This window comes from Lissotriton vulgaris, chromosome 11 (genome assembly GCF_964263255.1).
Source record: "Lissotriton vulgaris chromosome 11, aLisVul1.2, whole genome shotgun sequence".
Classification (NCBI taxonomy): Eukaryota; Metazoa; Chordata; class Amphibia; order Caudata; family Salamandridae; genus Lissotriton; species Lissotriton vulgaris.
Window position 1 is genome coordinate 1,101,779,073 of NC_141699.1, and position 72,089 is coordinate 1,101,851,161.

Genomic DNA, 72,089 nt, shown 5'->3' on the forward strand with positions numbered 1-72,089 from the left:
GTGTTGGGATTGATCAAACTAAGATGCTCCTCAAATCTAGTTTCAACACATACGTTTGGGACTTCACAATTTTTATACAGAGCTTACCCCCATTTGAACTGGTCAAAAAGAACCTTGTATCTGGTTTGTGATGTCATGCCATATGGAAAAAACAGAATGAATCATTGCAGTGACTGTAAATATTTGTTACTGATCAGAATTATCAAAATGATGCTCACACTTTGGAAGGAAAAAACGAATTTAAGACTCAGTCAGTGATACATCTTAGAAGGTTGTCAAGTTTGGAGAACTAAACTTCCCTCTGATAATACCAGTAGCGGCTGCTACCGAACAGGAGTGGTGAGGCAGGGCGGGAGAGGGAGGGGGGAGTATATATGTTTTTTGAAGCATTTTCATTAATTCCGCCATCCGCCGGCCCCCGACTTCTCTTTCTCCGTTCTCCTCTCTGCACTCAGCCGGAAGCACACAACCTCCCAGAATCCCCTGACCAATCACAACGGTGCCTTACAGCAGCGTTTTGATTGGTCTGAGTGCCGTCATTCAGCGCTCAGACAGGGATTGGCAGGGTGTGCATGTTCTCCACTCAGGCTGTAATGCAGCCTGGGTGGGGAACATGCAAAGTGCGCATGACAATTTGGCTGACCCAAGACGGCCGGCCAAACCATCAAGCGCACTTAAGGTGCTGCTAGTCTTCCTCCTGTGACGCGGGGAGCCCAGATAATAACAGCAACGTTATTATCATTTGAATTTTTTTATTCAGCTTGCAGTTAAAGCAGTGGGGCGACGCACCTGCGCCTTAGCAGAGGAGCCGCTGCAGGATAATACTCTCAGATTTGGCTGCAAAAAGCACAGAAGAGTAAAGAACAAAAAATCTGAATCAGTAGAATGGCTATTTTATTAAGGACAATCCTGCCCTTAATAGATAGGGGGCGGTGGTCTCCCGACACTCCAGTAACCCCATTACCTGTCCAATAAAGAGAAAGTAATTAAGATAAGAGGACTTCAATATATATTTAGTCATCCAGACCCTTAAAGATGCCCACGGTGCCTGAGAATAACCAACTGGTATGGATTTGGGTACACAGGTTTATTCAAATTGACACAATGTTTTCCTGCCTTTGGAAAGTCTTGAAAAACAAGAAGTTCTTGTCCAATGCTCTTATCACATCAAAACAATGCAACGTCATCCCAGAAACCACCAATTTCAAAAGACCAGGTAGCAGGGGACAGAAATCACTTAAGTGCACTCCGAGGGCCAATGAATCAGAGATGCAGTCATCCGGTTGGCTGGGAAGGGACACCCACCTTATCGAGAATGACAAACTAAGAACCTTATCTTAAGAAGTCAGTTAGCACCTAACAAAACTCTAGCAGTTATTTTTTTTTGTATATAAAGCACATTTATAGCCTCTGTTAAATATTATGCATCTTAGTTGTCAGTGGGTGATTTGTGGTGAGCAATTTTTTGCTTTTTAGAACCACAGATGTTGCATAAACCATAATTCTGTTAGCCAATGCTTTTGACAGAATTCTGCAGTAGTAATTGAGGAGTGTTATAGGTGAATACCAGGCACTCATCAGAACTTTCTGGCTTTAGATACCTAACCAGTATGTCAAACTAGAAAGAGGTTGGACTGTCCAACCCAACTGTATTTAACCCCTTGATTCCGCCGCGGTGCTGGGGAATTAATGAGTGGGCATGTTTCGGACGGGCACACGCTCCCTGCCAGGGGCCATCCGACGCACCCAACGGGTTAATGGTAAGACCATAGATTCCAAGAAGATCTCAAAATATTCAGTTGGAAAACTAATTTCTTTGTTTGCCTCGCCACTTGGTAGTTTAGTTACTACTGGCAATATTGATTTCTGAAAAAAAGAATGCAGAGCATGAATAATAATAATAACAATTTAATTTATAGAGCGCCTGGTTACACCCAACGGTGTGTTCTTACGCTAGAATGCCGGCTACCGATAAGAGAGATAGAGTCCAGCAAGAAAACCAGAAAAGAAGACATAGGAAAAAGCCACAAGGAAAGGCTTCGATTAGAGTTGAAAGAGCCTGGTTTTTAAACCTTCATGAAAGGTGCTCTCATACAGTTCGGCTCTTAGGGTAAGTGGCAGGGATTTCTACTTTTAGCTGCCCGATAACCAAAGGAGCGTGCCCCCGTTCCAGCCCTTTGGACTCTAGGGATTTTGACCACATGTGCTCCTGTCAACCTCAAGTTGCAAACAGGATTATGTGGAGTTTACATGGGATGTGGATAACTAGGACCGCTTCTCCACAGCATTCTGTCACTATAGCATATTGTAGATTATCCTTTTTTTCCAAAGGCAACCAATGTAGGGTATCCACGGCCCTGGCAGAGGAGGCTCTTCTGGAAAGGTTGAGGACCAGTCCTTCAGCCACATTCTGAATGCGTTGCAGTTTCTTTCCGTCACGCATTTTTTTACGGCTCCTAAATATAGTATATTGGCATAGTCCATCTGAGATGTGACTAGAGCATGGACTAGAGTTTTCCTGGCTGATAGAGGCAGTAAGTCTAGGGCCTTTCTTAGGAATTTGAGAGTCCTAAAGCATTTTCCAACAACCTTCTAAATTTGATTCTCAAAGGCGAGTTTAGGGTCACACCAGACCCCAAGATTTTTCATTTTGTCCTTGGGAGATGGTGTTGAGCCGAACGTCTGGGGCCACCATGCTGAGGACCAGATAGAGGGAGCCTTTCCCACAATCAGTACCTCCATCTTACTGCCGTTCAATTTAAGGCAGTTATCAGACGCCAAGGCGACAAGCCCTCCTAGATAAGAAGAGAACTGGTTTGCCGCTACCTCCGAGTCTTGGGATACGGTGACAATCAGTTGCATATTGTCCGCATAAGATACGATGTTCAATGTGTATTTATCTACAATTCCTGCCAGGGGGGCAATGTACAGGTTGAAAAGGGTGGGGCTCAGTATTGAGCGCTGCTGGACCCCTTGCAAAAGCGGTACACTTTGGGAAGTATGCTGGCACTTTGCAACTTGAAAGCTGCGGGAAAGGAAAAAAGCGGTTGGCCAGTGCAAAGCCAAGCCCCTGATCTCACTGAGCCTTAATCTCTGAAGGAGCACGTTATGAGAGACAGTGTCAAAGGCTGCACTAAGGTCAAGGAAGACCAGTGTAGCAGGATGGCCTTCATCGGCGCAATGCCGCAGGGTTTCCGTACCAAGAAGTAAAGCTGTTTCCATTGAATGGGCGGCTCGGAAGCCAGATTGCGAGGGATGAATACGTTGTTGAGATAGATGTGATTCACCAATTGGGTATTCACTACTTTCTCTGCAATTTTGCCAAAGTAGGGCAGAAGAGATATAGGGCATAGGTTATCAAGCAGACTCGGATCCGCAGAAGGTTTTTTCTTCAGTTGGGAGGACTATTGCTTGTTTTCACTTCAGTGGAATTTTGCCGCAGCGAAAGGATACATCTAAGAGTTGTTGGACATAGGGCAGAATGACATCTAAACCTTACATCAGGATTTTTGGTGAAGCTGGGTCCTTAGGGAAACCAGATTTGATGCTCAAGTCCAGACTTTTAAGATCAGCCAGCACAGATGAATTAAATTCAGAGAGACCAGTCCCTTCAAAAGGGGTCTCATAAGAGGTGTTGAGGTTGGTACTGTTATGTGCATCTAATGGGAAAGCGTCATGGATTTTTGCTATTTACATTGCAAAGAAGTCGGCGATATTATTACAGTTCTCCAGAGAGCTAGGAGCGGGGCCACTGTAGGCTCGAGTGATGAATAAGAAATAAAAATAAGCACGATGCTTTGTGAATTCTAAGGTGATATCTAGTTTTTCTAAACCCTCCTCAACTGTGGGGTGTGATACTGTGCCGTCAGATTGATAAAAATGGTATTATGCCATACAAATGCTTTAATAATTCTATGTGGCACTCTGGTGAAGAGACCTGTTATTGGGTACCTGGTGCCTGAAATGTCATTGTTTTTCTTTCTCTCTTTAGCTGACCAACCACATTATTTACCTGTAACTCTGCTGCAGACATCATCAGATCTCATCTTTAGTGAAATTGATTATTTCTTCTAAAGATCATAACCCTTCAGTTTCCACCTATCCTCCTCCCACATTCATCACTCCTCTTTTAGGCAAGTCTTCACAGATATTAACTCACTTATAATCGGTGCAACATTAAAAGTCAGTATCTGCTTTTACAGCTCATTCTAAGTTGCAAATGATTGAGAGAATATAAATTCACATAGATTGTTTTTAAACGTGTTCCAGGCTATGGCCTCATTCTACATAGAAAGTGAAAATAACTCAATAATCTTCATTAATAAGATAGGTTCTGGTAAAGAGTTTTTTCAAAATATCACCCGGTGGCTTGTCTTTCAAAATTTTCAACAGTATATTCCAGCAGAATTGCCAAATTACCTAAAAGAACAAGTTAAATTCCTTTCAATCTAAACTCTCTTTATTATCCCAAAGGCTATCAAGAAATATAAACTAGAATTGGTTTGAATCTACCAGAGATACAAATATATTACCTTACACCTAGATTTACTTCTTGCTTTGGGTCAATTAGGGCTAGCTCTTGCTCGAGACTGAAAGACCTCCCTATACGTACATAAGGCCCGAACACAAAGGGCCTCCACACTCATGGCGGTTGCCCCGATGTAGTGGTGGAACCCCCGAACTGCAGTTATCCATGGTGGATGTCCCGCCACGACTGCGGTGCATGCTGCATGAGTGCAGAGGTTCTTTGCGAATCGTCCCCTTTGTTTATTCAGGCCTTTACTGACATTAGATGACACCAACACAGCGATTGGCCGAATATTAAAATCCCGCCGCTAATTATCTTCCCTCTTACCAGGGGCAAACCTAACAAACTATCATAGAGAGATCCAGGGTTATCAACTGAAACAACTCAAAACTTTATAGTTCTTAGGGGCAGATGTACGACGTTTTTAGCAGTCGCAAACGGGAATTTGGCCCGTTGAGACCCCAAAATTGGTCTGCTCCATCTACAAACCATATTTTGTGAGTTGCTAACCTATTAGCAACTCGCAAAATATGGTTTGTGGCTCACTATTAGGAAGGGGCGTGCCAAGGGCGTCCCTTCCTAATAGTGAGTCTGACTGCAATATATGATTGTTTTATGACTGCATTAGCAGTCACAAAACATTCACAGTTTGCCACCCTTTTCAAAGGGGTAGTAAGCTGCTCACAAACCGGAGGGGGTCCCCAGGGGACCCCTTCCCCTTTGTGAATGTGTGCAACAGGGTCTCAGACACTTTTTGAGATTCCCAATGGGGTCACAAATTGCATGCCTCATCAATATTCATGAGGCAGTCGCAATTCGGGACCCCATTGGGAATGGCTGGCCCTCCCAGGTATGGTAGCCTGCTGGGGTCAGCAGACCTCCATGTCTGTGACTGCTTTTTTTAATAAAACCTTTTTTTTTATTTTTGGGGAATGCAGCCCCTTCTCCAACGGGCTGCATTTAAAAAAAAATTGGTTATTGTTATTAGTCGTGTGCTTTCAAGAATTATTTTCAGCATTTGCTCCAGTTACTTTGTGATATTTTGATGCTGGGTAGGTGTGATCTTTAGGGGGGCACACTCCAGCTTTGCACTTGTTGCAGCTGTGAGAGCAAAACACTGAAACTGACAAAAGACTGACTGCAAAGAAGCACCCGAGTCTGTAAGGTGCAAACACACGGAAGAGACTCAGAGCCCATGTTGTTTGCACTCAGTGTTAACACAAATGATACAAAATTCATTGTGAGTGTGTGAGCCATTGTATTGTATTGTAATTGCATTTATATAGTGCTTACTACCCCTGACGAGGCGACAAAGCACTTTTTCGACGAGTAGCACGCTACTCCGGAACCCATAAAGGATTAGTGGTGAATTAGTATAGTGAAATATGAAAGTAATTTGAGGGGCGGATATTAGTCATTTATTTGGATTGAGAAGGATAGCGGAGGGCTAGAAGAGAGAAAAAGGTCCGCATTTACATAGCGCTTGTTACCCTTGATGGGGTTTTGAAGCACTTTTTTGGTGAGTAGCACACTGCTCCGGAACCCATAAGAATTAGTGGTGAATAAGTATAGTGAAATATGAAAGTGATTTGATTGGTGGATATGTTAGTCATTTATTTGGATTGAGAAGGATAGCGGAGGGCTAGAAGAGAGAAAAAGGTCCGCATTTACATAGCGCTTGTTACCCTTGATGGGGTTTTGAAGCACTTTTTTGGTGAGTAGCACACTGCTCCGGAACCCATAAGAATTAGTGGTGAATAAGTATAGTGAAATATGAAAGTGATTTGATTGGTGGATATGTTAGTCATTTATTTGGATTGAGAAGGATAGCGGAGGGCTAGAAGAGAGAAAAAGGTCCGCATTTACATAGCGCTTGTTACCCTTGATGGGGTTTTGAAGCACTTTTTTGGTGAGTAGCACACTGCTCCGGAACCCATAAGAATTAGTGGTGAATAAGTATAGTGAAATATGAAAGTGATTTGATTGGTGGATATGTTAGTCATTTATTTGGATTGAGAAGGATAGTGGAGGGCTAGAAGAGAGAAAAAGGTTTGCATTTATATAGCGCTTGTTACCCTTGATGGGGTTTTGAAGCACTTTTTTGGTGAGTAGCACACTGCTCCGGAACCCATAAGAATTAGTGTTGGAGTAGTATAGTGAAATATGAACGTAAGTTGAGTGGTGGATAGATAAGTCAGTTATTAGGATTGATCAGTGAATTACAAATCGCAGCAGTCCTCGAAGTGACCGTATGTTTTCTAAGTCCAGACACCCACTTTGGGTCACCTCTTTCCCACTGTCACTAAGGGCATTTTTCAAAGACTGTCCACAAAGTAAAAACTGAGCTCTGTAGCGACCTCTTGTTGTTGTGAACCATTCCTCGTCCTAATACTCAGAGGGCACCCGTTAAAATGTGGATTGTAAAATCTGTCAACAAACAAGGCCTTTTACAAAGATCCGAATAAGTGACATATTTAGGTCTATATCAGAAGGGGTCAAAACTTGCACATATTGTAGGCTGGGTGGCCCGAGGACCCATCTTATTAAGGGCCCCTCTGCTGCACCTTTCTTTATGAATGGAGAATGGAGAATGTGGAGAAGTGTGGCTCACTGGTTAGAGCAGGCAGACCCTGAAGCAGAGGTCAGACCCGGGACCAGGGTTCAATTCCCGACGCGGCAGGGTCTTGAGCTCAAATGTCCATGGACTCGATAATTCTCGCTTCGGTGCCTGACCTAATCATGGGTTCACACTCTGCAACTCTGGGCATTAAGCTTGCTTAATCTCCACAACGGCCTCCCGCGGCGGGATGCCTGGCTTTCACCTTGGGGATGCCCTGTAGGGGCTATCTCACAGGGATAAGCCAGGACGGGTTCCCAAGGCAAGCGCGGAGATACCCCTTCGGGGGTTGATTCAGGCGCTATATAAGAAACATAATAATAATAATAATAATAATTAGGGCCACTGTTCCACATGTTTGTAGGAACGCTATTGCGCTTCAGGGGCCCCTTGGAGCTTGCCCCCCACACTGCAAGGATTGCAGGGGCCTTTGTTACACCACTGCCCCACCTCCGCGCTGCAAATGGAACATGAAGCAATTCAAATTCATGAGCCCGTATCTTATTTGTAGGGGTGGGTGGAACTCGCTTAGTTTCACTCTGCAAAATTCCGAGGAGTTACATAGAAACTCCACAAGATTCAACGAAGATCCGCGAGCAGGCGGGATTCAACGCGTTGCACTGTTTGTGCTGATTTTTTAGGTCTGGGATCTTGATCCGTGCTTTAAAATCAGCGCGAATGGCACCGCCCAGCACACCGGAGGGTGTTGCTTCTTTCTGACGCTCGAGGAGCTTCTTTCTCAAAGCGAACAAGAGCAATCCACCGTGGCTGCCCGCACTGAGAAATATCACTGGGGGCATTCTAGAGTTCGAAAATTATGCTAGGGGTTGCAAAGTCTTGCTTGCGTTCGCCAACTTAACAGTGGGGAGCCCACGCTAGAAAAAACTCTGCAACACGGCTGTTGGCGGAGTTTTGCCAGAGCTCCACACTCCAAGCAGAGGGCGGAGTGGGCAAAACTTTGCAAACTCTGCCGGCACAGCAGATTTTTTTTGCACACCCGTAATTATTAGGTCATTGTGCCTGGCACGTATTTATTCATTGTGGCACACATTAAGGGGCGTATTATGAAGGGCGTTATAGCCGCTTCAGAAGGACTTTTTCCCGCTAAAGCGGCGATAATTTTATCGCCCTATTAGCAAGCTGTCGCTAACAGCAGTTAGCGACAGCTTTTAGGCGATAGCGACTGTTTGGGGGCCCACTTTGCATGTCAGCGATATTTATCGCTAATGACATGCAAAGTGGGCGTACCAACCTGTTCGCGACTGAAAGCAGTCGCTAACATCGCTATCGCCTATAATCAACGCAGGTGAAGCGATAGAAAAATTGGCGTTAAGCGCGAATATCTCCAAAAGCTAACGCCTGCTCAGACCAGTTCTTAACCTCCACTATATCCAATGGGAGGTGGATATTCAGGTTAAGACCCTATTGGCGTTAATGCCTGAATATCGCTGGATTTCTAGTGATATTCACGCATTGAGCTGCTATCGCCGGATATTTTATCGCACTTGAGATAAACGTTGCTAATAGCACGTTATCGCTGCGATAAAATCCGGTGATGCACGGTGATAGAAAAAAATTTGCTACGCTTATTTAGCGATAAATATCGCTAGTTGTTGATAATATGCCCCATAGTGTATCCCAATGTGTCATGTTTTCACTTGTGTGTGGTTGCTGAGTTGGGCTGTAATAATTCTCACTGAACCCAGGCAGTTTTCACTGCGTCCATTTCACTTCAATGACTTACATTTACGTGATGGTGGAGAGTTGAAGGGGGGGGGGGGCTGATGCCCAGCATGCTTAGAGACCCCCCCCCCCCAATGGGCGCAGTCTCTCCGCCACCTTCGCCTACATGGTGTTTCCTTCTGTCAGAACCACAGTTCACCTGAAATGTCACTTTCAGGAAGTCTCACCTTCGAAGAAGAGGATTTCAAGCCGGGTTTTTTTTGTCGCCCGCCGGTTTCCTTGACGCGGTGACCCTCTGCTCCGGCCACGCCCTGCGTTAATGTGCACGCGGCTCCTGTTCCATCGCCTTCCTGTTCCAGCTGGTCATTAACTCTCTCTCCCAGGCAGTCATTAATTATGTCCGATGCTCTGGAAAAGTGTTGGCTCGGTGTTGATGCTGCGTCCAAAGCTCCCTCCCGCCCTCTAGGCGCTGTAGGGACCGCGGAGCCGGCGGCTGCTGCCAGCAGAGGCCGTGGGAACCGCGGAGCCGGGACCAGCCCGGGGCCTGGAAACCGCCTGTAAAGGTATCATATAGGATAGGTTTACTGTGTACACCCGGCCCAGACGGTGAAAAGTGCACAGCAGATAGGAAGCGGAAGGCGTCCCCTTCCAAGCGGCGGCCTGCGCTTTCGATCACGGAGTCCGAAATAAGCTTTATTACAGGACTGCGCTGGTATTAGAACTTTATTTGTCATTAACATCGTCTTTTTAATGTATAACTTGATATGGATAATACAGTTTAAAAGAAGAAAGCGTCCAAGGAGGCACAAAGGTAACCCTTAAACATTTCTTCAATGTGCCTATAAAAAAAATCACAAAATAATCACGGAATAAACTATTATAAAATATTCAGTCTCCCTCTACAAGGTGAGACATGTGCCTCCAGGCGCTAAAAGGTAGGTTGGCAGGCCTCAGACTGCCCCGGCAGTTTCTCATTGTCAGGAATTTTCATTTATCGAGTACAAATGACGGAACTACCTGCACAAGAATTATAAATATGAAATAATCATTAGTTGCGGCTGCGCCTCCCGTGACTCTGTCGCATCTGTCTAGCAGGATAGGTCAGTGGGTTGACTCGTGCTGCTGGGATCAGCAGACCGGACCAGGCCAACACACCATTCCAAGGTTTGTAAATGCAGCTACAATTTAGTCATAATAACACCTGCGCACAGTACTTACAATTTGCAAAAGTGTGTTTTGAAGCTCTACAAATGGTGTGGATTAAGGGCGTGCCAAAGCACAGCAATTTGTTTTACGCAATTACGCGAAATGACAGGGAATTGTGCAACATTAGGCAAACAATGCATTTGATGCTTATAAAAAAAATACAGAAATAGGAGGACGAGGAACAGCCACTCGAGTTCTGTTCTCTCATTTTACTCCTGGGCTCCAGCGACAGGATTTTTTCCATTTATGGGCCTGGAATTACACGCCATGATGTAGGCATCGTTTAGCGAATTTTGCGTAACGAGCGTAACACGACGTCTTGGAAATTACTTGAGGTCGTGGCAGCGAAACGAAACAGTAACCCGGACACTTTGACACAACATAAAGGTGACTTGCTTGTGAGTAGCCACATGCACTTTTACACTGCGCTACTAACTATAATTACGTCAGCGGTGCGCGAGCCTCTTCATGGCGGCTTCCACCCCATGGCCTATCCCAAAGCTGTGACGTTCCCTGTCTCCATTCCTGAGGATTTTAGACAGGTTTTAGATTTTTGAAATCTGGGACATGTATACCTGATTATATTATGGGTTAAACAGGTTTATCAATCCGAGCATACAGTGAAAATAATTGAGCATAGAGTGACAAAAACTGTCAGCCTTGCTCTACACACAGTCAGAAAAGTTATGTTGATTGTCAGCCGTGTTCTGCACACGCTCACACAAGTTCTGCCTCCAGGCAGCCAGGTTCTACACACAGGCAGCTATGTAATACAAATAGCATAATTCTATAAAGGGGTATACAAATTCTGCATACAGTCGGCGAAGCTCAGCGCATTGCCAGCCAGGTTCTGCCCAGGGTCAGCATGTTGTGCAAAGGGTCAGCCAGGTTCTACACAAGGTCAGACAAGTTCTGTTTACTGCTCTGCCCACTTATTTAGCTTAGTGAAACATCCGTGATGCCAAACAAGTCTTGATATACATACATTATAATTTTCAAAATCACTGACACAAAACCGCCAGAAGTTGAAGCTGCCCAGAGAAAACAATAGTGTTTTAAAAAACAAATGTAAAAAATGGGTTGTAAAGCGCTTTCCATTCCCTATGAGGCCTAAAGCACTTTTTCCGGGTGGTCCGGTAGACTATTTTATGTAACGCTTCACACCCAGGGTGATATTGTAAACTTCACATTTCATAGGTTTTCTGGGCACCCTTCACAGTGCATGTCTGAAAGGAACTTGCATGGTTATGCAAGACAAGAAATAGAGGAAGAAGGGAGATAGAGACGAAACAGAGATAAGTGAGGTAACGAGAAATATGAGGTAATCAGAGAAAGGTGAGGTAGCCATAAAGGAAGACAGAGAGCGGTAGAACGAGAAGGAGGTAGGCAGAGATATACATAACGTTTAAAACTGAGGTATAAAGAGCTGGAGGCAAGAAGGAAACGTAGCGAGGTGGCGAGTGGTTGAGTACATAGAGGAGTGAGGTATACCGAGAGGTGAGGCAAGTTACAAAGAGAGGTAGAGAATAACAGAGAGGCGAGGGAGTGAAGAAGAAGAGAGAGATGCAAGGGTGAGAGAGAGGCAAGCTGAGCTATAAAAAGAAAGATCAGACAAAGAGTACAGACAGAGAGAAAGGTACACAGAAAGAGGTGAGAGAAGAAAGAGAGGTGAGGTTCAGAGAGAAACGAGAGGAACCGGAGTGAGAGGTGAAGAAAATAAATACACAAGCTTGATACAGAGGGAGAGGGTGAGGCAGATACCTATGAGGTAGAGTGAGGTAGAGGCACGTGAGGAAGAGAGATGTATAATCAGAGAGATCGAGTGGGTGAGTTGAAATAGGAAAAGAGACGCAGAGAGGCCTAATAGAGAAAAGAGGTAGGGGTCGAGAACTTGGCCTGGACAGTAAATTCCGTTCCGCTCGTGAAATTTGCGGAATTTGGGTAATTTCGCGTTCTGCGGAAAACTGAGAATTGCCAAAAATTCCACGATCCGTGGCTTCGCAGAAGTTTTTGCTTGTTCGCGCTTTCAAAAGCATGTTCGCAAGATATTTCCCCCTGAGCACGCAAACAGCATTCGCGAAAAGGAAAAAAGTATTGCGAATGGGCGGAACAAACAATTCTGCATGTTCGCGGAACTCTGAGTGCTCGTGGAGATTGTTTACCATTTCGGGGAGCTTAGCGTATCGCGACTACGCAAATTCCGCCCATCCCTATAGAGAAAATGAGGTAGCATGAATGGAGTGAGATAGTGAAGCGTGCCAGGTAGAGCTAAAACAATTAGAAAGAGAAAGAAAGGAATAGTTATGAGGTAGTGGGCACACAGTGTGGTAAATTGACATGTTCAGTAGCAATCTAAATAGAGGTGAGGTAGTGAGAGATGAGGTGGTGAGAGATGTGTCGTAGAGAAAGAGACAGAGAGATGAGGTAGAGATTGGTGCAGTAGTAAAAGCACTGAGGTAGAGGTGAGATAGAGAGAGTAGTAGAGAGACCATGAGTGGAGAGGTATAGAGAGATGAAGTAGAGAGAGATGTCCAGTAGAGAAAGAGACAGAAAGGTGAGGTAGATATTGGCATTGCAGTAAAAGCACTGAGGTAGAGATGAGGTAGAGAGGGTACGAGAGAGGCCATCAGTATAGAGTGGTATAGAGAGATGAGGTAGTGAGAGAGGTAAAATCGATGGAAGAGAAATAAAGGGAGGTAAGATGGAAACAGAGGAGTGAGGTACAGAAAAAGGTGTGAGATAGAGAGAGTGTTGAGGTAGAGAGTGAAATTAGAGAATTAGAAGTGTAGGGGAGGCACAGAGGCATAGAGAGTGCTACATTAGAGTGTTGAGGGGGTTGTAATTAGGGAGGGCTGGTAGATACTGATAAACAGAAATGTGGGTAATAATAAACTGCTTGAGAGCACGGAGGGTTAAAATTGAGCCAGCGAGACATTGCAAGCTGATAAGTTTGAAAGATATATATATTTTTTCCACATAAACACCACTTTAGCAGGAGGCTGGATGCTAGGGGGCCAGGGCAATCAACCCTTTTCCAGTGCCTTAAATGGCCTCTTCTATGGTCTTAGGCGTGGCCTGGCTCAAGCAGGGAAGTGAACTATGATGGAGGAGTGGGGCGCAGAACCCACAAAACTGACTGACCCTCCTTCCCAAGATTAGGCACACACAGCACGTATGAAAGGGTGCAGAGCCTCTCTTCATTAGGGGTGAGCAAAATTTGTCTCTGCCAGCGGAGTTCGCCGAGCTTTGCCCACTTCGCATTACACGACTATTACAGAGTTCCGGCAAACCTCCGCAAAGCGACGCATGGTGGTGTTTTTTCTCAGGTGCAGCACGACAACGCTAGGTTGGTGAATTTGAGCGAGAATTTGCATCCCCTAGCATTGTTTTCAAGCGCTAGAACGTCACCTAGCGAGATTTTCTCAACACGAGTGGTCGCAGCAGGTCGCTATTGTTCACGCTGAGAAAGATGCAGCTCGAGTATAAAATCTACTAGATCAGTAGAAAAAACAACACCCTCTGGAGTCCCGCTTGGTGCCATTTCGCTGATTTTACAGTGCAGAACAAGCTACCGGGGCTAAAAATCAGCACGAGCAGCATAGCGTGTTGAATCCACCCGCTTGCGGAACTCAGCAGAATCCAGAGTTTTTATGTAACTCAGCTGAATTCTGCTGAGTGAAACCTGGAGAGCTCTGCCCACCCCTACTCTTATTGTACCCAACTACTCCTAAACTGAGAAAAATCCTGATTTTAAGACTTTTGGTATTCACAGAAGGCATTTAGGAGTCCTACAGTTAGTACTCCTAACTTCTGTGAATACCGAAATGAGTAAGTGCCTTCTGTGAATACCAAAATGAGTTAGTGCCTTCTGTGAATACCAAAATGGTAGTAAGTTTATGATTTTGTCTTAAGTTAGTTCTGTGAATCGGGCCCTTAGAGCTCGGCTATGGTGTATCTGCAGGCTCACATAGTACCACCCACATACATTACATTGTATTACCACACTCAAACTTTTTATGAGTCAACTGAAGTAATCAAAGAACAGATTTCCGTCTGTGGTGGAATCCTCGGGAGCAGTGGGTGAAGTTACCCTAACTCCAAAGCACAGCAAGGCAATACAAATGACCATACAGTGCTAGGCAAATCTTTGTAAAATAACCTTGCATAACATAACTTCTCAATGTGACTGCTGAATGTTTAATGTTACTGTACTAACGATTTTTAACAGATATGCTGTACATTTAATGGGGTACTACTGAGTTATATTATTTTAATAAGACATGTCTAGTCCTTGCACTGTGAGACCACACTAACCCCATTAAGAAGTGTGCCCTATATTTTCATAGTAGGCAGACATATTTTTCTCCTCTGTGTGGTGTAAACACACACTGAAGCCCACATATGACATTTAACTTCCACATCAAAATTGCACTTTCTGTGCCTTCTACGGTGGTCTTACAGCTCAGTTAAATAGACTAATTGGGTGAAACTAAACTAATTTTACCACTACCATTTTACAGCCACAGCAAATCACCGTTGCACCAATCCGCAGTATCACAGGGGCCTATTAAAAAAAAAAACAGGGTCCAGGAAAAGGTGAAGAAACTGGAATGACCATGCTGAAAAGGCAAATTTGTTACAACACAGTTCGGCCTGGTCTACTTTTACTTGAACAGTCAAGTGCTTCAATGCAGGGTGACCATGCTAGAAATAGGCCACAGTGCTTAATGTGAAAAAATACAACTGCCAGGGCCTCTCTTCATGAGGCCACTTCAGCCTGCACCACCACTGCTGTGCTGCAGATCTAAGTACCAACACAACTACTAACCATCACATTTCTACAAGTGTGAGATTTCGGGCTAGTTCAGGCCTCCAAAGCTTTGAGACTAGCTTGGGCAGCAGGCAATAGTCATTTTTTATGTATATTAAATTAATAATTGCATGTTGTTTTTTTTTTAACTGAGTTTTATGTAGTGCAAACTTGACCTGAAGGTATTGGGTATCAGAGCTCTTTACATGAGCACCTGTTGCATTACACGAGGAAGCATTCATTTTTGTTAGGCACAGGGAGATTAAGTGATTTGCTCCGAATCACAGGATGTTGCGTGTCCTTGCTGAGACTCGAACCCGGTTCCCCAGATTTCAGTTTGACCGCCCTAGCTGTTAGGCCAACTCCTCTCCCCATTATTGGGGTCATCTCTAAATAAGCCAGATGGTGCCATCTTGTGGCGTGTAGTAACAAGCGGTGGTGTTGACAATTAAGTGTCGGTGCCAAGCACTGGAACCTACTGGCTCAGATTAAGCCATAGAACAGCTGACCTAGTAAATGGCAAGGTGAACACTTCTCAGCAAAATTGGCATACATTTATTAGGGAAGTACAATCACCAATCTTCATGAATGTCATATGTTTAATGGGACTGTTCTAGGACTTCTTAGCAGGATTACTATATTATTAATAGGGCTCCCAGTTTTCAGTTTTTACCGATTTTTACAGATACATACAGACAGAAAACTATTTATTTTCTTGCCTGTATATATTTTTAAATACAGAAAAATATGGAAAATAGGTCTTCTTTTGCTGACTTTTTCTACTGTCAATCATGAGTGCCAGGTCAGTAGGAGTACAGATTGAGAAAATGAAAAAAACAGATTTCCCAATTAAGTGCAGATCTACAGTTAATTATGCTATTCTACAATGCAAGTGTTTTCAGATAACGCTATTACACTTTATACTGCTGAAACTTTTTGGGCATTCAAATGCAAGTATACATTTATCAGTAAAATAAATGTGGAAAAGTACCCATTGAAGCTTCATTTATACAGAAAACACAAAATAAAAATGGAAAATACCCGCCAAAAAATCAGCACAAAAAATATGGATAAATAAAATACAGACGGAAATGTCTAAAAAATAAATACCATAATACCGGGAGTCCTAATTATTAATAAACAGTACAAGGACGTCACTGCGAGGCTACAATAGATGCATCAGGGATACAGCTGGCATAAATCAACAAAAGAGATATAGAAAGCAGACAAAAAGTAAATGCCCTTAGGTATCACACCGCAATCTGCCGCCCGCTGCAAGCTGGCTTGTCCTTCACCCTTCACCACTGTCTTGATTTAAAATCACCTAGAACACCTCTCTAATGGAAGCAGGTCCCAGACATTGGTGATTTTGAAAGTATGATGTCTCCTAATTCCATTACAGGACTGGACAAAATGTTGTAATGTTAAACAAATAAAGCATTTTTATGGTCTCTAACTGGAAATATATGTCATGAATTTTGAGGCTGATGTAATAGGATGGTGTGAGTATGAGATCCAGCCCCTGAAAGATAGTATTTATTGATCATCAATTTCCCATCCATAAAAGCTCCCACCTCCAGGCTTGCTGCCATACTCTGATCTCATCCAGACAACCACCTGCTTCCTTTGTAGACACTGAGATGTCCAGCTGTGATTCACTGATGGTTATCAATGTGACAGATATGTGGCTGGTAGAGTGTGCTCTGTGTGCATGCAGGTGAGGGTGTGTGCGTGGGCCTGTGCATCATGTGTGTTCCTAGTAGTATGTCTGCGTGTGTATGTGTGTGTGCATATATGTGTATCTGTGTACGTGTGCTTGTGTGTGCTTGCAAGTATGTGTATTTGTGTATGTGTGGTTGTGTGTGTTTATGTCTTCGTGTGTGTGGAGTGGTGTCTGGCCTGGCTGGTAAATGTTGGATTGCTAAGTGGTTGGTAAGTAAAACGTGTGTGTGTGTGTTTGTGTGTGTGGCAAGAGCAAGGGTTGGTAAAGGCACAGTTAGAGGATGGGGAACAGGGACACATGAGAGAAGGGGAACAAGTGTTGAGTAAGGTGGGGGTGGAGCAAGAAGGCCAGGGAGAGGTGGAGGAGCCTAGGAGGGTAGCAAGGGAAAGTAGACACAAAGAAAAAAAGCAGAACCAGGTTCACACATGTAGGAGAAGCCTGGGGCACTCAGCAAGTCAGGGGAGAGAGGAGGGGTCATAGCAGAGTGGGACCAAATGTGGGCACGCATGCAGTAGTTCACTAGCCCACAGATAGGCTGATTTGAAAGGATGGGGCTTATGGTGGGGACCTCCAACATAAATTTTACCACACCCCTACACTCTCTGATTTGGGGGGGCAGTCAAAATTGGGGAAGCTGTATTAAAAGGGGTTTGGGGTACCTTATGAACAGGTGATGGGGCGCAAAATGACAAGGTTTTCTGTTTACTTTTAGGGGGCCATCATTTGTCCTCCTAAGATTTTGTATGATGTACAAAGGGATGGGCAGAGCTTACTGTCAGACAGAGCACGTATTTCTGATTTAACGAAGTATAGTCTGGGAGTTCTGAGCTGGGCAGTATGGAGTGTTACATGAAAAGCTACCCGAGCAATGTGCATCCAACCGGTCACTGAAGACCGAACAGTGACAGAAGCAGCTGGGTTACTGAGAGAATACAATTGGAGGTCCCATAGGAAAGTTGTTTGTGGTCACTCATACACTTGAAAATGGGTTGGTGCACTACCAAGGCTGGGGTACCAGCAGAGAACATTTGAGGGATAATGAGATGGAAGAATCGAGAGGTCAAAAAAGGTGTCTGAGGAGGAGCTTCGCGGGCAAGCAAGTTGGCCACGTAAGCTCGGAGCTCCGCGGACCCTCCGACCCTCCGCAAACATCCTGGAGGCTATCCTGTTCCACAGCTGTGGATTCCAATTGGTGAATGGTCGCAGGCGCAGGAACGACTTTCCGCTTCCAAATCCGACGTTTCTAGACAAAGATACGTCGTGTTGAACTTCGTGCCAGGGATGCGCCATTGTCCTGTGAGCGGCTGGTGATCGTGACGACGCGAAGCATGATTGAAATGCGAAGCGAAAACCTCCGGTTTCAGCTGGCGGAGTGTGCGTAGCCGCGGAGTCGCCTGTTGCTGGCTTGGCCTTCGTGGTGGCTTCACCTCGTGCCTACACAAGTGCCTACTTTGTTCTCGCTGTGTAGCCCTTTGTTCTCTTCGAACCCATCATGGCCGGCAGGGGTGACCCCGACAGGACGGCGAACCGGGGCAGCAGGAAGACGACCCAGCCGCAGACAAATAAGATTGACCGATATGCCCAGCAAAGGACCTCGCCTTCTGTAGTGGCTCAATCCAAAGACTCCTTACGTACGGGCTCGCCCGAAGGATCGGAGCCCACATTACGAGACATCATGGGGGCCATTACAAGCATCAGGACTGAGATGCATAAGCAGCACGAGGTCCTGGCACATAAGGTGGACACCCTGGCCATCGATCTCAACCTGATCAGGGCCGATTTGGGCAAAACTAATGATCGGGTGAAATCCCTCGGCATCAAGACCTCCAGCCTAACGACCGATGTCTCGGACCTGCAAGCTGAGGTCCGGACCCTAAGATCGGTTAATGACCAGTTCTCCAGAAGGCTGGAGGACTTCGAAGGGCGTGCTAGACGACAGAACGTCTGCATCATCGGAATACCGGAGGGAGCGGAGGAAGCGGCTGTTGACCTCTTTGTGGAGGACTTGGTGAAGACCCATCTCGCACCAGCCGGACTCAGCCACTTTTTCTCGGTTGAACGGGCTCACAGAATACCTGGCGGCCCTCCGAAGACGGGTGTCGCACCAAGACCCATCATCGCCCGACTCTTTAATTTTAGGGACCGTGATGTGATCCTTCAAGCTTCTAGGCGACATGGGCCACTCAAATTTCAGAATGCAGAAGTGAACTTCTACCCGGACTTCACCAGGGCCGTTCAGAAACAGCGTCAGAGCTTTGCGGGGGTGAAACGGCGCCTCAGAGACATGGGGCTCAAGTACTCTATGCTGTTCCCCGCTAAACTGCGGGTCGAGCGTGATGGCCGAGCCCTGTTCTTCGATATGCCTGAGTCTGCGAGTGACTGGCTGGACACTTTGCCACAACGCCGAGAAGAGCATGAGGAACACTCTGAAGGCGCCGCTGGTGGCCCTGATCTTCAAGAATAGTGCTTGTTGTGCTATCTCTAGCGGTTGGTGTTCCCGTTGACTGTGACTGCTGATGGCAAAGTCTTTGCACTTTTGTTTCTCCTATTTTTCCATGGAGGGTGGCAGGGGGGGACCGCGGGGATTCCTTACTCCTCTAGGGTCTTTCTTGTAGTTAGTTTATGGGGCGACAGGCACACTGCTGGTTGGGGGGGCTTTTTAGTCTGCTGCAGGGGTGCAGGGTGGGGGGTGGTGGTGGGGATGGTTACGCGTGTTTTCTTTGTTCTCTTCTTCTATCTCTCAGGCAATGGGTCGTATGTTCTGCTATGTTTCACTTGTTGTTGAGGCTTTTCGGGGTTGGGTGGGACTTGGGACATGATGATGGGGGGTAGGAAATTGCAAGTTCTTTGTTGGAATGTCAATGGCTTGGGTGACCGTATTAAGAGAGGGGTGGTACTGCAGTTGCTTAAAAGACATATGCCGGATATTGTTCTCTTGCAGGAAACGCATTTGGTTGGAAACACGTGTAGAGCGCTCAATCGTAAAGGGTTTAAAATGGTGGCCCATTCGGGGTTCTCTTCGGGATCTCGGGGGCGGGTGTTCTGGTGCGTACGTCCCTTCTGTTTGAGATTGACTCTACTGTGATTGATGAGAGGGGGCGGTACGCCGCTGTTGCGGGGCGATGGGAGGGGCGTGCCCTGACATTAGTTTCAGTTTATGTTCCTCCGGGTTTGCAGACTAGCACCTTCCAGGACCTCGGTGGCGCCATTTTGAATATGCCCGAGGGGTTGTTGATTGTGGGGGGTGATTTTAACTCGGTTTGCTCCGGATCCTTGGACCGACATCCGCCTAGAGACCTCCGTAACACCCAACTATGGTTGCCCACCTTTCTTGAGACACTGGGGCTGGTCGATAATTGGCGACTCCTGCATCCCACCCAAAGCCAATACTCCTTCCATTCTGGCGCTCACGGTAGCCTTTCCAGAATCGACTTCGTCCTTACCCTGGCGGCTCACGCGCTGGCGGTATCCGAGGCCCGTTTTTTGGTGCGGGCATTTCAGAGCATTCCGCGCTGTGGGTCTCATTCGATTTTAATATCGTTATGTCGGAACGACCTGTGGTGGTCAACCCATGGTACTTCCGGAACCCCAAGACTCGTAGTCTCCTGGCCTGAGGGGAGAGGCCTTTACTCTCATAGCGGAGGCCCGTAGAATCAGAGATGCCGACATGGTGCGTGTCGAGGCGGAGATCATGGAGCTGGACTCCCGGTTAGAGGCGGGTCCCGAGCCTGCCCTGCTGCACAGCCTCTCCCTTAAACAATCGGAGTACCGTGACCTTGCTACTAATGCTGCTCTCGTCCTGGGTAGGGAACAGCAGGGTCGGATTTACGACGTTGGCGACAAGGCCGGGAAGTTGCTGGCCTGGCTGGACAAGAAGGAGAGGGCCAGCCGTGTCGTCCCTGAGATACTGGGAGAGGACGGAGTGGTGGTCACTGACCCGAGCGCCATTGCTGAGTCCTTTTCGGATTACTTTCGGGGTGTTTACGCCTCTGTCTCGGACCGGTCTGAGGCCGATTCGATTGCTTTCCTTTCTGACATCGATCTTCCGTGCTTGTCGGACACGGATCGGGATGACCTGGACAGGGACGTTTCCGTGGATGAGGTCGCACTTGCGATTCGCTCTTTGAGGTCTGGCAAGGTGCCTGGTCCCAACGGTATTCCGGTTGAATTGTACAAGATAAAACCGGATGTGGTGTCCCCACATTTGCGCAATATGTTCCTGGAGGCACGGGAGAACGGCCTACTTCCCCCTGACCAGAGGTTGGCCACCATTGTGGTCATCCACAAGGAAGGGAAGCCGAGGGATTTGTGCCGGTCGTACCATCCCATCTCTCTCTTAAACGCAGAGCCTAAGATTCTCGCCAAGATGCTCGCCAACCGTTTGATTGGCGTTATCGGCGACTTAGTGCATCCGGACCAGTCGTGCTTTATTCCACACCGCAACACTGCTCTTAACTTGCGTCGACTTCACGGTGCTCTGGCTAGGGCCCATACGCTTGAGGAGCCGGCTGTCCTGGCGTCCTTGGACGCCACGATGGCTTTTGACTCCCTTGAGTGGAGTTACCTGTGGGCAGTGTTGGCGAAGCTCGTTTTTGGCCCGGAATTCGTGGGATGGGTTAAACTTGTATATGCCGAACCGCTGGCTAACGTCGCCGTTAATGGCCGTGTTTCAGCGACTTTTGCTCTTCGCAGGGGCACCAGGCAGGGCTGTCCTTTGTCGCCCCTCCTGTTCGCACTCGCGCTTGAACCACTTGTGGCCCTGTTGCGGACCCACCCTGATCTGCATGGTATCAGGTGGGCCCCTGGTTTCGAGGACAGAGTCTCTCTATACGCAGACGATATTCTGCTGTACCTCACCTCCCCCTGCACATCCCTTATTGTAGCCTGTGATGTGCTGCGGCTCTTTGGTCGGTACTCTGACCTCGTTATCAACTGGACCAAATCGCACCTGTACGTCCTGAAAGGGGGAACACCGCGCCTCCCTAGGGGTTGTGGCATCCAGGTGGCGAGCCGGGGCTTCAAGTACTTGGGGATTTCTATCTCCAGTAATGCGAAGGCGCGCTATGAGCACAATCTGCTTCCCCCTCTTCTCCGCCTTCGGCGAGACGTGGAGGGATGGCGCAAACTCCCGCTCTCCTTGCTTGGGCGCGCGGCATTGTTTAAAATGATGTCCTTGCCCAGGTTCCTTTATGCCCTGCAAAACACCCAGGATCCGGTCCCAGCCCGATACTTCTGGGAGATCGAGAGCCTGCAACGTGCCCTGCTCTCGGATGACCGACTCCGCATCGCCATCACGAAGCTCACGCTACCGTGGTACGATGGGGGGATAGCGCTACCCGACGTGCGGAGGTATTATTGGGCCTCCCAGCTAGCGGCTATCAACCACGGTCTGTACGGTCCGGAGAACAACCCAGGGTACGCTATGGATAGATGGCTTCTGGGCGGCGGGAATTACTACAGGGCGCTCTACTCGAGGTCTCTCGACAGGCGGATGTCTGGTCCAACGAAAACCGCGGTCCATATTTGGAGGGCAATTACCAAGGCTCAGGGATGGAAAGATAGACTGACTGAGTTGACCCCATTGTACGATTCGGACATCCTGGGCACACTGTGGCATACCAAGGGTTTTGACAAGTGGGATTTGATAGGCATTTCCAGGGTGGAAGACATGTTGTCGCGAGGCGAGATTAAGACTTTCGCCCAGCTACAGGCAGAATTCCAATTGTGCGAAACGGAATTTTTCCGGTATGCCCAGTTAAGGCATGCGTTGCTGTCTGCTAAACCGGAGGAGGGGGCGATCCCTGACAGCTCCCCATTGGAGGATAGGGTGCTGGACGGCCATATGCCGGACAGCGCCATCTCACTGTCCTATAAAAAACTAATAAATGTCCGTACCGGCCTCCTCCTGGGTGTGAGGGACCAGTGGACGCGTGATGGGTTGGAAATTGATAATGAGGACTGGCAGAGTGCAGTATCCTCCCCTAAGGAGGTTGCCATCTCTTTCCGTCTCAGACTGGTGCAGCTTAAGATCCTGCACAGGGTTTATGTAACTGGTCCCCGACTCGTGCACATGGGCTACTCCGTGGATGGGCTCTGTCGTCGTGGCTGCGGTGCCCTTGCCACTTTCATGCACATCCTTTGGGAATGTCCCGCAATAGCCTCCTACTGGCGACGCGTGCACTCGATCATGAATGAGGTAACTGGGGTAGCGGTGCATGCGGAAGCCAGGAGATGCCTCCTTAACATCTGGGATCCGACGGACCACAACGTGGCCCAGACTCAATGGGTAACCCTTGGCAACATGGTGGCTAAACGTGACATCGCGCAGAAATGGGGAGCTACGGCAGCTCCTAAGGTTGTACAATGGAAAGCCAATATGGATTGGTGTATGTTTAGGTAGAAGACTGTGTATGTTGCTAGGGGTAAACCTAAAAAGTGGCAGAAATTGTGGGGGGCTTGGAATGCATACAGGGGGGACATCTGCATACCCCCAGAATCCGCTCCGCTGGAGGAACACCTGTCGCCGTAGCCTGAGACACCAACTGCAACGCTATATATATGCTATCCTGTGTTTTCCTCCCTCCCCGCTCATAGCTCCTTTTCCGTTGGTCATATTTGTGCTCAATATACCCTCCCGACCCCCCCACAACGCCTCACTGTTTTTTACACTCCATTGCCTATGTCTTTGCGCCTGGTCTGGCGCTTCTTTTCTTTTCTTTACTTTCTCTGTGTTTTTCTTATAAAAAGTAAAATCAACCTTCATCGCTCTGCTGTACTAATTCTTGCACTATTGTTTTCCTGATTCGAAATGCTGCCTTGCCTCCGGGATGTCAGGCTGAATAGCTGTGTGCACTGTTTTTGAATAAAGGTTTTAAAAAATTAAAAAAAAAAAAAAAGGTGTCTGAGGCACAGAGTTTTGGGGGTCCTGGTCCCACAGTGAGGGAGGTCAAAAGTCCCTGCTAAAGGTTACTGTCCAACCCTGACCAAATGTTGTGCAGCCTGGCTCCCTCTGTATATTCTTCACAGTGTCTTTATATCCTGCAGTTGACTGGAGCAAGCTTCCCATAGTTTTTCTTGCCCTCAAACCCCTCAAGGAGTGCCTAACATTTCTGGCTTAAGAATACTCCCAAAAGGTGTGCCACTGATATTCTGGTAAAAATCCCATTAACCATGCATATTTATGTACCAAACATGGCAAATCCTTCAAACCTGCAAAGAATCATAAGTAGGCTTTTGTGTTTTCAGTTTCTATTTTTTGTAAATTCTGGTGGGGTTTTTTCCAATGATTTCCAGTGATTTCAATACCTTTAAAAAACAGTGGCTCTCGAGTGGTTACACATTTTTGCACCATTAAAAGCAACAGAAACCGTGTTTTTCCGATGTTCATGGAACTCTTTGCTTTTATTATTGCTTGCTTTTGCATTGATAGTGCATGGTATATAGACAATGTAGTTACAGGATATATGAGGTCCAAATACATTTTTACAAATCAAACTTATTGCAGTCCATCATGCAATACTTCTTAAGTGAACCTTTGGTCATGCACGCTCGCTCTTTCCTTCCCATGTAAACATTTATCGGTGAAAATGCCCTCTCAACATTGGCACTTGAGATGGGCAATGCCAAGACAGCCAGTACACAATTTGCTAATTCTGGCCACTGACCTCTCTTTCCATGCAAATACTGGTGCACCTAAAGATTGCGATTCTCTGGGGCAGGTCCTGCAACATATGCATTGAAGTGGGCGCATATGCCTTCAGAGTGATTGAAGCGGTAAAGAAAGAAAGCAGTACTTTTCAAAGTCCGGACTAAATTCCCCTTTAAGGGACGGATCTAGAACTTGTATAGAGTACCACAGTGAGGTTTTGTTGACTTCAAACGCTATGGTTGGTGAAGGGACATTTCTTGCACCATTGCAAGCCATTTCTCATGCATTGTAAAATAAAATGTCCTTAATTGGTCATCAGCATTTCTTTGCTTACTAAGTGGCAAGCCCTCTACCATGCAACATGTTGCAGTGCCAAAGTCACTAAAAGTGTCTCCCATCCTACTCTCAAGGAGATGTTTTATATTTACACCACTTATGCTGAACACTCAATAGACTAGGGTGTTTTCAGTCTCTAGTTTTGGATTATGACCACTACTGCAGTTATGTTTTCCTGTAAAAATCTGAGAATGCAGTAGAGTGTACTTTATTTTCACATAACTGTCAATATGCGACCAAAGATCATCACAGTTCTTGCCTTTGGTATCAGCACTCAGAAAAAACTTCTATAAATGGTTGCCACATGGATAATGTAGTATTCACTGTCTCTAGTACTGAGAACCACCGGCTAAATGACACAGTTAGGATGACTCTTTCTTTGATGCCACACAAAGCAGAAAAAGAGAAATATTTGCTTTTTAGTTTCTGTGCATAACGAAACAGTGCACCAGATCGGACTATGAAGTCAATAGCCTTCTTCGTTGACTGTGAAGATCGTAAAGATGCTTTCAGCATACCATGTAGCAAGGGGCAAGGATCTCTTAAAGGGAGGCACTTCAGCTCAGGTATTGATTTTGACAGGTCACATCACAATCTTTTCATATACGTACCTGAATAAATGCAAACAATATCACTCCAAACTTTGTTGACCTTAGTACGAACATTTTGCATCTACATTCCAAGGGAGTCTGCGTTCCATGGTTTCCCAAAGCCTGGTGTCATGTTTTCACCACAGTCCTAGATGCTTAGTGATAGCACTCTTTCCACATATACCTGTCACTCCACCTTGCAATGAATGTTTAAAGCCTGGGTGTCTGGCAATTCACCTACTATAAACACTGACTCGCTAGAAAAGAGGGCTGATGTATCAAAGGGTTTCACCCATTCTCTGTAGGTAAATGTGATGGTATATATTGGGAAAGATTGTTATGAAATCAGCCATTTTACCTGTTAGTGAAAGAATCAAACATAGACAAAATATCAAATATGATTTTGATATATCCTGATTCCCTACAGTTTATAAAATAATTAAATAAGACCCAAAACATGCTTCTTTAGACCAAAAAACACAAAACTAAAAATGTTAAAGGCAGAAGAAACAATATTTTAGTGATATCCCTAAACAGCAAACCTCAATCAGAATAATGTTATTCCCGTCTTTCTCTCTACCTTGTATAGCAGGGTTACATTGTAGTGGCCCCTTCAGGATGAAATAAAAATGACTCTTTCACTCTCCTTTTCCTTTCTTTGAAAGGCATTTAGTTTATGGTTGTGCATGTGTTTATCAGTGTTTATATGGCTACACTGGTGAGGGCTAACATATCGCCTTCAGTAGAATTCTGAAGCTGCCTACCTGTCATAGGCTAAGGAATTTGCCAATCGAAGTTCACACATGGGGACGTCAACCACATTTCGCAGGGTCTCAAATTACCTGCACTCATCCATGTACAGAACCTGGATGTTCATGGGTTTCCTTCAAATGAAGGAAGGGGAGTTTACAACTCCAGTGCTGGGGCTTGCAAAGCCAGGCCAGCCATTCCATTTCTTCACCTGCGGCAGCAGGCAAGATGCAGACCTGCTGAAGCAAAGGGCGGATTCTTCCTGTTTCTGCCTCTTGAAGAATACAGCATGTCTAGCTTATGATTGCACCCAACAAAGGGGGTTCACCTTCCTCAAACTTTAAACATCATTTCAAGATCCAAAGCTCATACTCAACCTTTGTGCCGAGCCAACCTCAAAGGCACCATACCCCTGATTTGAGAGATCGTCTCACACCAAAATGAAAAATCACAAACATCCAACCTATTTTACACCAGTATAGAACTTCTCCACATATTTGTGCGTTGTTATACCCTCCTCCCCCCAAGGCCACATTTGCGCTCAACAAAACACCAAATTTCAAGGAAAAGAATGAATGCATTGATACAAGAAGATAAGGCTTTGTCCCTATTGCGCCTACTTGAGAAAAAAAAGAGTGGGTGAGTTCATGAGGGACAAGATTTGTGTTTTGGAGCCCACGTGCCAAAAAGAGTGGGCAGATTGCTCCTCTATTTTTCCAAATGAAAATGTTAGCAAATAAAAAAAACATATTGATATTTTGCCACCTTAACATTCTTTGAGGATATTGGCAGGACTTGGAACCTGTGCCACAAGAAGCACATTGCCAATGAGCTATATATCCTTGGTGGTTTACTTTATTGCAGTAGACCCCCTCAGCAACATACTTGGTGTCATTGCCTGTGGCTTTCATTGCACACAAAAAGGATAGTCATGACATGGGAAGATTTGATAGACTATTGACATGGAAGCCAATGGGGTCAAGTGGGTAAAGTTGCTGGCTCACAACCAGGATTCCGCATCAGGTGAGTAATGGCGGTGAACCAGGGTTAAGAGTTGAGCCTAGCTGGCCAATTGTTTTGTTACATGTGTGTGACGGTATCTGGCTGCTTAGGGGAAGAAATAGGTGGAGGTCAGAGGCTTAATGTTGACACTGGAATAGTATGGTCATTTGACTGTTCCTTTTATAATAGTTGAGCGGGGGACATCCCTGACAACATTTTGTGTCTCCTTGGGATAATAGTAGCCCATTCTTCATAGATTGGGGAAGTTCTCAAATATTTTGGTTAGCTCTGTAATGATGGTGGACTAGCATGGCGGTCCCTAGGGATATCGTGGACATGTTTGACAGAATTGTGACCGTCTCGCATACTGGAACCCAAAGCAATTTTTCACACACTCCCGACAAGTTAATGTCATTGTTCAACCAACCCCAGCTATTCCTGGCAGAATGGGGCTGAAACCAATGCCTTCAATAGAATGATTAGAAGAGAACCTTTTAGTGGTTGTCAGGGGAGTGGAGATAACTTTTTTCAAGCTGTGCCATCATGCTGTTTCATAACCCAGGGTACAAACCCACGAAAGCGTTTGTGTTGTTTTGTGAGACTTATACTGTCCATTTTTCATGCATACTCATCTACGTATTTTATAAAGCTCTGCCACTAGAGAGTGCAATGGTAAACAGTTCCATTACATATCTGTTCTCTACATGTCCCACTGAAAAGGTCAAGAGCAGCTCAGGCTCTGGGGGGTTCATTTACAAGCCCTGTGCGCCGCGGCAACGTCACTTTTTGTGACATTCCGGTGGCACACAGGACTTTGCCATGTATACAAGATCATGTAAAGACACCCTGCATGGCTTTTTAAGGCCTTATAGATATGGGGTGAAGCAACACAGCGCCAGTCACTGGCTTGCCCCACACCACATGGGCGTTACGGTGGAGGTTCCCCCATAACCAGGGGCATGACTTGGTCAGTAAGATTGGGGGGGTGTAAGCTTCAGATTTCCCAACAATCATGCTGTCATATCTTGCTAAAACACATAGGGTCAATACCAGTCGGTAACGGCCAAAAATACCGAATTTCGGCCGCTACCGACCAGTGTTGGGCATTTGGGATGTAGGTGGCCTAAATTGCAAATTTGGTAATTTAATTTATTCGATTTCGGTTTATAAACTTCGAGGTAGACCACTCTAGCCGTAAGGATACATTCTCTCCCCATTTTAGGATTCGTTATTTACCACCAACTATAAGTTGGTGGTAAATAAGGAATACCTTTGAAAATGCAAATCTGTGCATTTTCAACTGTGCCATGTGGCAGACATACATGCCCTTAGGGCATGTATGTCTGCCACATGTGCACACAAGCACTATTCAGGGGTGCAACAGAGTGTCAATGTGACACCCTGCCACCCTTGAATGTTTCCCTATTTTACCGAATCGGTATTTACCGATCGGTAATTCACATTCATTCCTATGGGCCTCCAGGCCCATAGGAATGAATGGGAATTACCGAATCGGTAAATACCAATTCGGTAAATACCGAATCGTACCGATTCGGTAATACTTACTGAATTTTTTTCTACATAGCATTTACTGATTCTAAAATACCGAATCCGTAAAATTCGGTATTTTAGAATCAGTAAATTTGGATTAGCTACATCTGGCCCATAATGAGAAGCAGGATACGACAGTGCCTTAAGAGGCAATGGAAAGAGAAAGGAGTGCTGACGGTTAGGGGTACTTAAAACAAAAGTTTTCAGACTAACCATGATTTAAGGCGGAGTTAAAGGAGTGTGTGAGTTTTTGTCTGTGTATCTATGTAAAAATCCAGGGGGAAATCCGGCAGACACCTCACGAAACCCGACTGAAAGAACCTGTACCCAACTGTTTACTACAGAATAAATTTTTAGGGTGGTGTAACACCCCAAGCACCCCTGCTGAAGCTACACCCCTGGCATTTTATATTTTATTTATCTATACTACTATTATAAAGAGAGAACTGTGTCCTTTGAGCCAGGTAAACTCGAAAAGTACGCCACCAATCCAAACACCCAATACATGTTTGAAAACGTCAGGGCATGCAGAAGGACATAGGCTATATAAATTTAAAAAATAAACGTTATTTACAAAATTTATATTAAAAAAAAAATGTAGTCCCTCCAAAGTAGCGCCGGCCGCGACGTGCGTGCTCACGTCAGGAACACTGGGAGGAGAAGCGTCCGGGGAGTGGCGGACATGGCGCGGGGGAGGAGCGGTGACCTGAGGAGCAGCGGACAGGCCAGCGGCGGTGCGAGCAGCGGAGAGGCGGACATGGCGCGGCGGAGGAGCGGCGGCAGACAGGTGGTGAGGAGCAGAGCGGCGAGGAGCGGTGAACTGAGGAGCGGCAGCTGAGGTAAGGCTCTGGGGACAATGTCGGGGCAGGCGGGTGTCGGGCCAGGCGGGGGACGGGGAGTTTTCAACAACACAGGCGGTGAGGAGCAGAGCGGCGAGGAGTGGTGAATTAAGGAGCGGCGGCTGGGGTAAGGCTCCGGGGACAATGTCGGGGCAGGCGGGTGTCGGGCCAGGCTGGGGACAGGGAGTTACAACAACACAGATCGGCTGAGGAAAGGCAATGTCGGGGCAGGCGGGGGTCGGGGAGGGCGGGGGTCGGGGACTAACAAGGTGACGGGTGGAACTTTTTGCAGGTAGTACTGTCCAACCTCTATTGACTCAGGCCAGGCTGGGGTCGGGCCAGGCGGGAAAACAGATCGGCTGAGGAAAGGCAATGTCGGGGCAGGCGGGAGACGGGGCGGGCGGGGGCACGGGCTGCTTGCCAATGTCGGGGCAGGCGGGTTAGGGGAAGCCTGAATGCTCCCGGACAAGGTTGGGACGGGCTGCTAGTAGTTTTATATAGCACAAACTAGACCCGAGAAATGAGCACCAGTTTTGTTACAGATGGACACAATGATGTTTTTGTTAGGGATATTAATCACAGGATGTTGAGTGTCCTTGCCAAAACTCGAACGCTGTTCCCCAGCTTCGATGTAGACCGCTCTAGCCGTAAGTATACATTCTCTCCCCACTTGACACATCTTAGATTTACAACAGGAATGGAGGCGCAACGAGGAGGAATGAAATTATTTTCCTTGTTTTCCCCACTTTCTATATGTGCTGCATTCAGCAGCACACATAGAAACAGGAAATCGTCCCTTCCTGCACAAAAACAAGCATCCCTGCAACACAGACACCCTTGCACCATGGTCATCATCATTCAGCATCCATTTCAAACAAGATAGCTTTGAGGCCTAATTGAGGCCTCGTTGTAATCTAGGGCAGGATAACACTCTTTAACACATCATAATGACTTTGCAAGTGTTGATTAATATTCTGCATATTTTAGTTAAAAACTCACACAAGCTTCCTCAAAAGCGATGCAAGACATAACTGTGCATGGAGGTTCTCTTCTCTTTACCAGATGGCCTCTTTGAGCTGATCCTTAGAGCTCCCATTTCTTAGCACTTGGAGACAACTCTTAGAGACTTTTCCTGCACACTAACATACCTTTCCTCTCTTACTAAAATATAAGCAGCAATATCTGTAGGGACACTTTTATGCCTACTTTTTTTAGTCTTCATCGATTTATTTGATAGACTATTACCCAGCGGCAGCCTTTGTTTAAGGGTGGAAGGACCCTGCCCCTCCCTCTTTTTAAAAACGCAGGAAAAGTGTCTGGGCCCGATTCACAGAACTAACTTAAGACAAAATCCTAAATTTACTACTTTTGGTATTCACAGAAATTAGGATTTTGTCTTAAGACAGACTTAAGACAGACTTAAGACAGGATTTTATCTTAAGTCTGTCTTAAGTCTGTCTTAAGACAAACTTAAGATAAAATCCTAACTACTGTGAATACCAGAAGTAGTAAGTTTAGGATTTTGTCTTAAGTTAGTTCTGTGAATCGGCCCCTCTGTCAGGATGAGCAAAGTTCAGCTTCACAGACACTCTTCGTGTTGGGGTCAGGCAGACAGGTGCTGTACATGTGCTAAATGCACAGGCACTGGCTGCCTGAACTGACATTTGCAGGGCTGAAGATTTCAAAGTCCAGTGGGTATGACCTCTTCAACCCGGAAAAGTGCTTCAAAGTCCTTCCCCTCATGAGCGTCACTGATAGCCTCAGACCTGGGCTCTTCAGTTTAAATCCATGAAGTGTCCAGGGCCGAGTGTCAATCAGAGACACTCATCACAGCATGGGTTGTGGTCAGCAACTCTCATTGACCCCATCCCACTCTCCGACGAGGTAAGAAACGCCATCCTCTCATTGGATGACTTTTGACAAGGTCAGCGAATGAGAGGAGGAGGCAGGCTCTTTCTTACGTCCCTTCCTTACCACAATCATAGAGAAAGCAATGCCCTGGTAAATTCTTTTTAATGTTGTGTGCATGTGTATATATGAATATTTGTGTATTTTTGCATGTGTGCATGCTTTGAACCCTGTGAATTGGTGTGTGTGTGTATGTGTTGGATGTGAGTATGTATTTGAGTTTGTGTGTGCACGTGTGTGCGTTCACGTGTGTGTATGTGTGCGTGTGGGTGTGTGAAAAAGAATGGGTATGTCTTCCCCTCAACACACAGTACAGGCCACCACTGCCATTAGCAGATGGTATATTAGCTGGTAAGGACTTTTCATTATAAACAAAGTACCACTGAGATGTTTAATAATAACTACTGCTGCTTAAGTCTTAAGATATATTAGATTTTTGCTATATACAACGTAATAAGTCTTTCTTATTACCGCTATCACTCAGGAAAGAGATCTTTTCCATTGCACGGTTGCTGATGGGAGATGGGAAGCCCCGTCTGTTCCTTTACGCCTTCCCCAAACAGCTCCTCTTCACCGAAAAGAGGAAGAGAGAAAACCTCAGGAGTTCTTTCCCAGGGCCACTTTAGTAAACTATAAGCTGTGGTTGCCCGCTGGGCTCACTGCCAGTCCGCTTTAGCGGCTGCCTTACCATAGACGACTGACTGTGTCTGTTGCCAGCTGGAATGTCCAAGGAGACACTCCTTGCCTGCACCCATATGAATCACAGTAGAAGCACAAATAAACAAGCATTGGCAAAGCCAATAGGTCTGGCCTACGCAAGAGCTGTTGGCTTTGTCAATGTTTTATTCAGTCATGTTGTACAGCAAAGCGGCTGCTGTGTAGCATGGCTTAAAGTAAAGGGGGAAAAAGCTCTATGACATGGCCACCACTGACCATTTAACAGGGCTTTTTTTCTCTTTACATTTAACCATGCTGCATAGCACCCGCATTGCTGGGCAACATGGCTAAAACACGTTGACAAAGGTAATAGTCATTTTTAATGTAATACGTACCTTAGAGGAACAGAAAAGGGATGAGAGGGGGCAAGGGACAATGAAAACAGCACTCCCAATGAGGGGCAACACATCACACACGGACATTGCTAAAATAAGAATAAGCAGGAGCGGGAACAGGGAACACGGATAGAGCATGATAAATACAATGAACCTGTAAAGGGAAACAAAGAAATCTGTGAAGACAACAAAACAGTACAATGGAATCCAAGAACAAAAAATAAATCAGATGAGGGGATCAAATATTACAACAGGATGTTTATTAGAAAACAAGAGGATGAGGTGAGTACATGAAGAAGATTAAAGCAAAAACAATATACCTGTAAAGGAAACAAGTGGTTATGTAAGTAAAATCTAGAAAAAGCAATGGAGTCTAAAAAATATGAAATAAGACAACAACTTCAATGGAATAATACAGTAAAAGGAATACGACAGTCAAGATCCAGAGGAAGAAGGAGCCGTCTCCGATGACGTAGTAGAGTGAGATTGGATAAATCGGCTGGATCTTCAAAGGTAGAGCTCTTGTTGAAAAAAGTGAAGAGACACGGATGGAATAAGCCATATCTTGCACCCAAGGAGCGAAGAGCGGGGCAAAGATCCAGAAACTCCTTACGACGTTTGGCAGTCAGTGAAGAGACATCCTGACAAATAAATAATTTGGTGCCATGCCAGGAGAGATTCTCTTTGGTTTTCGCAGCATTTAGTACCAGCAAAAGGTCAGTGAATTGCAGAAATAAAATAATTATTCTACGAGGATTGAAAGGCACATATGATGACGAAAGACGTGGACCCAGTCTATGAGCACGTTGTATGTTCAAACTGGTAATAGAAGGGAGACCCAAAAATGGAGGCAAAAAAGATGTAAAGTATGTGACAGGATTGTCACCTTCAAGTCCCTCAGGAAGGCCATAAATGCGTAAATTATTGCAAAGATTCCTGTTTTCCACATCCTCAGTCGCTCTTTTCAGTTGTAATATTTCTTTCTCCAACGAGGACAATTTGGAAGGTGAGGCCTGTACGTCATTAAGATGATGTTCGACTACAGTAATACGGGACTCCATGGAAAACCATTTATCGTCCAACTTTTGTAGGCGAGAATTTGCTTCCTCAATAAATAGTTGGAGAGCACGTAATTCCTCCCAAACCATGTCCAAGGAAACCGGAGAAGAAGACTTAGGGGGAGAAGGAGGATCCTGTTTAAGCCTCTTGCCTGTAGTCGAGGGTAACGCCCTTTAGATACCGTGGCAATGTGACTTTCTGCAAAATTAAGACAGTCTCTGTGTGATGATAATTGAGAGCAACAGGAATATTTATTGAACGTAGAAACGCTGGTTTCAGAAGTGGCAGGAGAATTTGTGTCAAACTTGGAGTGCTGTAAAAGTCATCTACCCCTACCCATGGGGTGAGGTAAAAAGGAGCGCGAAAAAATACCGCTCAGATTAAAGGTCAAAATACTTCAAAATTCTGACAGAATTGAAGACTTTCCAGAGCCGAACAAGAGTCAGAGAGAAAAAGTACTTAAAACATGCTGGGGGTATTTAAAAAACTGAAGTTAAAGTCATCCTGAAGAGAAATTATAAGGAGAAATCCGGCAGGTAAGAAACAAAATGGCGGCCGTCAAACAGCATAAAACATTCACCTGAATGTTTTCATTATTCCCTCATGACAGCGCAGACTGCAAAAGGCATCTTCCGGAAGCATTTCCCTTCCGATTTAATGTGATGGCAGCATGATGGTGGGGAAGGCAGTAAAACCGCTATAAAAACCGCTTTGAGTCCGGCGCGATACGGAGCCTCTACGCTAGGGGGCCATTTTGGGTCGCGGTGCGCGCGGCTCTCCCAATATTGGCTATTTTTCTAATCTGGTTTGGAATACTTTTGTAGTGTTTTCACTGTATTACTGTGTGTGTGTGTGTGTACAGATACTTTACACATTGCCTCTGACATAAAGCTGACTGTGTGTGCCAAGTTGCCAAGGCGGTGAGCAGGGGTTATCTTAGCTGTGTGAATCCTTTACTCTAACTAGAGTGAGGGTCCCCACTTGGACATGGTGCAAACCACTGCCAACTAGAGATCCCATTTCTAACATTTAGAATAAACCTTTTACGCAAGGTATATTGTGCTTTTGGGCAGGGCTTCCCAAATTTTTTAGAACGACGGCCCAATTTTTATAAAGACAAACTTTCATGATTAACCTAGCCTAATTGGAAATGAGGGGGGCAATTTTTTACTATAACTAAAATATTGTGTGGTAGCTCATTTACATAGATCACATTTACCATTGAAATGTCCACTAAATGTGAGCAAGTATACTGTATAATTGATCAAAATAAATGTCACACAAAAAATGTGTGGAATTCAGGTTTAAGAAAATATTTAAAATCAATGCATCACCAAGTAAAATGACTTGATTTGTTTGAATCCCCTTAAAATCTTTGTTTCTGTCACACTTCAGACTTACAAAAAAAATTCACTTTATTTTTGCTTTCCTAACTGCTTAGTGCATGGAGTTAATTTACAGGTATTTATATTCAGTTGGGTGTTACAAAAATGACAACCTATAGCTTATCCTTTCACAATTTGTCAGAAGAAATACCCTGACATTTGACCTTTGTGTTTGAAGCACGGTAAATGTGACAAAATAAATACAACATTTAAAGGCCTCTTTATTTATTACCTGGACTTTCCTGACCAAACAATTATCGGCTCGGGACACACTACTTGGAAAACTCTGGGCCATGTTATTAAGAAAGGGAGACACATTATTGCTGCTTTTATCGGCAGGAAACTGCCGCTAAACCGGCGATAATGGGCTTGATGATATGCCCTTCCGAATTCCCATAGCAGTCCAGGTTAACACCATAACCTGGGCTGCTTTGGGAATTCACAAGGGCATATTATCAAGCCCATTATCCCCACTTTAGTGGCAGTTTCCTGCCGATAAAAGCGGCAATTATGTATTACCCTTTCTTGATAATATGGCCCTCTGTTTTAGGGTCTATTTGCCAGAAGTAAACACATTTCTAATATAAGGACCAGCTTCACAAGTTTCTGTTAGCAACAGTGTGGTGATTGATAAAGCGCTTAGAAAGCTGCCTCACACCAAAGAGCTTTCATAGGGTAGTGAAGGGGGAGGAGCATATACTGTGCAGGGCAGAGATATCATGGCGGGATATTGATTGTGCATCACTGATGTAACTTCCGGTTCCTTCAATATCTTCAAACTATGCTCACAGCAGTGAGTAATGCAAGAAGCGTCTCACACCAGCCAATGAAACTCCGTTTCAACTTTTATCCCCCCCCCCCCACCACGCCCTCACAACGTGGTGCATGTTTAATAGTTTTCACACATCTTTGAAGCCAGTCAGCTCATACCCTGCCTGAACAATCTGGGGTTTGCGCCCTGGCCTCATGGCTTGGCCTCAGAGCCCGCCCTGAAACCAGAGCCCTTCTGGCGCAGCGCACCGGGCCGTCCCTGCTCTACCTTCACGGACAGCTCTTGTCATGGGGTAATTTGTAGCTGGCAGGCCGGGCTGTCCCCTGCCAAAGGACCACTCCATGAAATTATTAAAGAAAGTAGGAAAAATAAGATACTTACAGTTGCAAGTGTCTTTTTATTTTATTTTAAGTACAAATATTTTTGCCATTTTGTCACCCCCCTCAGTGATGACACCCGGGCGGCCTGAACACACTTCACACCCCCCCCCCCCCCCCTACCTTCACCGCTGACTCCATTGGAGACTTGTGTTGTCGGGCGGTCTAGAAAACAAGAGATACAAGTGGGGTCCGTTTTTAGGCCGAGCCTGGGCAGCACATGCTTTGTTCTGCCAGACATGCTGTATTCCAGCATAGACTTGAGGCTCCGCCCAACCCTCCGCCCACATTTTCATTCGTTTGTGTCATTGTCCTTCGTAAATGCTGACTTCTGATTAGTTAATAGGCTTGTTAGTACCGCCTTGCCTTCATTTGTAACCTCCCATGAGGACTGTCCCTTTTACTTCTATTGTTACATGGTATGTCTTATTTAGTCTGCAAGCACTATTTTCTTTAACGGTGTCTCCAACTGCAAGCACGACATTCTTTCCCCTTGCAACATTCAGTGCACCATGCATGCTTTCACTTTTGAAGCAGCTTGGGACAATGAAGGCGGCTTTGTTGAAATGAAATAGGTCCCGCATTTACAAGAGTTTGAGCTATTGGCATTGTAAATGACAACGCCTTTTATTTATGTGTTTATTATCAAAACAGATTAAAAAAAAGACATTGCATTTACAATTTCAATAGCTTCAACTCTCAAAAATGCGAGACCTATGGCATTGCAAATACTTGTTACCTACTGTTAGCAGACAGCACCGGTGATAACCAACCGCTGACTTAACAGCAGAGGAAACCACGACACGAACCTCATCTGGGTAGAACCCTACCTCTCGGTCACATTGACACCATTGTCCTCTTCCTCGTGCACCTGGAGGGTAGGTGTCCCTGGGGCACAACAATTGCCGCCCTCTTCCATGTAAACCTGCCCCCACTTTCTGACTTTGTCATCTCCTTGAGCCTTACCTGAGACTACTACATTAATGCTCCCGGAACAACTCACAAGGAAAAACCCTCAGACCTTAAGATCTCCAGACTTGGTGCATGTCTCTTAGCAACAGACCACTGGATGCTAAGGACCCATCTTAACTTGCTCTTGTCAGAATGTCAAAAATAGAGGTACTCATGTGTGGAACATGGAAAAAAAAGAGGTACTCATGTGTGGAACATGGAAAAAATAGAAGTGTTGGCCTAACGGCTAGGGCTGTTGCCCTCGAATCTGGGGAACTGATTTCGAGTCTCGGCAATGACGCTGAACATCCTGTGGTTCTCGGAAAATCACTTAATCTCCTTGTGCCTAACAAAAATGAATGTGTCTTTATGTAACGCAACTGGTGCTATGTAAAGCGCTCTGATACCCGATTCGGGTCAAATTTGCACTATATAAAACTCTGTAAAAAAAAAAAAAGGGTACTCACCTGTGGAACATGTCAAAAATAGAGGTAGTCAACTGTGGAACATAGCAAAAATAGAGGTACTCACCTGTGGAATATGGGAAAAATAGGGGTACTCAGCTGTGGAACATGGCAAAAATAGAAGTAGTCACCTGAGGAACATGGCAAAAATAGAGATACTCGCCTGTGGAACATGTCATAAATGGAGGTACTCACCTGGGGAACATGTCAAAAATAGAGGTAGTCACCTGTGGAACTTGGCAAAAATAGAGGTACTCACCTGTGGAAAATGACAAAAATAGAGGTACTCACACGTTGAACATGTCACAAATAGAGGTACTGACCTATGGAACATGTCAAAAATAGACATAATCACTTGTGGAACATGTGAAAAATGGAGCTGCTCCTCCCTCCCACCTCCCCATATATGTTGGATGCTGTGCAGTGAGGAGAGCGACCCCTGACCCTCCTGGTAGGTCACTCCCCCTCCGCACAGCTCCGCCTGTGTGCCCCTGCCACTGCTGAGGTCTCACTCGTAAGTGTGCTTTTCTGTCTTGGTGCCCCGTTTTTTTGGCTTCAGTGTAACTGTTTTTCCCTCTTTGTGCCCCGTGTTTTGCCTTCTGTGCCACGGTTTTGCCCCTCCTTGTGCCCCGTTTTTTACCTTCTGTGCCACTGTTTTTCCCCTCCTTGTGCCCAGTTTTTTGCCTTCTGTGCCACTGTTTTCCCCCACTTTGTGCCCCGTTTTTTGCCTTCTGTGCCACTGTTTGCCCCCTCTTGTGCGCCGTTTTTTGCCTTCTTTGCGACTGTTTTACCCCTCCTTGTGCCCCATTTTTTTGCCTTCTGTGCCACTGTTTTCCTTTTCCTTGTGCCCCGTTTTGCCTTCTGTGCCACTGTTTTCCCCCTCCTTGTGCCCCGTTTTGCCTTCTGTGCCACTGTTTTCCCCCTCCTATGCCCCAATTTTTCCTTCTGTGCCACTCGTCTCCTCCGCCACTGTGTCCCCTGCGGCCACGCCCCCGTGACTGACCACTGCCCATTCGCTGCTCCCGCCTCCCACCTCCCAGCTGCTCCTCCCTCCCACCTCCCCATATATGCCGGACCCTGTGCAGCCGCGCCGAAGGCATGCCCGTCTGCGCCCTATCTGCACCTGAACCGCGCCCAGCGACAGGAACTCTGGACCCCGCACACACCATGACACCCGCCTCCGCTACGACTCCAGCACTCTCCACGCACTCAACGCCAGACGATCCCGCACCTACTGGCTGGCCGCCCCGAAACGCACCCAAGGATCCGTCTCCTGCTGGAACTGCAGCTTCACCAGCATCCAGCCCGCCAACCCACCCAACCTGGGAACCAACTTCCTCAAATGTATTCTGCTCAACACCCGCTCCGCTGCAAATATGCCGTCGAACTCTGGGACCTACTCGACATAAACGCCCCAGACGTTTCCTTCCTGACTGATACCTGGCTGACCCCCTCCTCGGCACCTGACATCGCCATAGCCATCCCGGACGGCTACAAGATCACCCGCTAGGACCGCACCAACAGAATATGAGGAGGAATTGCCATCGTCCACAGAAACACTCTCAAAATTTCGACACACGCCGACGACACACTCAGCACCACTGAACACCTGCACTTTCAGATCTACACCGACCCCAACACAACCCTGAGAGGCACCCTCATCTTCAGACCCCCCAGACCCCAACCGCAGTTCTGCGACTCCATCACCGACCTCGTCAGCACACATGCCCTCACCTCTACGGACTATATCCTCCTCGGGGACCTGAACTTCCACCTCGATAACAACAACAACCCCAACTCCTCCACCCTGATCGACAACCTCAGCAACCTCGGACTCAGACAACTCGTCACAGCACCCACACACTCCGCCGGCCACACACTTGACCCCATCTTCTCAGCAAGCACCCATGTCTTCTTCGACCGTACCACCGAACTCCACTGGACCGACCACCCCTGCATTCACTTCACCTTCCGGAAACCCACCACACACCACCGCACCCAGCACATGCCTCGCCGCAGCTGGGGCAGATCACCGAGGACCAGCTAACTGCCGCCCTCGCCCAGAACCCACCCGCAGACCCAACTGACCCAGACGCCGCAGCCCGCAGCCTCAGACATTGGATCAACGACTGCACCAACACCCTCGCCCCTCTCAAGAAACCCCCGAACACCCACACCAGCAATAGAGCCAGCTGGTTCACCGAAGACCTCCAGGCCTCCAAACGAACCTGCCGAAAACTAGAAAAAAACTGGACCCGCGAAAGAACACCGGAAAGCAACACAGCCCGCAGGAACGCCACCCGCCGACACCACCAACTCATCAGATGTGCCAAAACGACCACCTTCAAAGACCGCCTAGACAACAACGCACACAACAGCAAAGAGCTCTTCAGCATCGTGAAGGAACTCTCCAAACCCAGTTCCAACACCAACGACATCCCACCGTCACAAGACCTGTGCGGCTCGCTGGTCACCTTCTTCCATCGCAAGATCACAGACATCCATGACACCTTCAACGGCGTCACCACCCTGGCAACAGCCTATACCCCCGCTCCCACGACAACCACCCACACCAACCGGCTGCACACCTGGACCAACATCAACGACAACGACACCATCAAGATCATGAACACCATCCACTTTGGTTCCCCAGAAGACCCCTGGCCACACCACATCTACAACAAAGCCAGCAGCACCATCGCACCCCACCTCCGGAAAACCATCAGCATCTGCTTCAAGATAGCGACCTTCCCGGAGAGCTGGAAGCACGCAGAGATCAATTCCTTACTAATGAAACCCAAGGAAGAACCCAAGGACCTCAAGAACTTCCGACCCATCTCCCTGCTCCCGTTCCCGGCGAATGTCTTCGAAAAAGGCTGTCAACAAACAACTGACCAGCTTCCTCGAAGAAAACAACATCCTGGACTCATCACAGTCAGGGTTCCGCAGCAACCACAGCACCGAAACTGCCCTCATCTCCGCCACCAACGACATCAGGAACATGCTCGACAACTGAGAAACCGCTGCCCTCATACTCCTGGACCTGTCAGTTGCTTTCAACACAGTCTGCCACCGCACACTAAGAGCGCGCCTCCACGATGCCGGAATCCAAGAGAAGGCCCTGGACTGGACCACCTCCTTCCTCTCCGGGAGAACCCAGAGCGTCCGCCTCCCCCTTCCGCTCCGAAGCCACCGAGATCATCTGCGGCGTACCCCAAGGCTCATCTCTCAGCCCAATGTTGTTCAACATCTACATGGCACCACTTGCCTACGTAGCCTGACAGCATGACCTAAACATCATCTCCTACGCCGATGACACCCAGCTGATCCTCTCGCTCACCAAGGACCCCCACACCGCCAAAACCAACCTCCACGAAGGAATGAAGGCCATCGCCGACTGGATGAGGAACAGCCGACTGAAGCTGAACTCGGACAAGACGGAGGTCCTCATCCTCGGCTCCACCCCCTCTGCCTGGGACGACTCCTGGTGGCCGATGGCACTTGGAGCACCCCCTACACCCACCAACCATGCACAAAACCTAGGGGTCATCCTCTATTCCACACTCTCCATGACAAAGCAGCTCAATGCTTTCTCCTCCTCCTGCTTCAACACCCTCTGCATGCTTTGCAGGATCTTCAAGTTACTCCTCACCAAAACTAGAAGGACGGTCACCCAGGCCCTTGTCAGCAGCAGACTGGACTACGGCAACGCACTCTACGCAGGAGCCCCGGCCAAACTCCTGAAACGACTCCAACGCTTCCAGAACGCCTCCGCACGCCTGATCCTCGACATCCCCCACTGCAGCCACATCACACTCCACCTGAAAGACCTGCACTGGCTCCCCATCACCAAGAGGATAATCTTCAAGCTCCTCACCCACGCACATAAGGCACTCCACGACACCGGACCAGCGTACCTCAACAGACGACTCAGCCTCTACACCCCCGACCGCCAGCTCCGCTTCGCAGACCGCGTACTCGCCACCGTCCCCCGCATCCGAAGAGTGACCGCAGGAGGCAGATCATTCTCCCACCTCGCCACCAAGACGTGGAACACCCTCCCCATCAGTCTTTGGCAGACCGGAGACATTCTAACCTTCAGGAGACTCCTCAAGACCTGGCTCTTCGAACAGTAGCAGCACCCCCCACCCAGCGCCTTGAGACCCTCACGGGTATGTAGTGCACTTTACAAATGCTATGAATGATTGATTGATTGATTGGTACTCACCTGTGGAACAGTTGAAAATAGAGGTACTCACCTGTGGAACATTTAAAAAATAGAGGTTCTCACTTGCGGGAACATGGCAAAAATAGAGATTCTCACTTGTGGAACATGTCATAAATAGAGATACTCACCTGTGGAACATGGCAAAAATAGAGATACTCGCTTGTGGAACATGTAGAAAATTGAGGTACTAACATGTGGAAAATGGCACAAATAGAGATACTTACTTGTGGAAAATGTAAAAAATTAGAGGCACTCACCTGTGGAACATGGCAAAAACAGAGGCACTCACATGTGGAACATGGCAAAAATAGAGGTATTCACATGTGGAACATGGCAAAGAGGTACTCACGTGTGGAAAATGTCACAAATAGAGGTACTCACATGTGGAATATTTCAAAAATAGAGGTACTGACCTGTGGAACATGTGTAAAATAGAGATACTCACTTGTGGAACATGTGAAAAATAGAGGTATTCACCTGTTGAACTTGTGGAAAAATAGAGGTACTCACCTGTGGAACATGTTAAAAATCTTGGGCCCGATTCACAGAACTAACTTAAGACAAAATCCTAAACTTACTACTTTTGGTATTCACAGAAGTTAGGACTTTGTCTTAAGTTTGTCTTAAGACAGACTTAAGACAGACTTAAGTTAGGATTTTGTCTTAAGTCTGTCTTAAGACAAACTTAGGACAAAATCCTAACTTCTGTGAATACCAAAAGTAGTAAGTTTAGGATTTTGTCTTAAGTTAGTTCTGTGAATCGGGCCCAGAGATACTCACATGTGGAAAATGTCGATAATAGAGGTATTCACTTGTGGAACATGTGAAATATAGAGGGACTCACCAGTGTAACATGTCAAAAATAGAGGTACTCACCGGTGGAACATGTCAAAAATAGAGGTACTTACCTGTGGAACATGTCAAAATAGAGATATTGACTTGTGGAACATTTCAAAAATAAAGTTACTCACATGTGGAACATGGCAAAAATAGAGGTAGTCACCTGTGGAAAAAGTGAGAAAAATAGAGGTATTCAGCTGTGGAGCAAGAGAGAAAAATAGAGGTACTCACCTGTTGAACATATCAAAAATAGAGGTACTCATCTGTGGAACATGTCAAAAACAGAGGTACTCACCTGTGGAACATATCAAAAATAGAAGTACTCACCTGTGGAACATCTCACCTGTGGAACATCTCAAAAATAGAGGTACTCACCTGTGGAACATGTCAAAAATAGAGGTACTCACCTGTGGAACATATCAAAAATAGAGGTACTCACCGGTGGAACATTGTAAAATTATAGCCCATATCCTTTCAGCCTCTGGAGCTAGGACCGTCGTAAGAGCCACATCAAATGAGGTGAGCAACCTTGGTGCGATCATGGACTCCAACCTCTTAATCAAACCCAAGTGCAACAAGTCAACAGTCTGTCCTTTTTTATGGCCAGTTGCCTAGGTTTCTGGTCTCAACGGTCGTGGTCTGATTACATCTTGACCATGCCAATGGCCTCCTTATGAGACTTCCTAAAATAATAATAGGCATGTTGCAACAAACCTGGAATGTGGCTGCTGGACAAGTTCTAAATCTGAACAGGTGCGACCGCATTACCTCAGCACCATAATCTCTACACAGGCTACCAGTAGCGAGAAGCATCTCTTACAAATTGGTCAATAACGCAACACGAATGATCCATTGGACAACACTTACCTACCAGAAACTTGTTCGGACGTGCAAGCTCTGGAGCGCTATCCCAAAGACAACAAGGGTCATCAATGGTTATCAAGAAGTCAAGGAAGCGATGAAGACCTTGCCGCCAATTAAACAGTGATTCAACTACCTATTTAACTACATGTTTGCTGTGTTTCAGACACTGGTACATCCCAGGGTCTCAAGCCTACACCACGTCTCTGTACCACCCACCCTACACCAAAACGCACAACTCGCAGTTAGCACCTCAATCAGCTGTCTCATCCAACCAACGACAGGGAGTACCTGTTTACTTGACCAATCAGAGAGCGCTTTGGAGTTTCATCAAAGGATAGAAACACCAAAATCCTAACCGGAAACTTGTTCAGACGTGCAAGCTCTGGAGCGCGATCCCAAAGACAACAAGGGTCATCAATGGTTATCTAGAAGTCAAGGAAGCGATGAAGACCTTGCCATCCCCAAAACAGTGATTCAGCCACCTAAAAAGCAAGATGTTTATGGCGGACTCTAAGCCCACTGTAAGCTAGCAAAGGGCGGACTCTAAGCACACTGCAAGCTAGCAATGGGCGGACTCTCAGCGCATTGTAAACTAAGAATGAGCGAACTCTAAGCACTTTTTAGGCTAGCATATGGGCAGACCCTAGGCGCAATGTAAGCTAGCAATGGGAGGACTCCAAGCGCACTGCAAGCTAGCAATGATCAGACTCAAAGCACACTGTAAACTAGCAATGGGTGGACTCTAAGCGCACTGTAAGCTAACAATGGGCGGACAATCAGTGCACTGTTAGCTAGCATTGGGTGGACTCTAAGCGTTAATAGAACAGAGGTGGTTTGGGTCACAGGGATCATTTTAATGACCACTCAACACTATATTCCCCGAAAGTAACTAAACAAAATACAAATAATAGTGGAGGGTCAAAGGTTTGAATTTTTCTGAAGGAACGACTATGTGTGAGAGTCAGTGGCAATAGTCCACTAATCTGGGTACATCATTCGTGGTTATTGAAAAATACCCATCAGTAGCTCTTCCTTGACGCCCTTTTCATCATATGGGTTCCTTCCAACCATGAAGGATAGTATTTTGATATGGTCAATTGGGACAGCATAAGGACCAGTGATGATATAATCGGGTCACAGGGAGCTTCTGAAAAAGCAGTGCGGGGGGGTGTGTGTGTTTTGGCGTGCAAAAAGTGCAGGATAGTGACATTAAAATTAGATAACCATGAGGAAAAATTATTTATTAGAGACCTCAGTGTTTCTAAGATTTTAAAACGTGCGAAATTGGTAGTTTCACCTAATAGCTACCAACAGGTTGGTCGACATGACATGTTTCAGCAGAATTTTTGGATCACAGAGGTATCCACTGCATTCCTCAGGACCTGTATCGCTACTGCTAGTGGTGTATTATAAAATATATAAGAAAAGGAAATCTTTCACCTGGGTACTAATGAAGGATCATTCTCCCAGCTAGGAAATCCAGTGTGAGACAAACATAGTCGAAAAAAGAACAGAAAAAGACAACAATTAGTATATCTACAATATCCAAAGCATTTGCATGGTATATCATATCAATCAAGAGAATCACATCTGTTATCCTCTACGTAGTACTTTGATTCCTACTGTCAACCACCATACCTCGAAGTGATATGTGGTAAGACTCTCACTTACCATATTGTGCAGGAGAGTACTGCCTCACCTCACCTGGCTCACAGCTCAGGTAATTGAAGCACCGCTCTAAAATGAAAGGAAAAATATACAAAGACACGTCAGCATCCGCTGACTTCACACTTAATCACAACTAATTCCAGCGTGCATGTGGGTTCAAAAGGCCGATATGCCCCGTTCAGGGCCTCGGCAGAATTAAATACCATTGTAATAGCCAATCCTTTGTTAGTGGATAGGAATGTCTCTTGTTAATTATTTTGAAAACAAAAAACAAAAACGGTGAAATTTGGAAACGGCATCTAAGTGTATCCAAAACCACCGCTTGGTCGTGACTTATGCGAGGTGAGTCTTAGAGAACATGCGCGGCAAGTATAGGTATCTCTTAATCGTTTTGGACTCACGTTAGGGAAAAACACGCACTAGGTCTCTGCCCTACGCATACGGCGTGGGACAGTGTTCATCGCCATGTGTATTCCGCCGCTTTTGGTGAAAGGGAAACACACGCGCCTCCGCTCACTCAGCGTTTAAATGCTGCAGATCGGGCGGGTGCAAGCTCTCACCTTCAGTGCTGTCCTACTCTTCTACTCTGTGCCAGTCTCGGAAGAGCTTGCGCATATGCTTATGGTAAACTCGTGTACTCGCTAGCAGACAGGCAAAGAGCCAACGTCTCTTACCTGTCCGTCGGTACTTCCAGCGTCCCTCTGGCTGCAAGGGGAGGTGACGCGCGTTGTTAGGAGCAACAATTATGCTTCCCTCGTTAGGCGTGTCCCGTCACGCCCACTACCCTAGGAATTATGGGGCATGTAGTTCTAAGGCATAGGTGCCTGTTTCTTCGCGTAATCTGTTGCGTTAGCAATGTAATAGTCAGATATACAAGCATACAAACCAGTACGCACTGCAAAATAATATTACTTGTATAGATTTGGGAGTACTAACAGGCTTCGCCAACACAGAGATCTACAAAGTCACTTGTTATGGAGTATGTAATGTAATAGTTCATAGGGTGGAAGGCAAAGTTATTTTTATATCATATAATAAGATCCAACTAATCAGACTCGTCTCAGTGTGAAAGATCTTACATGATGTAGATATCATCATAAGGAGAGGGCAAACATGGCCTCTTATCCTGGTCAGAACTAATGCCAAAACCCTGGAAGGCTTAGTGTATATATACCATCACACTGATATAGTGGATTGAAGATCAGAGTGACATCCACGGTATGTCATCATTCAGCCCATCTTTGTCTGAGTTCAGGGTATATACCCATTTCTGTTCTTTTTTGAACAAAAACCTGTTTATGTCTGTCACATGAGTGGGTATAGGTGGTTGTTCAAGCACAGTCCAATGAAAATCGTTTGGGCCATGTCCCACCTCCAAAAAATGATTGGTCATTTTGGTAGACTGTTTGCGACACCTAATAGTGCTCCTGTGTTCGGAAATGCGTGTCTTCACTTTCCTTGTCGTCATCCCCACATATTTATACTCACAGGGGCAGACTATTAGGTAGGTGACATTTAGACTGTTACAGGTGGTAAAACGCCTTTGTTCCCACAGACGCCCACCCCCAATGTCGATGGTTGTGGATTTGGAAGTCAGCGGACATGCGGCACAGCTCCCACAGGGATGGTGCCCTGTCACGGCTGGCATGTCCCAGAGTGTTCCTACTGCTCTGGGGGTCACTGATCTGGGTCTGGTATGGACCAGTTGGTCCTTTAAATTCCTACCCCTTTTAAAAGCAAACAGAGGGGGAGGCAGGCTGTCATTGCCCGTATTCAGAATACTCCAATGCTTCTTTATGATCTTTTGAATCTGATTGGAGCGAGTGCCAAACGTATTGACACAGGTGATCCGGGGTTCTTGTGTTTTGGGTATCGATGGCTCAAGAAGACTTTCACGGTTGTTGTTGAAAGCCCTCTTTTTTGATCTCCGTATCAGATGTTTAGGGTACTTTTTCTCCAGTAGATTGTTCTCCAATATTTTAGCATGGTTGTCGAAGCTTTCCTTGGTGGAACAATTCCTCTGTATTCTCAGGAATTGTCCGTAAGGCAAATTATCTCTCAGAGCTTTAGGGTGACAGCTCTCATAGCTCAGTAGAGAGTTTTTTGCCATCGGTTTCCGGTAGAGTTCGGATTGGAGACCTGTTGAGGTCACATTGATCTTAAGGTCCAGAAAAGCCAGGTGTGTTTTGCTGTACTCAACTGTGAACCGAAGGAATGCATTTCTGCTATTCAACCATACGTGGAAGGTTTTCAGGTTACCCACAGTGCCACGCCAGATCACAAGGACGTCATCAATATACCGTTTCCATAGACGTAACGAGGCTAGGAAAGGATTGGTTTCAGTGAGGATGACTTCTTCTTCGAACCGGTGGACGTAAAGGTTCGCCAGGCTCGGGGCAAAAACACTGCCCATGCTGGTCCCAGAGACCTGTAGATATATGGAGTCCTCGAATTGAAAGTAATGGACTCTAAGCGCACTGTAAGCTAACAATGGGCGGACAATCAGTGCACTGTAAGCTAGCATTGGGTGGACTCTAAGCGCACTGTAAGCTAACAATGGGCGGACAATCAGTGCACTGTAAGCTAGTAATGGGTGGACTCTAAGCACACTGTAAGCTAGCAATGAGTGGTCTCTAAGCACACTGGAAGCTAGCAATGGGTGGACTCTAAGCACATTGTAAGCTAACAATGAGCGGACTCTAAGCACATTGTAGGCTAACAATGGGAGGACCCTAGGTGCACTGTAAGCTAGCAATGGGAGGACTCAAAGCGCACTGTAAGCTGCAACGGGAGAACTCCAAGCGCACTGTAAGCTAGCAATGGGCAGACTCTAAGTACACTCTAAGCTAGCAATGGATGGACTCTAAGCACACTGTAAGCTAGCAATGGGTGGACTCTACGCCCACTGTAAGCTAACAATGGGCAGACAATCAGTGCACTGTAAGCTAGCAATGGGTGGACTCTAAGCTTAATGTAAGCTAGCAATGGGCAGACCCTAAGCATACTGGAAGCTAGCAATGGGTGGTCTCTAAGCACACTGGAAGCTTGCAATGGGTGGACTCTAAGCACACTCTAAGCTAACAATGAGCGGTCTCTAAGTGCATTGTAGGCTATCAATGGGAGTAGCCTAGGTGCAATGTAAGCTAACAATGGGAGGACTCCAAGCGCACTGAAATGAAATTAAATGAAATGAAAACAAATTTATAACGCGCAGAACTCAGCCCAATGGGCATCAAGGCCCCTAACCAAAATATTTGGAAGTCCAGAGAACTAGTTAATGGTAGGCTTTCTTGAAGTACCATGTTTTAAGGGCCTTTTTAAAGAGGGGCAGTGAGGATAAAGATTTAAGCTCCAAGGGAAGTGCGATCCAGAGACGAGGGGCAACAGAAGAGAAAGCTCTTCCTCCACATCTGGTCTTTTTGGTCCGAGGCATTACCAAGAGATGCTGTTGTGATAAGCGTAAACTTCTGCTGGGAACATATCCAGAGAGAAGTGATCCCAACCCATCAGAAGTTCCTGCTTTCAAAGCCCTATGTGCTAGACAGATGACTTTGAAAGAGATACAATGCTCTACAGGAAGCCAGTGAAGACTCAATCTGGCCAGAGTTGCAGAGGAAGTGCGGGGAATGTCTAGTACAAATCTTGCTGCCACATTTTGTACTATTTGGAGACGCTGGATCAATCCCTTATTGACCTCTGCGTACAGTGAGTTGCAATAGTCTAGTTTAGAACCGACCAACGCAACCACTGTCTGTTTCCTAGCTTCCGGGGAGAGGTAATGAGCTATTCTTCGTAGAATTTTAATAACTCCCCAGCAGGTGGCCACCGTTCTATTAACCTGCTGGGTCATTGCCAGCGAGGTATCAAAGATGACCCCAAGGTTTCTAGCTGAGTGTGAGGGGACAGGGCAAGTTCCCAAGGATGGCGGCCACCATTCATTTGACCATACATCCTGGTCCTTTCCAAAGATTAGCACCTCGGTTTTATCACCGTTCAGTCGCAAGGAGTTGAGTACCATCCAGACAGCGACTGACTGCATACAAGTCCTGAAGCTGGACGCTGAGGTGCTAACCGAATGGGCCAACGACACCATGATCTGAGTGTCGTCTGCGTATGACACTACTTCCATTCCCTGCGCTTTTACTAATCTTGCTAGTGGGGCCGCGTATATGTTAAATAGGGTCGGGCTTAGGGCCGACCCCTGTGGAACCCCGCATTGTAGGGATTTAGCAGGGGAGAGGTATTCTCCTAATTTGACCCTCTGTTCTCTATGATCTAAAAATGAGGACAGAAGGCTCAACGCTGAACCCTCTACTCCCATCTCCCGCAGCCGAGATGTTAAGGTCGAGGGAGATAGGGTATCAAATGCTGCAGTCAGATCGAGCAAGACTAGCAGCGTTGTCTGTCCCTGGTCCACTTTCATTCTGATGTTGTCTGTTACAATAGTAAGTGCGGACTCTGTGCTATGAAATTTCCTGAACCCATGCTGGGTCTGATCTAAAAACCCAGACGAGTCCAGGAAGGCAGACAAGTGCGAATTCAGATGGGCCTCAAGCATCTTGGCGGGGGCAGGAAGTAAAGAGATGGGCCTGAAGTTCTTCAGGATTGTAGGGTCAAGGGAGGGCTTTTTAAGAAGTGGCTTGATAATCGCTTTCTTCCAAACTGAGGGAAAGACCCCCTGTGATAGGGCACCATTCATTATCTCCAATAAGGGAGGTAGTAGTGTGTCCCTACAATCCTTTAGCACTTTGAGGGAACAAGGGTCCAAAGATGAGGAGGATTTTGTCCTGTTCAACAAAGTGTTAAGGTTGTCTAATGTGATCGGTGGGAAGTTGGAGAGAGTCTTAGTGGGTTCTTTGGACCAAGCTTCTGAATTTGTAAGGGCCAGGATCGAGTTGGGTTCAAGTGATTTTTGCTGTGTTTCCAAGTTAACGGAGATCTCATCGATTTTAGCATAAAAAAAGGTTGAGATCTTATCACAGAGCTCCTGTGATCCTATCACTGGGTCTGGGATTTGTAGAGAGCAAAGGGAGTCTACTACCTTGAACAACTCCCTCGATGAAGTTAGAGAGGTTGTAATCTCAGAAAAGAATTCTTGTTTTGTTTTAATGACCGTAGTCTTATATTCCGCTAACGATCGTTTATAGATCTCTCTATCCATGGTATCCCATGTTTTCCTCCGCTTTCTCTCCTGCCTCCTACAACCCTGTCTCATCAGCCTGAGAGTTTCAGTGAACCAGGGGGCGGAGGGTCTACGCCTTGCTGAGTACCGATGGGTAACTGGTGCTAGGGCATCTACTGCTCCAGTAATAGAGTTATCTAGTTTTTGTGCTGCCTGCTCAGCATCTAATGGCAGGGAGATAGAGCTAATGAGAGGGGCCAGGGCTTCATTAGTGATGTTTTTATAATTCCTTTTGACCTCTCCCTGAGCCTGTCCCTTCCTCGGGGTATCTACATGAGAAAGGGTCAATTCTATTAGCACTGCCAGGTGGTCTGTCCAAACCAGCACTTCGGGGATACCCGTCTTAACCCTAGGGTCGTTGGAAAATATGCCATCGAGCGTGTGGCCTGCCCGGCGAGTTGAACCTTTCACTAATTGAACAAAGCCACACGCTGCCCACTGTAAGCTAGCAATGGGCAAACTCTAAGCACACTCTAAGCTAGCAATGGATGGACTCTAAGCACACTGTAAGCTAGCAATTGGTGGACTCTAAGCACACTCTAAGCTAGCAATGGACGGACTCAAAGCACACTGTAAGCTAGCAATGGGTGGACTCTAAGCACACTGTAAGCTAGCAATGGGTGGACTCTAAGCACACTCTAAGCTAGCAATGGACTGACTCAAAGCACACTGAAAGCTAGCAATGGGAGTAGCCTAGGTGCAATGTAAGCTAGCAATGGGAGGACTCGAAGCGCACTGTAAGCTAGCAATGGGCAAACTCTAAGCAGACTCTAAGCTAGCAATGGATGGACTCTAAGCACACTGTAAGCTAGCAATGGGTGGACTCTAAACACACTGTAAGCTAGCAATGGGCAGACTCTAAGTACACTCTAAGCTAGCAATGGACGGACTCAAAGCACACTGTAAGCTAGCAATGGGTGGACTCTAAGCCCATTGTAAGCTAGCAATGGGTGGACTCTAAGCACACTCTAAGCTAGCAATGGATGGACTCAAAGCACACTGTAAGCTAGCAATGGGAGTAGCCTGGGTGCAATGTAAGCTAGCAATGGGAGGACTCCAAGCGCACTGTAAGCTGGCAATGGGTGGACTCTAAGCACACTCTAAGCTAGCAATGGACGGACTCAAAGCACACTGTAAGCTAGCAATGGGGTAGCCTAGGTGCAATGTAAGCTAGCAATGGGAGGACTCCAAGCGCACTGTGCGCTAGCAATGGGCAGACTCTACGTACACTCTAAGCTAGCAATGGATGGACTCTAAGCACACTGTAAGCTAGCAATGGATGGACCCTATATACACTGTAAGCTAGCAATGGGAGTAGCCTAGGTGCAATGTAAGCTAGCAATGGGAGGACTCCAAGCGCACTATAAGCTAGCAATGGAAGAACACTAAGCACACTCTAAGCTAGCAATGGATGGACTCTAAACACACTGTAAGCTAGCAATGGGAGTAGCCTAGGTGCAATGTAAGCTAGCAATGGCAGGACTCCAAGCGCACTGTAAGCTAGCAATGGGCAGACTCTAAGTACACTTTAAGCTAGCAATGGATGGTCTCTAAGCACACTGTAAGCTAGCAATGGGTGGACTCTAAGCACACTGTAAGCTAGCAATGGATGGACACTAAGCACACTGTAAGCTAACAATGGATGGACTCTGAACACACTGTAAGCTAGCAATGGATGGACACTAAGCACACTCTAAGCTAGCAATGGATGGACTCTAAGCACACTGTAAGCTAGCAAAGGGTGGACTCTAAGCCCACTGTAAGCTAGCAATGGATGGACACTAAGCACACTGTAAGCTAGCAATGGGTGGACTCTAAGCACACTGTAAGCTAGCAATGGATGGACACTAAGCACACTCTAAGCTAGCAATGGATGGACTCTAAACACACTGTAAGCTAGCAATGGGAGTAGCCTAGGTGCAATGTAAGCTAGCAATGGGAGTACTCCAAACGCACTGTAAGCTAGCAATGGGCAGGCTCTAAGTACACTCTAAGCTAGCAATGGATGGACTCTGAGCACACTCTAAGCTAGCAATGGGTGGACTCTAAGCACACTCTAAGCTAGCAATGGATGGACTCTAAACACACTGTAAGCTAGCAATGGGTGGATCTAAGCACACTGTAAGCTAGCAATGGATGGACACTAAGCACACTGTAAGCTAGCAATGGGTGGACTCTAAACACACTGTAAGCTAGCAATGGATGGACACTAAGCACACTGTAAGCTAGCAATGGATGGACTCTAAGCACACTGTAAGCTAGCAAAGGGTGGACTCTAAGCCCACTGTAAGCTAGCAATGGGTGGACTCTAAGCACACTGTAAGCTAGCAATGGATGGACACTAAGCACACTCTAAGCTAGCAATGGATGGACTCTAAACACACCGTAAGCTAGCAATGGGAGTAGCCTAGGTGCAATGTAAGCTAGCAATGGGAGTACTCCAAACGCACTGTAAGCTAGCAATGGGCAGACTCTAAGTACACTCTAAGCTAGCAATGGATGGACTCTAAGCACACTGTAAGCTAGCAATGGGTGGACTCTAAGCACACTCTAAGCTAGCAATAGATGGACTCTAAACACACTGAAAGCTAGCAATGGGTGGACTCTAAGCGCAGTGCAAGCTAACAATATGTGGACAATTAGTTCACTGTAAGCTAGCAATGGGTGGACTCTAAGTGTACTGTAAGCTAGCACTGGGTGGACTCTAAGCGCACTGTAAGCTAACAATATGTGGACAATTAGTTCACTGTAAGCTAGCAGTGGGTCGACTCTAAGCGCACTGTGAGCTAGCAATGGGCAGACTCTAAGTACACTCTAAGCTAGCAATGGACGGACTCAAAGCACACTGTAAGCTAGCAATGGGTGGACTCTAAGCACACTCTAAGCTAGCAATGGATGGACTCTAAACACACTGTAAGCTAGCAATGGGTGGGATCTTAGCGCACTGTAAGCTAACAATATGTGGACAATTAGTTCACTGTAAGCTAGCAATGGGTGGACTCTAAGCGCAGTGCAAGATAACAATATGTGGACAATTAGTTCACTGTAAGCTAGCAATGGGTGGACTCTAAGCGCACTGTAAGCTAGCAATGGGTGGACTCTAAGCGCACTGTAAGCTAGCAATGGGTGGACTTTAAGTGCACTGTAAGCTAGCAATGGGTGGGATCTTAGCGTACTGTAAGCTAGCAATGGGTGGACTCTAAGCGTACTGTAAGCTAGCAATGGGTGGACTTTAAGCGCACTGTAAGCTAGCAATGGGTGGACTCTAAGCGCACTGTAAGCTAGCAATGGGTGGACTTTAAGCGCACTGTAAGCTAGCAATGGGTGGGATCTTAGCGTACTGTAAGCTAGCAATGGGTGGACTCTAAGCGTACTGTAAGCCAGCAATACCTCAGGCAACATAGCATGGGAGACCTAAAAACACAAAAGTATCTGCAGCGTTTCCCACCTCAGCACGGTTCCTGAGTTCAAAAAACATTCCAGGGGGCGCCTGGAAGACTTTGCTCTGCTAGTTGCAGCTTTCGAGGTGTAAACCTGTCACAGTTGCTTGAATTCGGGGGTTGGCTCACAAACTGGTGCATGAACAATGTAGAACTGTGCGGGGTTCAAATCTGTACTGACAAGTGCCAGGGCGGCTGTCCAATAGCACCTTTCCCCCTTATTTTCTCGACAGGGGACAGATTTTCTATGTGAAACGCCCTCCCCCAAACATTGCAAAGTTTGCGGTTGTTCTATTTTCTTTGAAGGAAGGACATTTACTTCATCCTTTGCAGGAGTAAATCATACTTCCAGTGTAGCAAGAGAACAGCAGGTTATTTATGACCACAAAGTGACTTTTGTTTAAATTCACGAAGCGAGGTGTAAAATGGCACGTGAGTCAAATTAATTCTGCGCGCATGGTCGCTTCTTGTGAATTCCACGCACTCACAGATCGAGACATGTCTGCCCCTCGTGCGTCTTTACTAGCGAGCATAGGGATGGGCTTCAGGCCCTGTTCCTACAGTCGTGCACACGTCCGACCCCGCGGAACACGCTGCCCTCACGTGCCTGCCGAGGGTCACACATCCGATCCCCGCCGCCGCCACCGTGTTCGCGGATTTTTCCACAGACCTGTCACTTCGCCACCACAATATAATGGGTTGCTATGAAAACCGATCGCTGCGCGTCATTCGGCCAGAGGACGCGAGGGATGATGGATTCTACCCTGGGAAGAACTGGATTAATTTACCCTTTGACAACCTAACGAGAAGTGCAGGTGTTACCCCCTCCTTCCCCCCTCCACTCACCACGGAGTCTCAGGAGCGCCTCCTCTGTGGAATATAAACCTCTCGGGGGCTTCAAATCTTCAGTTGCAATACCAGTCAATTAACGACAGTAAGAGCCTCCTGGGGTGGGCTCACAGGGGCTCATATTCAGGAGGTCTGGGGAGTCGGAAAACAAGGCGCAAGAGGCCATTAGCGACAGTTAAAGACCTCTGGGGTGGCCCAACTGGCTCAAATGGGCTCACACTCACCCCTCTGGAGAGTCGTAAAACAGACACAACGGCTAACAAAATACTTTCGACCACAGCACAGTGTGCTTAGGAGTCATTGCAGTGCTTGTGCCCATTGGTGCACTGCAGTATAGTGAGTCAGTGTCCCTAAGAGTCATTTCAGTGCTTATGCCCATTGGTGCAATGCAATATGGTGAGTCAGTGTCCCTAAGAGTAATTTCAGTGCTTGTGCCCATTGGTGCAATGCAATATGGTGAGTCAGTGTCCCTAAGAGTAATTTCAGTGCTTGTGCCCATTGGTGCAATGCAATATGGTGAGTCAGTGTCCCTAAGAGTCATTGCAGTGCTTGTGCCCATTGGTGCAATGCAATATGGTGAGTCAGTGTCCCTAAGAGTAATTTCAGTGCTTGTGCCCATTGGTGCAATGCAATATGGTGAGTCAGTGTCCCTAAGAGTAATTTCAGTGCTTGTGCCCATTGGTGCAATGCAATATGGTGAGTCAGTGTCCCTAAGAGTAATTTCAGTGCTTGTGCCCATTGGTGCAATGCAATATGGTGAGTCAGTGTCCCTAAGAGTAATTTCAGTGCTTGTGCCCATTGGTGCAATGCAATATGGTGAGTCAGTGTCCCTAAGAGTCATTGCAGTGCTTGTGCCCATTGGTGCAATGCAATATGGTGAGTCAGTGTCCCTAAGAGTAATTTCAGTGCTTGTGCCCATTGGTGCAATGCAATATGGTGAGTCAGTGTCCCTAAGAGTAATTTCAGTGCTTGTGCCCATTGGTGCAATGCAATATGGTGAGTCAGTGTCCCTAAGAGTCATTGCAGTGCTTGTGCCCATGGGTGCAATGCAATATGGTGAGTCAGTGTCTCTAGGATGCATTGCAGTGCTTGTGCCCATTGGTGCAATGCAATATGGTGAGTCAGTGTCCCTAAGAGTCCTTGCAGTGCTTGTGCCCATTGGTGCAATGCAGTATGGTGATTAAGTGTCTCTGGGATTCATTGCAGTGCTTGTGTCCATTGACGCAGTGCAGTATGGTGAGTCAGTGTCCCTAGGAGTCATTGTAGTGCTAGTGCCCATTGGTGCAGTGCAGTATGGTGAGTAAGTGTCCATAGAAGTAATTGCAGTGCTTGTGCCCATTGGTGCAGAACAGTATGGTGAGTTAGAGCCTTTAGGATGCATTGCAGTGCTTATGCCCGTCGGAGCAGTACAATATGGTGAGTCAGTGTCCCTAGGAGTCATTGCAGTGCTTGTACCCATTATTGCAGTGCAGTATGGTGGGTCGGTGCCCCTAAGAGTCATTGCAGTGTTTGTGCCCATTGATGCTCTGCAGTATGAGTCAGTGTCCCTAGAAGCCATTGCAGTGCTTGTGACTGTTGGAGCAGTGCAGTATGGCGAGTCAGGGTCCTTAGGAGTCATTGCAGTGTTTGTGCCCATTGTTGCAGTGTGCAGTATGGCGAGTCAGTGTCCCTAGGAGTCATTTCAGTGCTTGTGCCCATTGTTGCAGTGTGCAGTATGGCGAGTCAGTGTCCCTAGAAGTCATTGCAGTGCTTGTGCCTGTTGGAGCAGTGTAGTATGGTGAGTCAGTGTCCCTAGAAGTCATTGCAGTGCTTGTGACTGTTGGAGCAGTGTAGTATGGTGAGTCAGTGTCCCTAGAAGTCATTGCAGTGCTTGTGACTGTTGGAGCAGTGTAGTATGGTGAGTCAGTGTCCCTAGAAGTCATTGCAGTGCTTGTGACTGTTGGAGCAGTGCAGTATGGCGAGTCAGTGTCCTTAGGAATCATTGCAATGCGTTTAACTAGGATTTTTCGGATATAGTGCTGTATTTTGCTTGCCATTTTTGACTTGATCATCACTCTCATTTTCTTGCTTCTCATTGGTCAGCACATGCCAGCTTCACTTCCTCTTCATGTGTTTGTCTGTTCTATGGAGCACAGACCAACTACTGCTTCTTTTCAGCATCTAGTGTCCTACCACTGGTCAATGCTTTAGGAGGCGCTCTTTACTTATGTTGCAGCACTCCAGAAGAGTGCTTGTGTTTGCAGACCTGCTCCGCCTTTCCCATCCAGCTCCCTGTCCCCTTCCACCCTGCACTGTTACTTGAACACTTTTGTGCATCAACACATTGTTTTACGTTTGGCACCCCCTGCCCACCCTCCATTTTGCTTTGCCTCCAACCTCCCTTTCTGCAGTCTGTCTTGCCTGCTGCCATCCTTCCGTCCTGCCAGTAATAATAGGTGTCACACACTGAACTGGAGCCTCGCTTCCTCTAACCTGCCCAGTTCCCCGCACTCACTGCAGCCGCTTGTCTTTCATCGCACAGTCTCTGCATCCTGCGATAGCTCATTCCATTTCTTGTGACATATATCCACCATTACAACTAACAAAATACGCAGCCCTTTCCATGGAGCATGAACCGAGTACCGCTTCCTTTCAGCATTTAGTGTCCTTCTGCTGGTCAGTTGTTTCGGAGGTACTCTTTTAAAGGTCTCGCTGAGTCAGCGCATGCGCTGCTCAGAGACAAAGTGAAAAAGTCTCTTTGTTTCCTGTGACCGGAGAGACCCTTTCACTACACTTCAAAGACAGACGACCGCCTGCCTCAAACCTTGCCTTGAAAAAGCCCTCGGCCGATGGGCCATACGGGCGAAACACCTGTCGGCTGTTTCTTTACTTTGCTTTTGTTCTATGCATGAGAAAATAAATAAATATGACACACGTGAAAATCACCAAAGAATTCTTTTAAATTTTTCCACATAACTACATTCAAATTGAAAAGGCACAATCCTCCATCCTTCTCTAGACTTACCCTATAATGGCTCTCGGGTGTAGCCATTTGTGAGGAACGTGCCACCACTAAGATCGGGCCCTGACAACTGTAGCACAAAAACCTATATTTCCCCACCCATTATAGTTACCTACAAGTAGAAGTAGTGTAAATGATTTTATTAAAAGAAGTGTGTCCACACAGCCCTCAGCCACCATTGTCTGATCACGAGACCGGCTGTGAGCGAGGTATGCTTGAGGATAAAAGCAAACATTAGCAAAGCGAATACCTCTTGCCGATAAGAGATCCAGGGCCATATGTATGAAACTTTGGTTTTGCGATTCTCAAATAGCGATTTTTAGAGAATTGCTATTTGAGAATCGCAAAATACTGTGTATGAGGATTTGCAAATAATTTTGCGAATCCTACATATTCCATAATTGCGAATCGCAAATTTTGATTCGCAATTAAGGAATACCTTCCTTTTCATTCCTATGGGCCTGGAGGCCCATTGGAATGAATGGGAAGACATTCTCAATTTGAGAATAGCAAATTGAGAACGAAATTTCAAGGGTGCTAGGGTGTCAAAAGGACACCCTGTTGCACCTCTGAAATGTACATGTGTGCACATGTGGCACACATACATGCCCTAAGGGCATGTATGTGCGCCAAATGGCACTTTGAAAAATGCAAACAAGTGAATTTTTCAAAGAAATCGCAAATTACCACCAACTTGAAGTAGGTGGTAATTTGAAATTCCTTAAAGCCAAATTGCATTTTTTTCTGTGCTTCTTACATTGCATGTAAGGAATCGCAATTTGCGATTCCTTAAATGCAATCGCAAAATAAGGAATCGCAAATTTTGCGATTCCTTATTTTGCGAGGCAGTTTTGCTTTCATACATACCACTGAGCCAAAATGCGATCACAAACGCCAAAATTCTGCGAATTTCGACGTTTGCGATAGTAATTTGGTATGATACATATGGCCCCTATTGTTTTAATCAACATTTTTTTAGCTATTTGTGGTACGGTACTATGCAGCATGGCTGAAAGTAAAAAAAAAAAAAATACGTCTATGATGCGGTCAACACCGGATGTGTGATAGTACTTTTTCTTTTTCATTTACATTCAGCCATGCCGTCCTGCTGTACAACTTGGCTAAAAAACCATTGATAAAGTCGATTTCACTTTGTCAATGCTTTTTAAGCCATTTTGTGGAATGCGGCAGCTGCTGTTTATCATCATTGAAAGTAAAACAAGCATTGGAAATGCAATAGGTCTCGCATTAGAAAAGTTGGAGCTATTGGTCTTGTAAATGACAAATGTTTTATGTATTTGTTGCTTTTTAAAGTAGCTAAATTGATATCTTTGTCATTTACAATGCCAATAGTTATAACTTTTGCGAATGTGACACCTATAGCATTTGGAATGCAACATGTTTTGTATTTACGTGACTTAGATGGCAGCTCTTGTCGTTAGGCCACATCTCTAGAGAGCAGGAGAGTGCAGCAGGGGAGAGAAGCATAGCACTGCAATAGGTGTTGCATTAGGAAAGTTTGAGCTATTGGTATTGTAAAGGGCACTTTTTTATTTATGTGCTTGTTTTTAAAATAGGGAAAATAATTGCTTTGTTATTTACAATGCCAATAGTTTTATGTTTCGCAAATGTGACACCTATTGTAACACAATATGTGTTGTAGCACTGAGTGGTGTGAGGGTGAGTGGTGTGAGGGTGAAGGGTGTGAGGGTGAAGGGGTGTGAGGGTGAGGGGTGTGAGGGTGAGGGGGGTGAGGGTGAGGGGGGTGAGGGGGTGAGGGTGAGGGGGGTGAGGGGTGTGAGGGTGAGGGGGGTGAGGGTGAGGGGGGTGAGGGGTGTGAGGGTGAGGGGTGTGAGGGTGAGGGGGGTGCAGGTGAGGGGGGTGAGGGCGAGGGTGAGTGTGAGGGGGGTGAGGGTGAGGGTGAGGGTGAGGGGGGTGAGGGTGAGGGGGGTGAGGGTGAGGGGGGTGAGGGTGAGGGTGAGGGGAGGGGAGGGAGGGTGAGGGAGGGTGAGGGGGTGAGGGAGTGTGAGGGAGAGTGAGGGTGAGGGTGAGCGGGTGTGAGAGGGTCAGTGAGGGGGTGTGTGAGAGGGTGAGTGAGGGGGTGTGTGAGGGGGTGTGTGAGAGGGTGAGTGAGAGGGTGTGTGAGGGGTGTGTGAGAAGGTGTGTGAGAGGGTGAGGGTGTGTTAGGGTGTATGAGGGTGAATGAGGGTGAATGAGGGGGGTGAGGGTGGGGTGTTGAGGGAGTGAGTGTGAGGGGGTGAGGGGTGAGGGTGAGGGGGTGAGGGTGAGGGTGAGGGGGTGAGTGTTAGGGGGTGACTGTTAGGGGGTGTGAGTGTTAGGGGGTGTGAGCGTTAGGGGGTGTGAGTGTTAGGGTGTGTGAGGGTGAGGGTGAGTGAGGGGGTGTGAGTTTTCGGGTGTGTGACGGTGCGTGAGTGTGAGTGTGTGTGAGGGTGAGTGAGGGTGTGCGAGGTGTTGTTACACAGAGGGTGTGTGATGGTGGGTGAGGGTGTGTGAGGGTGAGTGTGAGTCATTGGGAGTGAGTGTGAGTGAGTGTGAGTGAGGGGGTGTGAGGGTGTTGTTGTGAGTGTGAGGGGAGTGAGCGTGTGTGAGTGTGATGGGGTGTGAGGGTGAGGGGGTGTGAGTGTGTGTGAGGGTGAGGATGAGTGATGTTGTTTGCGTCTGAGATTGTGTGAGGTGTAGTGAGTGTGAGAGTGTTGTGATGAGTTTTAGGGGAGCGTGTGTGTGTGAGGGTAAGGTGTTTGAGGATGAGGGTGTGTGTGTGTGAGGGTGAGTGAGGGTGTGCAAGGTGTTGTTAAGCAGAGGGTGTGTGACGGTGTGTGAGGGTGAGGGTGTGTGAGGGTGAGTGTGAGTCATTGGGAGTGAGTGTGAGTGAGTGTGAGTGAGGGGGTGTGAGGGTGTTGTTGTGAGTGTGAGGGGAGTGAGCGTGTGTGAGTGTGATGGGGTGTGAGGGTGAGGGGGTGTGAGTGTGTGTGAGGGTGAGGATGAGTGATGTTGTTTGCGTCTGAGAGTGTGTGAGGTGTAATGAGTGTGAGAGTGTTGTGATGAGTTTTAGGGGAGCGTGTGTGTGTAAGGGTAAGGTGTTTGAGGATGAGGGGGTGTGTGTGTGAGGGTGAGTGAGGGGGTGTGACGTTTCGGGTGTGTGACGGTGTGTGAGTGTGAGTGTGTGTGAGGGTGATTGAGGGTGAGAGAGGTGTTGTTAGGCAGAGGGTGTGTGACGGTGTGTGAGCGTGAGGGTGTGTGAGGCTGAGTGTGAGTTATTGTGAGTGAGTGTGAGTGAGTGTGAGTGAGGGGGTGTGAGGGTGATGGGGTGTGAGGGGGTGTGTGTGTGTGAGGGTGAGGGTGAGCGAGGGAGTGTGAGTGTGTGTGAGTTGTTGCGGCTGAGAGTTAGCGTGTGTGAGGTGATGGTGTGAGGGTGATTGTGCGTGTGTGAGGGTGAGGGGATGAGGGTAAGGCTGTGTGAGGCTGAGGGGTGTTGATGGTGATAGAGTGTGAGGGGTGTGAGTGGGTGCGGCTGTCCGGTGTAGTGAGTGTGAGCTTGTTGTGAGGGGTGTTATTTTTTGAGGGGAGTGAGGGTGTGTGAGTGTGTGTGAGTGTGAGGGGGTGTGAGTGTGTGTGAGTGTGAGTAAGTGGGTGTGAGGCTGAAGGTGTGTGATGGTGTTTGAGGGAGATGTTGTGTTAGGGTTATTGAGGGTGTGTGAAGGAGTGTGATAGTTTTGGTGTGTGAGGGTGATGTTATGAGTGTGTGTATGTTAATATTAATTATTTAATATGTGTTGTGTAAAAAAATGTGATAGATGTTCCCTTTGTAATTGTCCTGTCTTATGTGTATATTTGTATGTAATCTAACTGTGTATGTTTTGTACTAACAGTGTGGTGTTATGTGTGTTTTACGTGTTTGTGGAGTCCCGTATTATTATTTTTTTTTTAAAAATGGCCGACGCAATGCGTCACCTTGACGTTGGCTACGTTAGCGGTCTAGTTTTTTTTTGTGTTGTGAGTGTTTACGTTTTTTGACGTTTATTCTAGCCAATCGGAGCGCGACGTTTTTGACGTTGCGTTCCGATTTGCTTACGTCAACGGTGGAATTCCCCAGAGATCGAGAATGTTGGTGCGCGGAAGGCGTGTTCTTGTTCCTGTGCTGTTGCTGCGTCGTTTGACAGGTAAGAATGTATTCCAAAGTGTTTTTTTATGTAATGTAATGTAGTATATATACTATGTTTAAGTTAAAGACTGAATAGGAGGGTGTTTTTATAACTTGAGAAATTTATTTTTTTCGATCGTAATATTTGTAAATGTTTGTAATGTAATGTAAATTAAAGTTTTGTTTTTAATTGTTGATATGTAATGCATATGTTTTATTAAACTGTAATGTAATGTATTTTTTGCTGTTTTTTGTTATTTGACGTACAAGAGCTGTTATTAGAACTTTGAAGTGCTATTTATTTTATAATATATTTATGTATGTTGTGTTTGCATTTTTTTTCTTGTGATGCTGAAGTAGCCGGATTATATGTTATTGACGTACTTGATGTATGAAAGGAAACTTTGTGTATTTGCTGACTTTATTATCCCTAGCAATGTATTAAGAGGATGTACAGTGATGTAATGTGTTTTTTTTTGCGTTGTTTGAAAGAATAGTTTTATTTTCGTAATATGTTTCTTATATTAGATGTAATTCCGTGTGAATAACTGCTATTGTTATATGCGTACGGCTTTTTGTGTAACTCTTGACCATTGTCTTTAATCCGTCCCATTCCCCGGATGAATAGTGCTTGTTTATTGCCCCAATCAAAAGTTGGCTGTTTCACATTTGTCTTTGTACATCCTCGTCCTCGCTTCCTGCCACATATTTCTCTTTGTTTTGTTGGTGTAATATTGGTGTAATATTGTACAAATGTTTTTTGCTTTTTGGCCTGAAGCCTGATCAACATCCGTGCATGCTGTAGCTCACTTTTGGGAAGTATATTTTGTGTGTAACGTATCTGATGCACTACTCCGAGGGTGAGGGTGAGGTGTTGAGGGTGAGTGAGGGTGAGTGAGGGTGAGGGTGAGGCGTTGAGGGTGAGTGAGGGTGAGTGAGAGTGAGGGTGAGTGAGGGGTTGAGGGTGAAGGGTTGAGGGTGAGTGAGGGTGAGGAGTTGAGGGTGAGTGAGGGTGAGGGGTTGAGGGTGAGTGAGGGTGAGTGAGGGTGAGTGTGGGTGAGGGTGAGTGAGGGTGAGGGTGAGTGAGGGTGAGGGTGAGTGAGGGTGAGGTGTTGAGGGTGAGTGAGGGTGAGGGTGAGTGAGTGTGAGGGGTTGAGGGTGAGTGTGGGTGAGTGTGGGTGAGGGTGAGTGAGGGTGAGGGTGAGTGAGGGTGAGGGTGAGTGAGGGCGAGGTGTTGAGGGTGAGTGAGGGTGAGGGTGAGTGAGTGTGAGGGTGAAGGGTTGAGGGTGTGAGGGTGAGGGTGAGGGGTTGAGGGTTAGTGAGGGTGAGGTGTTGAGGGTGAGTGAGGGTGAGTGAGGGGGAGGGGTTGAGGGTGAGTGAGGGTGAGTGAGAGTGAGGGTGAGTGAGGGGTTGAGGGTGAAGGGTTGAGGGTGAGGTGTTGAGGGTGAGTGAGTGTGAGGGGTTGAGGGTGAGTGAGGGTGAGTGTGGGTGAGGGTGAGTGAGGGTGAGGGTGAAGGTGAGTGAGGGTGAGTGAGGGTGAGGCGTTGAGGGTGAGTGAGGGTGAGTGAGTGTGAGGGGTTGAGGGTGAGTGAGGGTGAGGGTGAGTGAGGGTGAGGCTGAGGTGTTGAGGGTGAGTGAGGGTGAGTGAGGGGTTGAGAGTGAAGGGTTGAGGGTGTGAGGGTGAGGGTGAGGGGTTGAGGGTGAGTGAGGGTGAGGGGTTGAGGGTGAGTGCGTGTGAGGCGTTGAGGGTGAGTGAGGGTGAGGGTGAGTGAGGGTGAGGGTGAGTGAGGGTGAGGGGTTGAGGGTGAGGGGTTCAGGGTGAGTGAGGGTGAGGTGTTGAGGGTGAGTGAGGGTGAGGAGTTGAGGGTGAGTGAGGGTGAGGGTAGGTGAGGGGTTGAGGGTGAGTGAGGGTGAGGGTGAGTGAGGGTGATGCTGAGGGGTTGAGGGTGAGTGAGGGTGAGTGAGAGTGAGGGTGAGTGAGGGGTTGAGGGTGAAGGGTTGAGGGTAAGTGAGGGTGAGGGTGAGGGTGAGTGAGGGTGAGGGGTTGAGGGTGAGTGCGGGTGAGTGAGGGTGAGGGTGAGTGAGGGTGTGGTGTTGAGGGTGAGTGAGGGTGAGTGAGGGTGAGGGTGAGTGAAGGTGAGGGTGAGGTGTTGAGGGTGAGTGAGGGTGAGTGAGGGTGAGGTGTTGAGGGTGAGTGAGGGTGAGGGTGAGTGAGGGTGATGCTGAGGGGTTGAGGGTGAGTGAGGGTGAGTGAGAGTGAGGGTGAGTGAGGGGTTGAGGGTGAAGGGTTGAGGGTAAGTGAGGGTGAGGGTGAGTGAGGGTGAGGGGTTGAGGGTGAGTGCGGGTGAGTGAGGGTGAGGGTGAGTGAGGGTGAGGTGTTGAGGGTGAGTGAGGGTGAGGGTGAGTGAAGGTGAGGGTGAGGTGTTGAGGGTGAGTGAGGGTGAGTGAGGGTGAGGGTGAGGTGTTGAGGGTGAGTGAGGGTGAGGGTGAATGAGGGTGAGTGAGGGTGAGTGAGGGCGAGTGAGGGTGAGTGAGGGTGATTGATGGTGAGGGTGTGGGGTTGAGGGTGAGTGAGGGTGATGTGTTGAGGGTGAGTGTGGGTGAGGTGTTGAGGGTGAGTGAGGGTGAGGGTGAGTGTGAGTGAGGGTGAGGGATTGAGGGTGAGAGTGAGGTGTTGAGGGTGAGTGAGGGTGAGGGTGAGTGAGGGTGAGGTGTTGATTGTGTGTGAGTGTTAGGGGTTGAGGGTGGGTGAGGGTGAGGGTGAGTGAGGATGAGGTGTTGAGGGTGGCTGAGGGTGAGTGTGGTTTAGGGTGAGTGAGGGTGAGGGTGAGTGTGGTTGAGGGTGAGTGAGGGTGAGGGTGAGTGAGGGTGAGTGAGGGTGAGTGTGAGTGAGGGTGAGTGAGGGTGAGTGAGGGTGAGGGTGAGTGAGGGTGAGGTGTTGTGGGTGAGTGAGGGTGAGGGTTGAGGGTGAGTGAGGGTGAGGGGTTGAGGTGAGTGAGGGTGAGGGGGTGAGGGTGAGGGTGATGGAGGGTGAGGGGTTGAGGGTGAGTGAGGGTGAGGGGTTGAGGGTGAGTGAGGGTGAGGGTGAGGGGTTGAGGGTGAGTGTGGGTGAGTGAGGGTGAGTGAGGGTGAGGGTGAGTGAGGGTGAAGTGTTGAGGGTGAGTGAGGGTGAGTGAGGGTGAGGGTGAGTGAGTGTGAGGGTGAGTGAGGGTGAGTGTGAGTGAGGGTGAGTGAGGGTGAGTGAGGGTGAGGTGTTGTGGGTGAGTGAGGGTGAGGGGTTGAGGGTGAGTGAGGGTGAGGGGTTGAGGGTGAGTGAGGGTGAGGGTGAGTGAGGTTGAGGGTGAGGGGTGAGTGAGGGTGAGGGGTTGAGGGTGAGTGTGGGTGAGTGAGGGTGAGTGAGGGTGAGGGTGAGTGAGGGTGACATTTGTCTTTGTACATCCTCGTCCTCGCTTCCTGCCACATATTTCTCTTTGTTTTGTTGGTGTAATATTGGTGTAATATTGTACAAATGTTTTTTGCTTTTTGGCCTGAAGCCTGATCAACATCCGTGCATGCTGTAGCTCACTTTTGGGAAGTATATTTTGTGTGTAACGTATCTGATGCACTACTCCGAGGGTGAGGGTGAGGGTGAGGTGTTGAGGGTGAGTGAGGGTGAGTGAGGGTGAGGGTGAGGCGTTGAGGGTGAGTGAGGGTGAGTGAGAGTGAGGGTGAGTGAGGGGTTGAGGGTGAAGGGTTGAGGGTGAGTGAGGGTGAGGAGTTGAGGGTGAGTGAGGGTGAGGGGTTGAGGGTGAGTGAGGGTGAGTGAGGGTGAGTGTGGGTGAGGGTGAGTGAGGGTGAGGGTGAGTGAGGGTGAGGGTGAGTGAGGGTGAGGTGTTGAGGGTGAGTGAGGGTGAGTGAGTGTGAGGGGTTGAGGGTGAGTGAGGGTGAGTGTGGGTGAGGGTGAGTGAGGGTGAGGGTGAGTGAGGGTGAGGGTGAGTGAGGGCGAGGTGTTGAGGGTGAGTGAGGGTGAGGGTGAGTGAGTGTGAGGGGTTGAGGGTGAGTGAGGGTGAGGGTGAGGGTGAGGCTGAGGTGTTGAGGGTGAGTGAGGGTGAGTGAGAGTGAGGGTGAGTGAGGGGTTGAGGGTGAAGGGTTGAGGGTGTGAGGGTGAGGGTGAGGGGTTGAGGGTTAGTGAGGGTGAGGTGTTGAGGGTGAGTGAGGGTGAGGGTGAGTGAGGGGGAGGGGGAGGGGTTGAGGGTGAGTGAGGGTGAGTGAGAGTGAGGGTGAGTGAGGGGTTGAGGGTGAAGGGTTGAGGGTGAGGTGTTGAGGGTGAGTGAGTGTGAGGGGTTGAGGGTGAGTGAGGGTGAGTGTGGGTGAGGGTGAGTGAGGGTGAGGGTGAAGGTGAGTGAGGGTGAGTGAGGGTGAGGCGTTGAGGGTGAGTGAGGGTGAGGGTGAGTGAGTGTGAGGGGTTGAGGGTGAGTGAGGGTGAGGGTGAGTGAGGGTGAGGCTGAGGTGTTGAGGGTGAGTGAGGGTGAGTGAGGGGTTGAGAGTGAAGGGTTGAGGGTGTGAGGGTGAGGGTGAGGGGTTGAGGGTGAGTGAGGGTGAGGGGTTGAGGGTGAGTGCGTGTGAGGCGTTGAGGGTGAGTGAGGGTGAGGGTGAGTGAGGGTGAGGGTGAGTGAGGGTGAGGGGTTGAGGGTGAGGGGTTCAGGGTGAGTGAGGGTGAGGTGTTGAGGGTGAGTGAGGGTGAGGAGTTGAGGGTGAGTGAGGGTGAGGGTAGGTGAGGGGTTGAGGGTGAGTGAGGGTGAGGGTGAGTGAGGGTGATGCTGAGGGGTTGAGGGTGAGTGAGGGTGAGTGAGAGTGAGGGTGAGTGAGGGGTTGAGGGTGAAGGGTTGAGGGTAAGTGAGGGTGAGGGTGAGGTTGAGTGAGGGTGAGGGGTTGAGGGGTGAGTGCGGGTGAGTGAGGGTGAGGGTGAGTGAGGGTGTGGTGTTGAGGGTGAGTGAGGGTGAGTGAGGGTGAGGGTGAGTGAAGGGTGAGGTGTTGAGGGTGAGTGAGGGTGAGTGAGGGTGAGGTGTTGAGGGTGAGTGAGGGTGAGGGTGAGTGAGGGTGATGCTGAGGGGTTGAGGGTGAGTGAGGGTGAGTGAGAGTGAGGGTGAGTGAGGGGTTGAGGGTGAAGGGTTGAGGGTAAGTGAGGGTGAGGGTGAGTGAGGGTGAGGGGTTGAGGGTGAGTGCGGGTGAGTGAGGGTGAGGGTGAGTGAGGGTGAGGTGTTGAGGGTGAGTGAGGGTGAGGGTGAGTGAAGGTGAGGGTGAGGTGTTGAGGGTGAGTGAGGGTGATTGATGGTGAGGGTGTGGGGTTGAGGGTGAGTGAGGGTGATGTGTTGAGGGTGAGTGTGGGTGAGGTGTTGAGGGTGAGTGAGGGTGAGGGTGAGTGTGAGTGAGGGTGAGGGATTGAGAGTGAGAGTGAGGTGTTGAGGGTGAGTGAGGGTGAGGGTGAGTGAGGGTGAGGTGTTGATTGTGTGTGAGTGTTAGGGGTTGAGGGTGGGTGAGGGTGAGGGTGAGTGAGGATGAGGTGTTGAGGGTGGCTGAGGGTGAGTGTGGTTTAGGGTGAGTGAGGGTGAGGGTGAGTGTGGTTGAGGGTGAGTGAGGGTGAGGGTGAGTGAGGGTGAGTGAGGGTGAGTGTGAGTGAGGGTGAGTGAGGGTGAGTGAGGGTGAGGGTGAGTGAGGGTGAGGGTGAGGTGTTGTGGGTGAGTGAGGGTGAGGGGTTGAGGGTGAGTGAGGGTGAGGGGTTGAGGGTGAGTGAGGGTGAGGGTGAGTGAGGGTGATGGAGGGTGAGGGGTTGAGGGTGAGTGAGGGTGAGGGGTTGAGGGTGAGTGAGGGTGAGGGTGAGGGGTTGAGGGTGAGTGTGGGTGAGTGAGGGTGAGTGAGGGTGAGGGTGAGTGAGGGTGAAGTGTTGAGGGTGAGTGAGGGTGAGTGAGGGTGAGGGTGAGTGAGTGTGAGGGTGAGTGAGGGTGAGTGTGAGTGAGGGTGAGTGAGGGTGAGTGAGGGTGAGGTGTTGTGTGTGAGTGAGGGTGAGGGGTTGAGGGTGAGTGAGGGTGAGGGGTTGAGGGTGAGTGAGGGTGAGGGTGAGTGAGGTTGAGGGTGAGGGTGAGTGAGGGTGAGGGGTTGAGGGTGAGTGTGGGTGAGTGAGGGTGAGTGAGGGTGAGGGTGAGGTGTTGAGGGTGAGTGAGGGTGAGGGTGAGTGAAGGTGAGGGTGAGGGGTTGAGGGTGATTGAGGGTGAGTGAGGGTGAGGGTGAGTGAGGATGAGGAGTTGAAGATGGGTGAGGGTGAGTGAGGTTGAGGGTGAGTGAGGGTGAGTGAGGTTGAGGGTGAGTGAGGTTGAGGGTGAGTGAGGGTGAGGGTGAGGGTGAGTGAGGGTGAGTGAGGGTGAGCGGTTGAGGGTGAGTGAGGGTGAGGGGTTGAGGGTGAGTGAGGGTGAGGGGTTGAGGGAGAGTGAGAGTGAGGGTGAGTTAGGGTGAGGTGTTGAGGGTGGGTGAGGGTGAGTAAGGGTGATGGGTTGAGGGTGAGTGAGGATGAGTGAGAGTGAGGGTGAGTGAGGTGTTGAGGGTGAGGGGTTGAGGGCGAGTGAGTGTGAGGGGTTGAGGGTGAGTGTGGGTGAGGGTGAGTGTGGGTGAGGGTGAGTGAGGGTGAGGGTGAGGGTGAGTGAGGGTGAGTGAGGGTGAGGCGTTGAGGGTGAGTGAGGGTGAGGGTGAGTGAGTGTGAGGGGTTGAGGGTGAGTGAGGGTGAGGCTGAGGTGTTGAGGGTGAGTGAGGGTGAGTGAGGGGTTGAGAGTGAAGGGTTGAGGGTGTGAGGGTGAGGGTGAGGGGTTGAGGGTGAGTGAGGGTGAGGGGTTGAGGGTGAGTGCGTGTGAGGCGTTGAGGGTGAGTGAGGGTGAGGGTGAGTGAGGGTGAGGGGTTGAGGGTGAGGGGTTGAGGGTGAGTGAGGGTGAGGTGTTGAGGGTGAGTGAGGGTGAGGTGTTGAGGGTGAGTGAGGGTGAGGGTGAGTGAGGGTGAGGAGTTGAGGGTGAGTGAGGGTGAGGGTAGGTGAGGGGTTGAGGGTGAGTGAGGGTGAGGGTGAGTGAGGGTGATGCTGAGGGGTTGAGGGTGAGTGAGGGTGAGTGAGATTGAGGGTGAGTGAGGGGTTGAGGGTGAAGGGTTGAGGGTAAGTGAGGGTGAGGGTGAGGGTGAGTGAGGGTGAGGGGTTGAGGGTGAGTGCGGGTGAGTGAGGGTGAGGGTGAGTGAGGGTGAGGTGTTGAGGGTGAGTGAGGGTGAGTGAGGGTGAGTGAAGGTGAGGGTGAGGTGTTGAGGGTGAGTGAGGGTGAGTGAGGGTGAGGGTGAGGTGTTGAGGGAGTGAGGGTGAGGGTGAGTGAGGGTGATGCTGAGGGTTGAGGGTGAGTGAGGGTGAGTGAGAGTGAGGGTGAGTGAGGGGTTGAGGGTGAAGGGTTGAGGGTAAGTGAGGGTGAGGGTGAGTGAGGGTGAGGGGTTGAGGGTGAGTGCGGGTGAGTGAGGGTGAGGGTGAGTGAGGGTGAGGTGTTGAGGGTGAGTGAGGGTGAGGGTGAGTGAAGGTGAGGGTGAGGTGTTGAGGGTGAGTGAGGGTGAGTGAGGGTGAGGTGTTGAGTGAGGGTGAGGGTGAATGAGGGTGAGTGAGGGTGAGTGAGGGCGAGTGAGGGTGAGTGAGGGTGAGTGATGGTGAGGGTGTGGGGTTGAGGGTGAGTGAGGGTGATGTGTTGAGGGTGAGTGTGGGTGAGGTGTTGAGGGTGAGTGTGAGTGAGGGTGAGGGATTGAGGGTGAGGTGTTGAGGGTGAGTGAGGGTGAGGGTGAGTGAGGGTGAGGGTGAGTGAGGGTGAGGGTGAGGTGTTGATTGTGTGTGAGTGTTAGGGGTTGAGGGTGGGTGAGGGTGAGGGTGAGTGAGGATGAGGTGTTGAGGGTGGCTGAGGGTGAGTGTGGTTGAGGGTGAGTGAGGGTGAGGGTGAGTGTGGTTGAGGGTGAGTGAGGGTGAGGGTGAGTGAGGGTGAGTGAGGGTGAGTGTGAGTGAGGGTGAGTGAGGGTGAGGGTGAGTGAGGGTGAGGGTGAGGTGTTGTGGGTGAGTGAGGGTGAGGGGTTGAGGGTGAGTGAGGGTGAGGGGTTGAGGGTGAGTGAGGGTGAGGGTGAGTGAGAGTGAGGGTGAGTGAGGGTGAGGGTGAGTGAGGGTGAGGGGTTGAGGGTGAGTGAGGGTGAGGGGTTGAGGGTGTGTGAGGGTGAGGGTGAGGGTGAGGGTGAGGGGTTGAGGGTGAGTGCGGGTGAGTGAGGGTGAGTGAGGGTGAGGGTGAGTGAGGGTGAAGTGTTGAGGGTGAGTGAGGGTGAGTGAGGGTGAGGGTGAGTGAGTGTGAGGGTGAGTGAGGGTGAGTGTGAGTGAGGGTGAGTGTGAGGGTTTGAGGGTGAGTGAGAGTGAGGGTGAGTTAGGGTGAGGTGTTGAGGGTGAGTGAGAGTGAGGGTGAGTGAGGGGTTGAGGGTGAGGGGTTGAGGGCGAGTGAGGGTGAGGGTTTGAGGGTGAGTGAGGGTGAGGGTGAGTGAGGGTGAGTGAGGGTGAGGGTGAGTGAGTGTGAGTGGTTGAGGGTGAGTGAGGGTGAGTGAGCACTGTGGCTGTTTGTGTGTAGTTTGTTGGATTTCTATACTTTAGTCACTGATGTGCTACGCCCGACAGCTAATTCCCTTTTTAGTAAAAATATATATAAAGAGTGACTTTGTTATTTGACCCTTAAAATTGTATAAGTTTTTATTTCTGTGAATGTAATGTAATTTTGGATTTCTCCAATTATTTCGGTCGCACTTGCCTTGTGGCTGGCATTTTTCTTGTTATTTATGCTGTTACTGGCTCGTCTTTAAGTTGATTGTTCGCCATGCATTGACTAATGTTTGCTAGTGTCTTCCTGGTATGTAGTTCCTGTAGTTTCGTTTCGCCTGAGCTCGCACTCTGATGTTTATTGTTTCTCCGACTTGGCTTGTTTTTGTGTGGTTTTGACCCGTATGTGACTTGTTTCGCGGGTATGCTTTGGCCTTTTTGTTTTTTTATTGTTTTAGTTAAACGTATTATGTATGCACTGTTTATGTTCTCTTTGTATGTTGTTTTTTTATTCTCTACATTTCAGTGAATGAGCTGCTACGATCGACAGGTAATTACTATTTTATTTTCATATTATTAAAGAGTGCCTTTGTGAGTTGTTACACTTTTGTCTATGATTTTGCTTTTTGTGATGTGAATCTAATTATTGTTTGGGGTCTTGCTTTGCTCGCACTTGGTTTCTGTCCGGCTCCTTTCTTTAGAGTGTGTTTTTTCATGTTATCAATGGCTGCTATTTAGTTCGTTTATTTGCCATGCATTGAGTTATGTTTGCGCATGTCGTTTTGGTATGCGGGTCCTGTAGTGTACTTCCGTCTGAACTCGCCTCCTGTAAAAAAATATTTTTATGTTGCTGTTGGCTATTTTTGTTTTGCGTTTCGCCGTACGTGTTTTGTTTCGCCGCTTTGCATTGTCCTTTTGTTGTTCACATTGAAGTATTTTTATTGGTAGTATGTATGCACTGTTTATGTTCTGTTTCTGAGACGTTTGTCTGTTGAGTAATGTTGTAGTGCTGATGAGTGTTGGGGATGAGTGGTGCAGTGTCGTTGTAGAGTGTTGTCCAATAATTACCACCACAGTATAACTCTGCACCACAACAGTAGCACTGATCCTAACAACGGCATCACTGAGGTCCATTAATGCAACACGCAGCAATAGCACATTATCATTCTGCACCCCCACTGTACCATTGAGCAACATCAGATCATCACTCTGCCCCACTAGAGCCGTATTTAGAACACCCACAGTCTCATTGATACATACTACTGCAGTACTGTACAGCACCAAAGCATGCTTGTATAGCTGTAATTGTGTGTGCTACGTTAAAAAATGGTTAGAAAGCGTGCACTTACGGCCGGTGGTGTGTGTGACTGTTGAAAGCGTGGACTGATGCCTGTTTGTGTGGGTGTATGCCTGGTGAAAGGATGCACTGATGACTGTTGTGTATGTACGCCTGGTGAAAGCGTCCATTGATAGCTGTTGGTGTGTGTGCCTGTTAAAAGCGTACATGTTTTCATTGTATGACGTTTGTCTGCTGAGTAATGCTGTAGTGGTGATGAGTGGTGCTGTGGTGGTAAGTGTTTGTGTGTGGTTGTAGTGTGATAGTGTGTTGTTGTTGAATGATGCTGTTGTGGTGGTGTAGAGTGATGTTTGTGTGTTGCTGAGTGATGTTAGTGTGGCACTTAGTAATGCTGTTGTTGTGATGTGTTGTTCTGTGCTGGTGATGAGTGGTGCTGTGTTGGTGTTCAATGATTACCACCACAGCATAACTCAGCACCACAACAGTTGCACTTCTCCCAACAACGGCATCACTGATGTCCACCAATGCAACACGCAGCAATACCACTTTATCATTCTGCACCCCCACAGTACCATTGAGCAACAACACAGCATCACTCTGCACCACCACAGCCGTATTTAGCACACCAACAGTCTCATTCATACATACTACTGCAGTACTGATGACTGTTGTGTGTGTACGCCTGGTGAAAGCGTC